The sequence below is a fragment of the Triticum urartu genome, chromosome 2 (assembly GCF_003073215.2).
Source record: "Triticum urartu cultivar G1812 chromosome 2, Tu2.1, whole genome shotgun sequence".
Classification (NCBI taxonomy): Eukaryota; Viridiplantae; Streptophyta; class Magnoliopsida; order Poales; family Poaceae; genus Triticum; species Triticum urartu.
Window position 1 is genome coordinate 618,181,443 of NC_053023.1, and position 71,818 is coordinate 618,253,260.

Here is a 71,818-nt window from a genome sequence, read left to right on the forward strand (position 1 = left end):
TTAGCGAGGCGGAGGGGTGCAGGTAGGTAGAAGGCGAAATCTCCGCGCGCACCCCAGTGTTCGAACCTCAAGGGTCTGCCGAAACCCGAAATCCGACAACGTTCTTTACCTGATAAGCCGGATAAGTTTTTTAGCTCGATCCGGATTGACCATGATCGAGGTCATGGCCATATGTATCATGCGGGGGGTGCAGCCGCTTCAGTATAGAGGCCACCCCATGTGGGACTTCAACGGGGAGGATGACGCCACCCGCTACGGCCGTAAAGGGCCGGGATCGGTTGCTGATCTAATAAAGATCTTATCCACTTTGTACAAGGGAGAAGAGGAGGAATTCCTTCGTGTCAACCCGCAGGGCGGATTTTCTATGTACAATCCTCCGAGCTGGGTAAGCGGAGACTTTTTCTCGCCCATCCGTTTCATATTTCCGCAGTTAAGTACTCAGTTTAGCGATTTCTATGCAGGAACTGCGCCAGGCTGTAAGGGAGATAAATAAACCCCCTCCACAACCCAAGGACCCCGAACGGTCCCTCGACCCGGCCTCCCAAGAGGATCCGGGCATATCTGTGGAGCTGATCGATGGGGTGTTTTACCAATCGAGCAATGATAATGCCTTGGTGGCCATTACGGCCGATTACCCTGGGCTAGTTCCAGCCTCACAGGTGACTGAGACCGAAGTCCCAGCACTTCAAAAAGGGATCCGTCCTTGCGTGTTTTTGATCGTCGTATAACAGCCGTGTTTTGCAGGGGAGGTCTTCAAGGCAGAAGGCCGAGCTTGCGACGACTGGCCAACAAGGGGCGCGAGGCCAGGCAGGCTGAAAAGACCCGCAGTCTAGATTGAGACACCGGCGCAGCGGTACGGAGCGCCGTCTTTATTGCAAGACATTATTCTCAAAGGCATATTAACGCCCATGCCTTCTTTTCAGGAAAAAGAGCGCTCGCCGGACTATACCTGGAGAGGCTACCAATCGCGCCTCTACAAGCCAGGCTCCAAGGCTGGATTCGGAGGCGGGAACGAATACGAGGCGTGCGTCGGGTGCTCCTCCGACAGAGGATGTGGATAAACTTTCCTCCACCCATTCCAAGGTGGAAAGTGCCATGAACCACAGGCGTCGCCGGACTGTTCTTCGTGATGCTTGTTTCTCCCAAGAGGCATTGGATGCCTTCAACTCGGGAGACGCGCACCTCTGTGCCGCTCGAAATGGTCTAGCCAGAGCCACGGAGCAGTATGTAAAAGACATACGGGTGAGAAAATTTGGTGATTATATATATCAGTAGCCCTTGAGACTTGAAATAGTTAGGATAACTGATTTAAGGATCATTTGTTATGCAGGTTCTTACAGAAAAGAATACTCAACTGTCCTAGGAGCTGGAAGAGTGCAAAGCCCAACTTCAGGCGGCACTGGCCGCGGCAGGGGAGCCCAAAGAGACCCCCTCTGGTAACATATCCTTCAAATGATAAGTATCATATAGAATGCGGCGTGTATGCAGATCTGACGATAAAATTGCAGATGACACTGGAGTAAATCCGGATAAGCAACAGCTCCAATGCTAGCTGAAGGCCGGTGAGAACGTGCTTACGAGGGTGAGGCAGGAGAAAAATGATCTCCAAGATGCCAACACCAAGCTGGGCATGGAACTACAAGATGTTCGCGCCCAACTGTCGGACTCTGTTAAGGAAAATCGGCGGCTTCGACGCGGCATATTTAGTAAGTGCTTGAACAAACTTTGAAAAAGAGTTCGGCGAGGAAGCTGGCTGACAGAGTTATGTCTGTAGGTATGCTAACAGGTCGTCCTGCCGAGGAAATGCCCGGTTCAATGGGTGACCTTCCTCCCGAGCTCTCACAGCTGCACGAACGAGTTTGGCAGGTGATGCAAGGTGTCGCCCAGGCCTTGTGGCCATCTGTCTCCATACCCGATGGCCTTGGAGAGCTTGTAGAAAAGCTAAAGGGAGCGCAGCGGCACTTCCGATTATGGAAGCTATCGGCCTGCCGTCAGGGCGCCAGGGAAGCCTGGGCAATGGTGAAGACACGGTACACGAAGGCTGACTCAAACCACATGGCCGAAGTCAGACCTGTGGGGCCCGATGGGAAGGAGATCCCTGTGAGCTTAGTGTATGGTCAAGTATAATTGGCCGCAAAGTATTCCCAACAGGACTGTAGACTAGACAGCCTTTTGGATGGTATTGAAGAGGAATTCAACCAGTCAAATTGACTATGTAATTTTAAAGTGACATGTATAATGCCTTCTAGCCGGATTGTAGATCGTTTGTCGTGGCGGACCTTTTCGCTTCGACCTCGGGACCCGACGGTCCGGACTGTATCCGAATACCCTCTCGGTTATGTAAGAACCAGGGCATGCGTGGAGACCAGGCGTAGGGGTCATTAGTGCTTTGTCAGACAAGTGCCCAACTAGTTATGTTATATTACATGGGTAGTAAGAAACATCTTCCAGGGAGAATAGTTCCGTTAAGGGTTCCTTTCCCTGGGTAAGCATGCCCTAAAGTGCATGTCCGGACTACGACAAGAAGCACAGAAAAAGCATCTGGGGGCAGATATGGATAATAAATAAAAGTCATCTTTTGTTCACCGACCGAATATTCCCTTAAGAACGCTAGCTTTCGGCTTCACCCAGTCTAAGGTACACGTCCGGCTGACCCGGCGGTAACAATCGCAGAGGTGCTCCCCTTATGCCCTAGCCGAATTAACGGGAACATAGGGCATAAATACAAGAGCCAGGCAACCCAGCTTGGCCAAAACTTAAGTCATATCGATGCATATAGTGGTGAAAAAAGGTACATGCAGAAGTATAACACATGTGTTGGGCGTGAGGCCCAGGTAAATAATTTAAGCTTCTGTGAAAGAAGCCCCCAGGTATGAAGAGTGCGGCTAGCGCATCTGTAATGTATGAGTCAGGCACAAGGTGACCCTTGACGGCCTAGAGAAATAAAAGAAAGAAAGGGAAACAAGACAGATGATGCATATGCAGAAAATGGACAAAGGGAGGGGACTAACATAGAGTCCGGTGCTAGGCGTAGAATCTTCGAAGCCTGGCTGCGTTCCATGGGTTCGGCTCGAGTCGACTAGTTGATGCATCCCGCAGTCGGTACGCTCCACCGGTCAGAACTTGGTCGATAATGAAGGGACCTTCCCATTTGGGCTCGAGCTTGTTCTTTTTCTTATCCGGCAGTCGTAGAACTAGTTCGCCAATGTTATAAGTTTTGGCCCGTACTTCTCTGCTTTGGTATCTACGAGCCTGTTGCTGGTAAAATGCGGAACGGGCTTTGGCTACGTCGCGCTCTTCCTCCAAGGTGTCCAGACTGTCCTGCCGATCGAGCTCGGCTTCTCTTTCTTCGTACATGCGCACTCGAGGTGAGTCATGAATTATGTCACAGGGCAGGACTGCCTCTGCGCCGTACACCATAAAAAACGGTGTATATCCGGTACTACGACTCGGCGTGGTCTGCAGCCCCCAGAGTACGGAGTCGAGCTCCTCTACCCAGTGCGTGTCAGACTCCGTTAAGGAGCGCACTAATCTGGGTTTAATGCCGCTCATTATAAGACCATTTGCTCGTTTGACTTGACCGTTGGTTTGTGGGTGATAGACTGAAGCATAATCGAGCTTGATGCCCATTTTGCTGCACCAGAGTTTTACCTCGTCGGCCGTGAAGTTCGTGCCGTTATCAGTGATGATGCTGTGGGTGACGCCGTAACGGTGTACAACCCCGGATATGAAATCTATCACCGGTCCGGATTCGGCTGTTTTAACCGGTTTAGCCTCTATCTATTTGGTGAATTTATCCACCATGACCAATAAGTATTTTTTCTTATGGGTTCCCCCTTTAAGGGGTCCAACCATGTCAAGCCCCCAGACCGTGAAGGGCCATGTAATGGGGATTGTTTGGAGGGCGGTGGGTGGCATGTGGCTTTGATTTGCAAAGAGCTGGCAACCGGCGCAACGTTGGACCAAGTCCTGTGCATCTGCCCAGGCCGTTGGCCAATAGAATCCTATACGGAAGGCCTTTCTTACAAGAGCTCGGGCTGCAGCGTGATGACCGCCGAGTCCGGCGTGAATTTCTGCCAAAAGGTTCCGCCCTTCCTCTTCGGAGATGCACCTTTGAAGGACTCCAGTAGCGCTTTTTCTGTACAATTCTCCCTCATGGACCCTGTAGGCCTTGGATCGCCGCACTATGCAGCGTGCCTCATTTTGGTCCTCCGGAAGTTCCTGTCTAGTTAGGTAGGCCAGGAATGGTTCTGTCCACGGGGCAATAATGGTCATTATTTCATGGGCTGAATGTGTTATTTCGGTGGCGGAGCCTCCGATTGTGTCAGAGAGTTCGGTATCGGGTATTTGGCCGGGTCCGGACTGTTGTTACCGGTGTTCCCTTCCCATGCTACGGATGGCTTGAAGAGCCGTTCCAGAAATATGTTGGGAGGGACCGCGTCGCGTTTTGCGCCGATGCGGGCGAGGATATCCGCCGCCTGATTGTTTTCCCGAGCCACATGGTGAAATTCGAGCCCCTTGAACCGAGCTGACATTTTTAAGATGGCATTGCGATAAGCTGCCATTTTCGGATCCTTGGCATCAAAGTCCCCATTTATTTGGGATATCGCGAGGTTCGAATCCCCGCGCACCTCTATGCGTTGAATGCCCATGGATACTGCCCTCCGGAGACCATGTAGAAGGGCCTCATATTCGGCTGCGTTGTTGGAGTCCGTATACATTATCTGTAGTACATATTGAACGGTATATCCTGTTGGGGACGTCAAAACGATGCCGGCCCCTAGACCAGCCAACATTTTGGAGCCGTCGAAGTGCATGATCCAGTTTGAATATGTGTCGTACTCTTTAGGGAGTTCGGCTTCCGTCCACTCAGCGACGAAGTCAGCCAAAACTTGCGACTTAATAGCTCGCCGTGGCTTGTAAGTTATGTCGAACGGGAGGAGCTCAATGGCCCATTTGGCAATCCGGCCCGTCGCGTCGCGGTTGTTTATAATATCGTTAAGTGGTACTTCCGAGGCTACCGTTATCGAACACTCTTGAAAGTAGTGTCGCAGCTTCCGGGATGCCATAAATACCGCGTACGCTATCTTTTGATAATGCGGGTACCGTGATTTACATGGAGTAAGGACAGTGGACACATAGTAAACCGGCTTTTGAAGGGGTAATTTGTGTCCGTCCACTTCTCGCTCGATGACGAGCACTGCGCTTACTACTTAATGAGTTACCGCAATGTATAGTAGCATTGGTTCGCCAATGTTTGGCGCGGCCAGGACTGGGTTTGTTGCCAATATGGCTTTTATTTCGTTGAGTCCGGCCGTGGCGGCATCCGTCCACTCAAAGTGTTCGGTGCGCCGGAGGAGGCGATAAAGGGGTAATGCCTTTTCTCCCAAGCGGGAGATAAAGCGACTTAGAGCCGCCATGCATCCAGTCAATTTTTGTATTTGTTTGAGCTCTGTTGGGGTAGCCAACTGTGACAACACTCGGATTTTGGCCAGATTAGCTTCAATACCTCTACTAGAGACAATGAACCCCAGGAGCTTTCCGGCTGGTACGCCGAATACGCATTTTTCTGGATTGAGCTTGATGTCATATGTTCGGAGGTTGTCGAATGTGAGCCTCAAGTCGTCTACTAGAGTTTCGACATGCTTGGTTTTAATGACCACGTCATCTACGTATGCCTCCACTGTTTTGCCGATCTGGTTTGCTAGACATGTCTGAATCATGCGCTGATATGTTGCGCCGGCGTTTTTGAGCCCGAAGGGCATTGTGTTGAAGCAGAATGGGCCGTATGGTGTGATGAATGCCGTTGCGGCTTGGTCTAGCTCTGCCATTTTAATTTGATGGTAGCCGGAGTATGCGTCGAGGAAACACAATGAATCGTGTCATGCGGTAGCATCGATGATTTGATCGATGCGGGGGAGGGGGAAGGGATCCTTTGGGCGGGCCTTGTTAAGGTCCTTAAAATCGACGCACAAGCGCCAGGATTTGTCCTTCTTTGGTACCATCACCAGGTTTGCTAGCCAGTCCGGATGTTTTATGTCTCTGATGAATCCGGTCTCCAATAGCTTGGCTAGTTCCTCTCCCATGGCTTGTCTCTTAGGTTCGGAGAAACGTCGAAGAGCCTGCTTGACTGGCTTGAATCCTTTTAGGATATTTAGGCTATGCTCAGCCAGCCTGCGTGGGATTCCTTGCATGTCTGAAGGGTGCCAGGCAAAAATATCCCAGTTCTCGCGTAGGAACTCTCGCAGTGCGGCGTCGACCTCAGGGTTTAATTGTGCCCCAATGGAAGTTGTTTTTGTAGGGTCCGTTGGATGGACATGGAATTTGACTATTTCGTCTGCCGGTTTAAAGGAGGTGGACTTGGATCTTTTATCGAGTATCACGTCGTCCCTGTTCACTGTGGAGCGCAACGCAATTAGTTCCTCGGCCGCTAGGGCTTCGGATAGTGCCTCAAGGGCCAGTGCGGCTGTCTTATTTTCGGCGTGGAGTGCTATGTCCGGATCACTAGCAAGAGTGATGATTCCATTGGGCCCGGGCATTTTGAGCTTCATGTACCCGTAATGGGGTATGGCTTGGAAGATTGTAAACGCCTCCCGCCCTAGTAGAGCGTGGTATCCGCTGCTGAACGGGGCCACTTGGAATGTAATTTCTTCGGACCTGTAATTATCCGGCGTGCCGAATACCACATCTAGTGTGATTTTCCCAGCACAGCGTGCTTCCCGACTAGAGATGATTCCTCTAAAGGTTGTGCTACTTTGCTCAATGCGGCTCCAGTCTATTTCCATCTTTTGAAGAGTTTCCTCATAGATGACGTTTAATACGCTGCCGCCATCCATGGGTACCTTGGTGAGTCGAAAGCCATCCACGATTGAATCCGAATCCACACCCAATCTGAGACTCAGGGGCCAAGGAGTTTCCGAATTCGGAAGTTTGGATTCTTGGATGTTTTCTGATAAATCTAGCCCACTGCCTGATTCTAGGTTCAGGCCTTGAGTGACGTCCTCCCCTCCGCGGATATCCGGCTTGGAGGGATCGGGAATTCGGACATAGCTAGTCCTTAAGATAGATGAAGGGTTGCCGCATTGTTCCTCCACCACTGCAACGTGATGGGTGACCTGTGGAGAGTTGATCTCTCTCAGATCGGGTTTAGGCCCAATCTGATCGTAGTCTATAGCGACTCCGAGGGCGGCGATGCGATCCAATAGCTCGTTCAGGGAAGAGAGCTCCATTGGATCTAACTGCTCGGCGAGTTCTGAGTTGACGTGAAGATTGCTTTCGATGACCCGAGAAGTCATCGTCAGCGCAGCGGCCGAACAGGCGGTCATAAGAAAACCACCTAGCCGGAGAGTGGCCGATAGCCAAAGCTCCCTCCGCAACGGTGCCGTCTTTAAATACGGGACGAGACATCCTTCTTGATGGCGGCGGCACAGCGGAACTCTCAATGAAAGCACCAATGTCGGTGTCAAAACCGGCGGATCTCGGGTAGGGGGTCCCGAACTGTGCGTCTAGGCCGGATGGTAACAGGAGGCAGGGGACATGATGTTTTACCCAGGTTCGGGCCCTCTTGATGGAGGTAAAACCCTACGTCCTGCTTGATTGATATTGATGATATGGGTAGTACAAGAGTAGATCTACCACGAAATCAGAGAGGCTAAACCCTAGAAGCTAGCATATGGTATGATTGTATGTTGTGATTGTTGTCCTACGGACTAAAACCCTTCGGTTTATATAGACACCGGAGAGGGTTAGGGTTACACAAGGTCGGTTACAAAGGAGGAGATATCCATATCCGTATTGCCTAGCTTGCCTTCCACGCCAAGTAGAGTCCCATCCGGACACGAGACGAAGTCTTCAATCTTGTATCTTCATAGTCTAACAGTTCGGCCAATGGATATAGTCCGGCTATCCAGAGACCCCCTAATCCAGGACTCCCTCACCTAGTGTCATAATACTAGCTCCATCTTATATGTTGAGGCAGTAGAGTATCTCAACAGACCGTTTAGTGTGCTTAATCTGGCCTAAAAGGACATCAGGAACAGGAGGAAGGGATTTGCAAATGCATCAGACTATTTAGAACCTGGGATGACTCGGACAGCATAGCGGTTGTAAATGCTCAGAAAAAGATTTGAGACATTCACAAGGATTGCATAGTCACTTAACAACATCATATCAAGGTTCTGGTTCAACTCACAACATACCAAAAGTAGTAGAAACTGAACTGGGGCTTGAAACCAACAATCCTAAGATTCTACGGGTTAGTAACATGTGAACCTGCTAGAGAGATGAGATCCTAGTCCTTAACCCACGTACGAAAGAAGAGGATGACTCAGATCAGAAGGGCATAAGGTAAAGGAGTAAAAAGAGCCTTACGTCCCTTCCCACAATCAATTCCCTTACATATAACTAAAGCATTTCTAGACTCAACTTCGACCAGCTTGGCTTGGTAATCCTACAGGCAGTCAGGCTCTGATACCAAAGCTGTCAGGACCCGATCCTAAGTCACACCGATCTAGCATGCAACACATCATATCACTTTGCGGCCTCACGCACGGTATTCCCACGGGTGCCACCTTACCTGGCCTGGGATCGTTTCCGCCTTTTGGCTCGCGTATATGATAGTGTCGCTAGCATCCATATGACAAAGAACCCGGGCCGACATGACTAATCGTAAACCCAAAGTGGCACTAACTTACAGGGATAGGCATACATGACCCAGCAACGAATGTGTCGGTCATCAGTGAGTGAATCCGGGCTATAGCAGCTGGGCTAACAGGACTCTGGAGAATCCGGGCTGTAGCAGGCTAACAGGACTCCGGAGACACCGCGTGACATTTCCCTGAAGGGACAGACACAGGAACGAAGAAGGACACATGCCAGCCAACCTAAGTGTTCCGGGGCAGTAGCAAGCTACCATGGCTCACTGGAAGCACTAGGAGACATTTCCCGGTAAGAGAGGCTACCAAGGATCGATAAACAACTAGGTTGTCGGATCCCACACATACCAAGCATTTCAAATCATGAACACAATATGCTCGATATGTGCAAATAAAACATGGCATCACAACATAACTCTATGACACAAAGTATTTATCCAACAGGCTCCGAGGAGCGAGATATTACAAACATGGGTCGCATGACCCAACATTTAGAGCATACAAGTCAAAAGCACATGCGGAAGCTTAACTTGTCTGAGTACAGAAAACTACAAATGAAAAGGGCTGAGAAGCCTGACTATCTACAAGATCACGCCGAGGGCACAAGATCGTAGCTGAGGTAACAAGCTAAACGTCGAAGTCCACGCGGAACTACTAGCGAGACTGCAGTCTCTCTGCAAAAACATAAATTAAGCAAACGTGAGTACAAATGTACCCAGCAAGACTTACATCAGAACTAACTACATATGCATCATTATCAACAAAGGGATGGTGGGGTTTAACTGCGGCAAGCCAGCTTTGACTCGGTGGCTATCCTGAGCTACGACTGCAAGTAACTCTTTTGTGGTGGCACACACGAGTCCACATATTCACCATATCAATACACCACTATGGATCCGCTCCCGTCTCCCTACGAGAACGCCATCCATAGCACTCACGCTTATCTTGAGTATCCACTTTCACTTGTCTATGAACTGTATAGGCAATCCAGAGGTCCTTTACCGTGGGCGCGGCTATTCGAATAGATCATTTATAACCCTGCAGGGGTGTACTTCTTCACACACGCTCTCGCCACTTACCACCATGTACACACCGTGTATCTCGGCAAACTTCAAGCGGAAGCCTGGCGAGGGAGTCGGCCACGACCTGACTAACCACACAAGTCTCTAGTCCAGGTTCATCGCCTATTCGGTTTCCATCCGCGAGGAGATCTAGCCGGGGTTTCGCTCACATCCCCAAACAATGTGTGCAGGGTTGCCGAGACACCAAACGGGCGCCCGGTACACCGTGCCACGGTGTATCTACCACATCATAGCCCACCCCTAGGGTCATTGCTACGCACGACCTCCAACACATATCCTACAAACACCAGAAACTAGTTGCAACTCCTGGACAGAGATCAAGGCGGTTAATAAGTCGAGAGGGTCCATTAGTTTCGGGCCCAACGCGTGGTAGTAGCTGTTCATGGATCACAAACACAAAACTCGGTTTCTAAGGACGGTTTCAATGAGACAACCCACCATGTACTCCTACATGGCCTCTCACCGCTACCTTTACCAAATCGTGTTCACACACTTAGCTCACACACAGTAGGACATGTTCACAACTTTCCAATTCATCCCCGCTGAATCAGACCTGACACAACTCTAAGCAATAGCAAGCATGACAAACAATCATGAATGAGTAGGCACATCAGGGCTCAAACAACTCCTACTCATGCTAGTGGGTTTCATCTATTTACTGTGGCAATGACAGGTCATGCAGAGGAAAGGGGTTCAACTACCGCAGTAAGTAACAGATGCATCGTTGTTCTCCTAATGCAGTAAAAGAGAGCAGGAGCGAGAGAGTGGGATTGTATTGGAATGAACAAGGGGTTTTTGCTTTCCTGGCACTTCCGAAGATAGTATATCTCTTCATCAGTGGCATCGAACTCATCGCCGGAACAACATCTACTGAAGGGGGACAATTACCGGCAACATAGAGGAAACACAATCAATGCAATGCAACAATATGATGCATGAATGTGACATGGCAATATGTTGTTGATTGAGCTAATGCAACTAGCAATCATATTAACTGAAGTTGGTTTGAACCCTAGGTTCAAATTCAAACTCCATAAGTTAATATTCAAATGCCATTCACTTAGTTTGTCCTAAAAAGTGATGTTAACTTGCTCAAATATGCATGAATATGGCATAAATAGATTCTTCATATTTTTTTGATCATTTTCCATATATAAAATATTTCATTCTGAGCTACGGTTGAATTTCTATGACTTTTTGAAGTTTAAGTCATTTTCTGAATTTCCTTGATTATTTTAAATCCAAAAAATCAATTACTGCATCAGCATTGCATCGGTGTGACGTCAGCAGGGTCAACAGGCCGGTCCAGGTCAAACCTGACCAATGGGGCCCACTGGTCAGTGACTAACTAACTAATCTAAGTTAATTAGTGTTAAACTACTACTAACTAAAAAATGTCAGTGGAGTTAATTAAACTTAATTAAAAACTAAACTAGGATTAGCTAGGCCTAGGGCCGACTTGTCAGCGACCCAGGGGAGGTCAAACCCCTGGTCAACAGGGCCTAACACGCCGGTGGCTCGTCCCCGGTGGCAACAGGCGCGGCGGAGGGCTCGGGTTCGCTCTCCCGACGCCCAAACGAGCGGCGGAGGGCACCCGCGGGGAGCTGGAGCTCGCCTGCATCCAGCGCAGTAGCAGCTAGGGCGGGCGAAGCTCGTCGAAAACGAGCTCGGGGCGGCGGCCGGAGTTCGGGAGTTGGCGGTTTCGGCGCTGCGGTGCACGGCAGGAGCAACAAGTGACGGTTTTGGGGTCCTGGTGTTGCACTGAGCACGGTGGTGTGCTCGGTTGTGGCCCTAGGTGACAGTGGCCATGGCGGCGACATGAACGGCGACGAAGAGCTCTCGGCTCCGACGGGCATCAGCATTAGAGGAAGGAAACGAGCTAGGGAGAGGGGGGATCAACGCACTGGCTCACAGCGGATCCTAAGGCGTCACCAGAGAGCTCAGGGATGCGTTGTGGATGACGAATCGGCGATGACGATCTCCGGCGCCCGATGATGAACATGACGACGTCGGCGATGTTGCGGGGCTCCCTGGCTTGCGTGAGTAGGCGTGGAGCTTCAGGACGACGTGGCAGAGACGAGGGATTCGTCGGGGAGGCTAGGCGGTGGCTCAGGGCGCGGCAACGGTGAGCAACGGCGACGGGGTCGCTCGGTTGCGTGTGAGGGAGAGAGCAGAGGAGGGGAAAAGTGAGCGCGGAGAGGTGGGGAGGAACCAGGGGAGCATGGGCATCTCCAGGCGCTCGATCGAGGACGGGGAAAGGAGCAGGAGGTGGAAGCAGGAGGTGGCTTCGCCTCCTGTGCGCGCGCCATGCCATCGTCCTTCTGGCAAAAGAAGAAGACGACTGGCACTGGGCCAGCACAGTGCTGGGCTGGCAAGTGGGCTGTGAGGTAAGACTAGTGAGTCTCTCTCTCTCTTTTATTTTCTGTTTTTCTAATTTTCTGCAACTTTAGAGATTTACTAAAAATACTAAAACTAACTAAAAAATCATGAAACTTCTCATGCCCATTGTTTGGAATATATTCAACAGTAAACATTTTATTTTATGATTATTTGGACATTTAAAATATTGTATAGTATTTAAATGCCCAAATGCAAATAGAGTATGATTTAATCCAGTGACCTTATGTTGTCCTAGAAAATTATGCACCATTTTTGTCAGAGGTCCTAGACCAAGGCAAAGATGATGAACATTTTAGAAGGGCATTTCAGGTTCATTGAAAAATATTTTACTTGAACCTATCTGAGTTTCATTTGGTGCTAGGGTTTGGTCAATGCCCATTTCAATTTTCAAATAAATTTAGACATGAGGCATGGATTCTTATGAAACTATCTGAAAACAAATTCTAGGGCTGTGACAAGCATGAATAATAAACATTTATCATGGTATAAGGAAATATAAATAACAACTTTATTATTGCCTCTAGGGCATATTTCCTTCATATAACTGTCGATCTGTGGAGTAATAGTAGTAGATGCAGGCAGGAGTCGGTCTACTAATCTTGGACGTGATGCCTATGTAATGATCATTTCCTGGATATCGTCATGATTATTTGAAGTTCTATCAATTGCCCAACAGTAATTTGTTTACCCACCGTTTTCTATTTTTCTCGAGAGAAGCCACTAGTGAAACCTACGCGCCCCGGGTCTCTTCCTCATATTATTTTCCTTTGCGATCTACTTTTCCTTGCTTTTATTTTTAGATCTATTAAATCAAAAATACAAAAATACCTTGCTACATTTTATTCTTATTTATTTTATTTGGCATTCGATCTATCAATCTATTACAATTTATTTCACGGCCGTTTGCCCTATCTTGGGGCGCCGCTACCCGAAAGGGATGGACAACCCCTTTTACACGTCGGGTTGCGAGTATTTGTTATTTGTGTGCAGGGGCTGTTTATGTTGTGTTACTTGGTTCTCCTACTAGTTCGATAACCTTGGTCGTCTCATCACCGAGGGAAATACCTACCGCCATTGTGTTGCATCATCCCTTCCTCTTTGGGGAAATACCGACGTAGCTTCAAGCCGCATCATACGTCTCCAACGTATCTATAATTTTTAATTGTTCCATGCTATTAGATTATCGTTCTTGGATGTTTTACAATCATTTTATAGAAACTTTATATCATTTTTTGGGGACTAACCTATTGACATAGTGCCCAGTGCCAGTTGTTGTTTTTTGCTTGTTTTTTACTTGGCAGAAAATCAATACCAAACGGAGTCCAAATGCAGCGAAACTTTTTGGTGATTTTTTCTGGACCAGAAGACACTTGTTGGGCCAAGAAAATACCTGAGGGGAGCTCCAAGGGGAGCACAACCCATGAGGGCGCGTCTGGGCCCAGGCGCACCCAGGTGGATTGTACCCACCTCGCTGGCCTCCTACACTGCCTCTTTGCTCTATAAATACCTTAATATTCCAGAAACCCTAGGGGAGTCAACGAAAATCAATTCCAGCCACCGCAAGTTCCAGAACCACCAGATCCAATCTAGACACCATCACGGAGGGGTTCATCATCCTCATTGGTGCCTTTTCGATGATGCGTGAGTAGTTCATTGCAGACCTACGGGTCCGTAGTTAGTAGCTAGATGGCTTCCTCTCTCTCTCTTTTGATTCTCAATACAATAGTCTCTTGGAGATCTATTTGATGTAACTCTTTTTGCAGTGTATTTGTTGGGATCCGATGAACTTTGAGTTGATGATCAGATCTATGTTTTTTGTCTATGAAAGTTATTTGAGTCTTTTGATCTCTTATATGCATGATTACTTATAGCCTTGTATTTCTTCTTCGAATCTTTGGTTTAGTTAGGCCAACTAGATTGATTTTTCTTGCCATGGGAAAAGGTGCTTTGTGATGGGTTCGATCTTACGGTGCTTGATCCCAGTGACAAAAAGGGAATGACACATATGTATCTTTGCTATTAAGAATAACAAGATGGGATCTATTTCTACATAAATAGATCTTGTCTACATCATGTCATCGTTCTTATTGCATTACTCCGTTTCTCCATGAACTTAATACACTAGATGCATACTGGATAGCGGTCAATGTGTGGAGTAATAGTAGTAGATGCAGGCAGGAGTCGGTCTACTAATCTTGGACGTGATGCCTATATAATGATCATTGCCTGGATATCGTCATGATTATTTAAAGTTCTATCAATTACCCAACAGTAATTTGTTTACCCACCGTATGCTATTTTTCTCGAGAGAAGCCACTAGTGAAATCTACGGTCCCCTGGTCTCTTCTTTATCATATTTGACTTCACGATCTATTTTTATTTGGTTTTATTTTCAGATCTATTAATCCAAAAATACAAAAGCACCTTGCTGCAATTTTTATTTATTTATTTTATCTCGTGTTCCCACGAGATCTATTTATTCAATCTACTACAATTTTACCTGTCTTTTTACCCGTGAGGGATTGACAACCCCTCTCTTACGTCGGGTTGCAAGTATTTGCTCTTTGTGTGCAGGAGTTGTTTACGTGGTGTTGCGTGGTTCTCCTACTGGTCCGATAACCTTGGTCTTATCACTGAGGGAAATACCTACCGTAGTTGTGCTGCATCATCCCTTTCTCTTTGGGGAAATACCGACGTAGTCCAATCCGCATCATCACGCGGTCCACTCTGCCGTCCCGACGCGTCAACTTCTACATGGTATGCGTCGTGCCGCATCCCTAGGTGCGGGAACGCCATAGTCCAAGCCGGTCTTCGTCATGCTGTCGGGTTCTTCCTCGCCTACTTCGAGCACCACTGTCGCGCTCCTAACCTAGCCGCCGCCGCAGCTCTTCTTCCTCAGCGCCACTGCCGCTCGCTCACCCGAGCCGCGTCACCCTTCCACCCCATTTGTCTTCGTCCAGCACCAGCTCAACGCCAGCGTCATCGTCATCTTCCCCAACCACATCATCTAGTCCGACAATCGCGGTCGACATCAGCACCTTCTACCCCACGTCGACTGGCACCGCAACCATTGTCGAGTCCTTCTCTACTAGCCCGTCCGACATGGCGTGAAGCTCGTGTAGGATCCCCGTCTATGCGTTTTAATGCTGGAGCACCGCGCCAGCGTGCCCCAGTTGGTGCACGTTCTGGTGTCCGCCTAGCACCTGCATGGTCATGACTCGCGGTTGTGAGCCAGCGGCCATGGCGCAGATCAACGGAGGGAGGGGGGCTTGGTCGAGGATGGCGGGCGCCGGGGCCGCTGCCGTCTCCTGGTGTTGTTGCCGGCGAGAGGGTGCACATGGTCAATCTATAGGGCAGGGATATTCTGGTCATTTTATATGGGACCCAGGGCAAAAGATCAAAGTACAAAGTAAAGAATGACTACAGATCAATTACGATGTAAAGAGTGACAAATTATCAAAGTGCAAAGTAAGTGGTGGCAAAAATTCAAAAAACCCTGTTCCATCCATTAAATAAATAAGCAGAAGCAAACCTGAAGAAGGCTATGCTTACTTAGAGCACGACCTACACGACTCCAGATGCCACCAACTCCGATGGCCATGACGAGGATGCTCGCGCGACAAGGCTTCCTGCTGGAGAGCCACTAGTAGAAAAAGGGCATGTTGTCCCGGTTCGTAAGGGCCTTTTGTCCCGGTTCCTTAACCGGGACTAAAGGGTCGGTACTAATGCCCTGTCCCTTTAGTCTCGGTTCAATCCAGAACCGGGACAGGTGGGCCTCCACGTGGCCTGTGCGCGGAGCCCAGGCAGGAGGGCCTTTGGTCCCGGTTGGTGGCACCAACCGGGACCAATAGGCATCCACGCGTCAGCATTTCTGTGGCTAGGGTTTTTGTTTTTTGTTTTGAAAGGGGGGGTTGGGGTTTTTGGGGGGTTAATTTAGGTGTTTCATATATTGTGTTAGCTAGCTATAATTAATAGAGAGAAGTGTCCTCTCTTATGTCCGTGCTTGGTCGACACTACGTACTATACATACGTATAGAGAGGACTAGACACACTAGCTAGCTAGTAAGCAAACGAAGGAAACAGAAGATCGTCATGAACATATATGCATACAGAGAGAAGTGATATCGACCACCTCTCCTTCTCCGAGAGATTGGTCGAACAACAAGTTCTCGTATATCTATCCGACACTACCGGCTACATATATACAATAATTATCTCTTACAAATATAATCTCCTAACATACGGACTCATGGTCCACATAGTATTCTCCGTCTTCAGCGATCACGTGGTCAAGAAAGAATGCCGCCAATTCCTCTTGAATTGCTCACATGCAAGCTGGTGCTAGGAGTTCATCCCGCTTCCGAAACATCTAATTTGAAGAAGGGGGTCAATACATATATATATATGAATGAATGAAACTCAACACAAATGATGGTAATAAAATAAAATTGTGAATGTTGTTATTTACGCACTTCATATTGTTCGTCAGAGTAGCCCCGCTCACAGGTCGTGTGGCGGATGGACTCGCAAACGTAGTATCCACAAAAATCATTCCCTTGTTCCTGTCACAACCACTTTACAAGAAATAGAGGTCAATCAAACTGATAAGCAAGAATGCCAAATGGTATTGATGAAACTAGCGCTTGAATCAATAGGAGATGCGCGGAACATGCTACTATAGTACTTACTTTCGGGTGTCTAAATTGCAGCTTCTTCGGGAGTCCCGGAGCTTTTTTGGTGAATTTTTTCCAAACCCTGCTAGACAAAGAAAACAATTACTTGATATATCAGGAAATGAACAAAGTTGCTGATATGGTGGATAATGATCGATTTAACTTACTTCTCGAGCATTTGAGTCATGTCCGCATAGTCCTGGGGATCTTTTCGTCTTGAGTCTAAGACGGTTACTTGTCCCTGCTCAAGCTTAATCTCTAGGAGAATATAGTGGAAACTGCACACGCATGCATAACTCATCAATTACATTACTATAACCTTGACTAATATATAAGGGAAACCGAATACGCACAAGACAGTAACACTCACTTGGAGTTGTAAGGAAAGAGTATTATATCTTTGTTTTCATTTATTACCAACGATCGTAGCAAGTTGGCCTCGGTATCTGCGGCATGAAATTTAACCTGAGTTGCATCTATGATATTTGTGTTAATGAACCCAATATCACCGATTTGTCTTTTCTTCAATTCGACGATCTTCAATCTGCATAATATAGTGAGGATAATTATAAATACATGAAATGAAAGAGCTGAGCTATATAGAGAGACTTAATGACAGAAGTAGTACTACTTACAGATAGTAGCAGGTGACTGTTGCTTTATCGAGGGCCAATTGATTGAAAAACTGAAAGAACTCCTCAAATGGAATAGGCAACATATCAATTCCAATGAGGTCATGCTCCTTTTTAACTCTCACATACAAAGTACTCCTCCCCCAGACTCTCTGCAGATTTTCAAGTACCAATCATGCAATCTTTGCATCATCGTTGATAGAGATCTTTCATCTTTGACGATAGGCTTCCTGTACTCGTAGCTTTGTATCTGCACCTCCATGAAATCATAAGGCACATCGTCGGGCAGGTAATCTCCAAGATTGCTATAATCGGGCACCATCCTCGGATCATTAGCGACGATGTCACTAGGCACCTTGAGCGGGGGGCACGATTGCTTCGCTTGTTCGCCGAGCTGGGCAATTTGTTTCCCAGCTCGTCGTTCTTTCAGCCTTTGATCACTGACAGTACTTCCCGACCGCTCCGCTTCGGCAAATTCCTTTCCAATAATGCGCTCATAGTTTCCTTTCGGCGGAGACTTGGGTGGTTTTGTCAGGGCAACCAGAGTGCGCTTCGCTTTCACCGGATCTACCTTCTCCTCCGGAGGTGGATGTTTCTTTGCTTTCACCCCTTCAAAGAAGTTCCTCACTTCTTCTCGCGCGATCTAGACGTTCTCCTCTGGGGTCCTCTCGTATGGTAACTTCTCTGGAGTCTTCAGAGAAGGACCGAATCTGTATGTCCTCCCGCCTCTGGCTGTACTGCTAGACGCCGGCAGAGCAGACGGAGCGGTTGTCTTCTTTACTTGCTTACGAGGCGGAGGAGAAGGACTACGACGCGCCGGAGCAGCCGGAGCGGCGGCAGGTCTCTTTCGCCCTTGCTGACGAGGCGGAGAAGGAGGAGGCTGGCTGCTCGGGCGCGCCGACGCAGGCGGAGTGCCAGCACGCGCCAGAGAAGGAGCCGGCCGAGTGCCCTGATCGTCACTCGCCGGAGGAGGAGGCGGTGGAGGAGGCGGAGTGCCCTGACTCACTGGAGGAGGAGGAGGAGGAGGCGTCCAGTTCGGAAGGTTGATGAGCTCCTTCCGCCATAGGCATGGAGTCTTCAGAGCAGAACCCAGTCGAGTCTCCCCTTCATCGGTAGGGTGGTCAAGCTGGAGGTCCTCAAATCCCTCCGTTATTTCATCCACCATCACCCTAGCATATCCTTCTGGAATCGGCCGGCAGTGAAAAGTTGCGCTGGGTTCAGTAGGAAAAACAGAGCCAACAGCCGCCTTGACCTTCATATTAATCATTGCGTCATAAGGTGGCAATTTTGAGACTCCGTGATAGCATCCACGGGATAGCTGGCAGGAGCCGTCAAGACATGCTCCGGCTGAAGCAGCTCGGTGGAAGCCACGCTGGTTCTCCGCTGAGATGGCGGGGTAGCTTCGGGGGAAGCTTCGGCGGTTCGTTTGCTGCGATTTGCTTCTCGTTCCTCTATCGCTTGTACCCTAGCATGCAGCGCCTGCAATTGGGTCTGCTCCACTTTCTTCCTCCTCTCGTGGCATTTGTAACCGCCTGCGTCCGGAAACCCAGCCTTCCACGGAATGGAGTCTGGCGTGCCTCGTGTCCGTCCAGGGTGCTCAGGATTCCCGAGGGCCATTGTGAGCTCGTCGTTCTCTATGTCTGGAACGAACGTCCCTTGCTGCGCTGCTTCGATATAGTGCTTAAGCCTCTTGACTGGTATTTCCATTTTCTCGTCCATCCAAATGCACTTCCCTGATACAGGGTCCAAGGTTCCGCCAGCCCTGAAGAACCAAGTCCGGCAACGGTCTGACCAGTTAATTGTCTCTGGTTCGATCCCTTTATCAACCAGATCATTCTCAATCTTGGCCCACTTAGGCCGGGCTGCGAGGTAGCCACCTGACAACGGGCGATGGTGATGCTTCTTCTTCGCAGCATTTTGCTTGTTTGTTGCCGACATCTTCTTACTCTTTTCCGATGTCTTGTGGGCCACAAATGCGGGCCAGTGATCTCTGATCTTCTCATATCTGCCCTTGAATTCTGGTGTCTCTTTATTTTCGACAAACTTATTCAGCTCTTTCTTCCACATCCTGAATAGTTATGCCATACTCTTAAGAGAAAAATACTTGATTAATTACTCTTTAACTAGCTTCTCCGGATCATCCTCTGGCGGTAGGGTGAAATTTGACTTCAGCTCAGTCCAAAGATCATTTTTCTGCATATCATTGACATAAGACACCTCAGGGTCTTCTGTAGCCGGCTTTAACCATTGCTGGATGCTGATCGGGATCTTGTCCCTAACCAAAACCCCGCACTGAGCAACAAATGCGCTCTTTGTCCGGAGGGGTTCAATCGGTTGGCCGTCGGGCGCGATTGCTATGATCTCAAACTTTTCATCCGAGCTCAACTTTCTCTTCGGGCCTCGTCTCTTTACCAAAGTTGTGCTCGATCCGGAGGGCTAGAAAAAAAGAACAAAGACTTAATTAATATGTGTACATGCCAAAATAATGAATGCATCAATTAGCTAGTCAGCAGAAGCTTAACTAATATATATACCTGGCCGGACTCGGTTCGGTCACCGGAGACGTCATCACGGTCTCCTTCTTGCACCGACATTGTGTCACCGGAGCCGTCCTCACGGTCTCCTTCTTGCACCGGCATTAGGTCACCGGAGCCATCATAATCATAGCCAGCTGCTTCCAGACCATCGGTGTCGTTGAGAAACAACGAGCAGACGGCATCACTTCCTCGTGCGATTATGTCCCCCAACAACTCTTCTTGTACTTCGTCTCGGGCGGTGTCCATAGTTTCTACAAATATTTACACAACATGGCAATTATTATTCAAACATGACAGATGGATATATTAGTGGCAAACGTAGAACTAATATTAATTAGTGGCCTCGACGCTGCTTCTCTAGGGTTTGGGGTGGCCTCAACAACGCTTCAAGGATAAAAAAAGAGGAAGAAGAACAAAAAAAGAGAGGAGAAGAAAGAATAGAGGAGTATAACTCCCCTATTCTTTCTTCTCCTCTTTTTTTTCTTCTTCCTCTTCTTTTTTTATCCTCTTCTTCCTCTCATGTTCGACCCCCCCCTCGTGTTGAAGTTATCGGGAGGGGGTATATCGACCCCCCCACGTGTTGAAGTTATCGGGAGGGGGTATATCGACCCCACCCCACGTGTTGAAGTTATCAGGAGTTTATATCGACACGACATACGTACATGCGAGAAAATAATATTATCGGGGAGGGGGTATATATATCGACCCCCCCTCGTGTTGAAGTTATCGGGAGTTTATATCGACACGACATACGTACATGGGAAAATAATATTATCGGGGAGGGGGTATATCGACCCCCCCCCTCGTGTTGAAGTTATCGGGAGGGGGTATATCGACCCCCCCCCCCACGTGTCGAAGAAAAAAAAGAAGAAAAAAAAGAGGAGAATAAGATATATATATTCTATTTTCTCTTCTTCTCCTCTATTCATTTCTTCTTCTCCTCTTCTTTTTCTTCTTTTTTCTTCTTCTTATTTATTTCTCCTCGTCTTCCTCTCCCCTCTTCTTCTCCTTTCTTCCTCTTCTTATTTCCTTTTTCCTCTCATTCTTTTTCTTCTTCTTCCTTCTTAAAAATACATGAAGTAGTATTGCTTGTTTTTTTAAAATAATGTTCAAATAGAAATTTTAGAAAAAAGTAAAGGTTTTGCCTAATTCATTGTTCATATGAATATGCAAACATTTGCATATTTACAATAATCAATATCACCCAAAAAATCTATGAACAGAAAAAAATACTATTTTTCTGTTAATCTATCTTTTGCATACATATACTATACATATACATATAATCAGGAAAAAACATATATGAATTTGCAAAAAAACAGGGGGGAGAGGGGGCGGTGCCGGCCCTGACCAAAGCGAGAGGCGACGGCGGCGACAGCGAGGCAGAGGCGGGGCGGCGACGGCGTCGGGGTGGCGACGCGGGGCGGCGACGGCGTAGGGGCGCGACGCGGGGCAGCGACGGCATCGGGGCGGCGCGGGGAGGTGACCGCGACGGCGCGGGGTGGCGCGTGGCGACGGAGTCGGGGCGGCGCGGGGTGGTGACGGCGTCTGGGCGGCGCGGAACGGCGTCGGAGGCAGGGGCGACCACGGCGACGGCGAGGCGCGGAGGGGCAGCCTGGCGGCGGCGGGCGGGGAAGACGAACTGAATGGAAATTTTCACAAGTGCTAGTTATATAGACGAAGCATTGGTCCCAGTTCGTGACACCAATCGGGACCAATGCCACCTTTAGTCCCGGTTGGTGCCACCAACCGAGACCAAAGGCCTCTTTTCAGCAGCCCAAAGGGCGGGAAGCGGCGGCCTTTGGTCCCGGTTGGTGGCACCAACCGGGACTAAAGGGGGGCATTGGTCACGGTTTGTGCCACGAACCGTGACCAATGCACCTTTTAGTCCCGGTTGGTGCCATCAACCGGGACCAAAGGCCTGCGCCTGCCAAAGCCGTAGTGCGGTGGGATGTTTAGTCCCACCTCGCTAGCTGAGGAGCGGCCGCACCTGTTTATAAGCGCTGCCCCGCCCTCTCCATCGAACTTCTCAGAACTGCAGGCCTTTGGGCCTAATCTCACACCGCTATGCCTGTGGGCCTGCTGGGCCTTCTGCGGGCCTGAATCCTGGCCCATGGGTGGGCTTCTAGTCGTATTCAGGTCGTGGTGGCCCAGTAGGTGGCATTTTTTTACTATTTGTTTTTTCATTTCTACTTAGAACTAAATACCTATAGTTTTTTAGTGATTTTTTTTCTTTTAGGTCACAAAAATTATAAACTTTCTGTTAGTGCCATTAGTTTTAAAATTTGAATAGTTTAAATTTAAATTTTTTAAAATTTGTGTGAATCACTAGTTTATGAATAACTTTACTATAAAAATTGATTTTTGAGTCATTTTTTTTCCTGCTATTTAATATTACTGTGTTTTATCATTATACTCAATTTGGTAATTTTAGTTAGTCATAACAAATATTATAGGCATTTTTTCTTTTTTGCTATTTATTTTTTCATTTCTACTTAGAACAAAATACTTATAGTTTTTTAGTGATTTCTTTTTTCTTTTAGGTCACAAAAATTATAAACTTTCTGCATTATTTATTTTCTTTTGTTTTTTGCTTTATTTTTTAATTCTTTTTGCTTTTAGTTTTAGAAAAATTATAAACTTTCTGTTAGTGCCATTAGTTTTCAAATTTAAAAACACTTTTTTAGTTTTTTGTTTTCTTTGTTGCTTTATTTATTTTATTTTGTTTCTACTTACAACAAAATACTTATTGTTGCTATTTTTATATTTTTCAGTTTTTTTTGTTTTGTTTTCTGTATTATTTATTTTGTTTTGTTTTTTGCTTTATTTTTTAATTCTTTTTGCTTTTAGGTCAGCAAAATTATAAACTTTCTGTTAGTGTCATTAGTTTTAGAAAAATTATAAACTTTCTGTTAGTGCCATTAGTTTTCAAATTTGAATAGTTAAAATTTGAATTCTTTGAAATTTATGTGAATCACAAGTTTGTGATTAACTTTACTAAAAAATGAACATAGATGCACCTATAGAGAAAATTCGACCTAAATTCATAGTTTTCAAATGAACTTTGAAAAAGTTGGCATAGCATACTCGTGTGTTACAAAGTTGGCATGGTATCATCATAATAGTTGCGGGAGAAAGTCTTCACTTTTTCTTTGCTTGTGTCATTTGCTTATTGCGCCGTAACCATAGATAATCTTCATCGTTTATCAGTATGCTTGGGTCAGCCTTGACATTGAAGGGAGGAATTTCATGAAACTTTTCATAATCTTCAGACATGTCTGTCTTGCCCTCCACTCCCAGGATATCCCTTTTTCCTGAAAGAACTATGTGGCGCTTTGGCTCATCATATGATGTATTCGCTTCCTTATCTTTTCTTTTTCTCGGTTTGGTAGACATGTCCTTCACATAGATAACATGTGCCACATCATTGGCTAGGACGAACGGTTCGTCGGTGTACCCATGATTTTTCAGATCCACTGTTGTCATTCCATACTGTGGGTCTACCTGTACCCCGCCGCCTGACAGATTGACCCATTTGCACTTAAACAAAGGGACCTTAAAATCATGTCCGTAGTCAAGTTCCCATATGTCCACTATGTAACCATAATATGTGTCCTTTCCGCTCTCGGTTGCTGCATCAAAGCGGACACCGCTGTTTTGGTTGGTGCTCTTTTGATCTTGGGCGATCGTGTAAAATGTATTCCCATTTATCTCGTATCCTTTGTGAGTCAATACAGTCAAAGGTGGTCCCCTGGACAACAAGTACAACTCATCACAAACAGTGTTGTCACCTCTGAGACGTGTTTCCAACCAACTGCTGAAAGTCTTGATGTGTTCACATGCAATCCAGTCGCCGGGTGTTTGGAGCGCAGACTATTCTTGTGTTCATCGACATACGGGGTCACCAAGGTAGAGTTCTGCAGAACTATGTAGTGTGCTTGAGACCAAGAATATCCGTCCCTACATATTATTGAGTCACTTCCAAGAGTGCCTTTTCCAGTCAGTCTCCCCTCATACCGCGATTTAGGGAGACCTATCTTCTTAAGGCCAGGAATGAAGTCAACACAAAACCCGATAACATCCTCTGTTTGATGGCCCATGGAGCTGCTTCCTTCTGGCCTAGCGCGGTTACGGACATATTTCTTTAGGACTCCCATGAACCTCTCAAAGGGGAACATATTGTGTAGAAATACGGGCCCCAGGATGACAATCTCGTCGACTAGATGAACTAGGACGTGCGTCATGATATTGAAGAAGGATGGTGGGAACACCAGCTCGAAACTGACAAGACATTGCGCCACATCACTCCTTAGCCTTGGTACGATTTCTGGATCGATCACCTTCTGAGAGATTGCATTGAGGAATGCACATAGCTTCACAATGGCTAATCAGACGTTTTCCGGTAGAAGCCCCCTCAATGCAACCGGAAGCAGTTGTGTCATAATCACGTGGCAGTCATGAGGCTTTAGGTTCTGAAACTTTTTCTCTAGCATATTTATTACTCCCTTTATATTCGACGAGAAGCCAGTCGTGACCTTCATACTGAGCAGGCATTCAAAGAAGATTTACTTCTCTTCTTTCGTAAAAGCGTAGCTGGCAGGACCTTTATACTGCTTCAGAGGCATGCCGTCTTTTTCTTGCAAACGTTGCAGGTCCTCCCGTGCCTCAGGTGTATCTTTTGTCTTCCCATACATGCCCAAGAAGCCTAGCAGGTTCACGCAAAGGTTCTTCGTCACGTGCATCACGTCGATTGAAGAGCGGACCTCTAGGTCTTTCCAGTAGGGTAGGTCCCAAAATATAGATTTCTTCTTCCACATGGGTGCGTGTCCCTCAGCGTCATTCAGAATAGCTAGTCCGCCGGGACCCTTTCCAAACATTACATGTAAATCATTGACCATAGCAAGTACGTGATCACCGGTACGCATGGCGGGCTTCTTCCGGTGATCTGCCTCGCCTTTGAAATGCTTGCCTTTCTTTCGACATTGATGGTTGGTCGGAAGAAATCGACGATGGCCCAGGTACACATTCTTCCTGCATTTGTCCAGGTATATATTTTCAGTGTCATCTAAACAGTGCGTGCATGCGTGGTATCCTTTGTTTGTCTGTCCTGAAAGGTTACTGAGAGCGGGCCAATCGTTGATCGTCACGAACAGCAACGCCTTTAGGTTAAATTCCTCCTGTCTGTGCTCATCCCATGTACGTACACCGTTTCCATTCCACAGCTGTAAAAATTCTTCAACTAATGGCCTTAGGTACACATCAATGTCGTTGCCGGATTGCTTAGGGCCTTGGATGAGAACTGGCATCATAATGAACTTCCGCTTCATGCACATCCAAGGAGGAAGGTTATACATACATAGAGTCATGGGCCAGGTGCTGTGATTGCTACTCTGCTCCCCGAAAGGATTAATGACATCCGCGCTTAAAGCAAATCATACATTCCTTGGGTCCTTTGCAAACTCATCCCAGTACTTTCTCTCAATTTTTCTCCACTGCGACCTGTCAGTGGATGCTCTCAACTTCCCGTCTTTCTTCCGGTCCTCACTGTGCCATCGCATCAACTTGGCATGCTCTTCGTTTCTGAACAGACGTTTCAACCGTGGTATTATAGGAGCATACCACATCACCTTCGCAGGAACCCTCTTCCTGGGGGCTCGCCGTCAACATCACCAGGATCATCTCGTCTGATCTTATACCGCAATGCACTGCATACCGGACATGCGTTCAGATCCTTGTATACACCGCGGTAGAGGATGCAGTCATTAGGGCATGCATGTATCTTCTCCACCTCCAATCCTAGAGGGCATACGACCTTCTTTGCTGCGTATGTACTGTCGGCAATTCGTTATCCTTTGGAAACTTCTTCTTTAATATTTTCAGTAGCTTCTCAAATCCTTTGTCAGCCACAGCATTCTCTGCCTTCTACTGCAGCAATTCCAGTACGGTACCGAGCTTTGTGTTGCCATCTTCGCAATTGGGATACAACCTTTTTTTGTGATCCTCTAACATGCGATCGAACTTCAGCTTCTCCTTTTGACTTTCGCATTGCGTCCTTGCATCGACAATGACCCGGCGGAGATCATCATCATCGGGCACATCGTCTGGTTCCTCTTGATCTTCAGCAGCTTCACCCGTTGCAGCATCATTGGGCACATCGTCTGGTTCCTCTTGATCTTCACCAGCTCCCCCCGTTGCAGCATCACCGTATTCAGGGGGCACATAGTTGTCATCGTACTCTTCTTCTTCGTCGTCTTCCATCATAACCCCTATTTCGCCGTGCCTCGTCCAAACATTATAGTGTGGCATGAAACCCTTGTAAAGCAAGTGGGAGTGAAGGATTTTCCGGTTAGAGTAAGACCTCGTATTCCCACATTCAGTGCATGGGCAACACATAAAACCATTCTGCTTGTTTGCCTCAGCCGCATCGAGAAACTCATGCACGCCCTTAATGTACTCAGAGGTGTGTCTGTCACCGTACATCCATTGCCGGTTCATCTGCGTGCATTATATATAATTAAGTGTCCAAATTAATAGAAGTTCATCATCACATTAAAACCAAAGTACATACATAGTTCTCATCTAACAACATATAGCTCTCCAGAGCATCTAATTAATTAAACCATACATTGAAACTATGTAAAACATTTCAATGCGAAAACAAATGCGATCATAATCGCAACCAAGGTAACAATTGATCCAACGGCATAATGATACCAAGCCTCGGTATGAATGGCATATTTTCTAATCTTTCTAATCTTCAAGCGCATTGCATCCATCTTGATCTTGTGATCATCGACGACATCCGCAACATGCAACTCCAATATCATCTTCTCCTCCTCAATTTTTTTTATTTTTTCCTTCAACAAATTGTTTTCTTCTTCAACTAAATTTAACCTCTCGACAATAGGGTCGGTTGGAATTTCCGATTCACATACATCCTACATAAATAAAATCTATATCACGTTGGTCGGCATAATTTTCATAAACAATAAATGAACCAATAGTTATAAAGATAATATATATACCACATCCGAATCATAGACAGGACGAGGGCCGACGGGGGCGGATACCAAAACCATCGCACTATATAAGATGCAATAATAAAAGTAAAAAAGTAATACAAGTATCTATGTAAACATACAAGTAAGAATATTTTTCCTTTTAGAAAGAAGATAAGAACAAGAGGCTCACCACGGTAGTGCCGGCGATGAGCTCGGCGCGGTTGATCGACGGCGGTGAAGACGGGGACGGGGCGTGACGGGCCGCTAAACCTAGATAAATATTGAGGAAAATGGAGTTTGGAGGTCGAGCTTGAAGAGGAGAAAGTTAAGTAGTGTGGCTCGGGCATTCCATCGAACACCTTGTGTGCATAGGAGGTGAGCTAGAGCACCACCAAGCCCTCTCCCCCTCGGCCAGAAAAAAACAGAGCAGTGTGCTCTGCTCTTACGCGAGGGGGTATATATAGGCACCTCATTGGTCCTGGTTGGTGGTTTGAACCGGGACCAAAGGGGAGCCTTTGGTCCCTGTTCAAGCCACCAACCGGGACCAATGGTGATAGGCCAGGCGCGAGGCCCACTGGTCCCGGTTTGTCCCACCAACCGGGACCAAAAGGTCCAGATGAACCAGGACCAATGGCCAACGTGGCCCGGCCGGTCCCCTAGACTCACGAACCGGGTCCAATGCCTCCATTGGTTCCGGTTCTGGACTGAACCGGGACTAATGGGCTGACCCGGCCTGGACCGTTGCCCCCTTTTCTACTAGTGAGCGACATGGCCGACCTCCACCACCACCTCGTCGGCGCCGAGTCCCTCTGCTGCCGCTCTTTTGTACTGTCTTCAACCATTCCCTTATCCCTCAGCCACCGTGTCCCTTGCGACAACAGCCTCAAGCAATGACATGTTGCCTGCAACTCGAATACGATTATAGCTAAAGCTAGTTCAAGATCAAAGACAGCAAAATGAGAAGGTATATTTGTTGCTTCCAGTGTATACACGGGGATGAATATGCACTGATCCAGATCAGTTCAACAGATAGTAGGTTGTACCTCCTGTTTGACATCCAAGCACTTCTTGATGTGCCCACGCTAGCCTGAGGAGGCTGGGAGCTCTCCTATTTCCTGCATTATCTGCGCTAGAAGGCTGCTTTAAAACTGAAGCAAGAAGCGTTAAAATAAAATTGCAATAGGATAAGGGAAATATACAAAACCGGTTCTCTATAAACAAGGAAACGGCTCTAACAGAATAAAATCTTGTTTGGATCATCTAACAAACCCGTGGATATAGAAAACCTGGTTCTCCAAAACCCAGGATTTTGAGTTTACGGGAAAACGACTATTAGTCGTTTTTGCAAAAACAGGATTAACATATCCTGGGTATCGTTGTCCTCAGATTCGCCATTCCAGTGAGTTGTAGCGAAGACGATGGTGCATCCGGCGGGTCGACGCGGACGCCGGACGCCAGACATGCTTCGTCATCCGTGCGCTCAAAGTCTGCGGCTGGGTCGGCGGCCGCCGAGCCGGTCTCGCCACTGCGGTAGCTCTAGCACCTCACTTGCTCCTGGCGACAGGGGGTTATCCTAGGCAAGACCGTGAGGCTTGCCGTGAGCCCGTGACGAGGCCTAAGATGTTGAGGAGTCCACGACGGTGGCCGGATTGATCGCGGGTGACGCAGTTCCAGCACCATCGCTACTCCGCTGCGTGGTTATCTGTTTCTGTGCATGCACGTAGTCCACGATGGTGGCTGCTGGGCATGGTGATCGCCAGTGACACAGTTCAAGCACTGGCGTTGCTCTGCCGCCTTACGCACGGCACGACACCGTCGCCGCTCCACCGTGTTGTGTTCCTTTGATATTGTGGTGTACCGAGAGCTGGAGGACTGGAGCGCGTTGCAGTTCCCCGTGCCTGAACCAAACGCCCCATGATGCGCTACTCTCCGAGTACGGCGGACACGCGCACCGGCACAGCCTCCTTCCAGTTCATGGACGTCGGCAACGACGTCGAGCTTGGAGGCATGGATGAGGGACGAGGCGCGGCAAGAGAACAAAGTTGATTCCTCATCGTGGTGAGCTCCACCAGAGGATACGGCCAACAACGCCTCGTTCGGCTTGGTCGTGGCAGAGAACGCCGGCGACCATTGAGCTTGGCCGCTGCTTGGCTTTCCATGCGAAGAGATGTGGTACTCCCAACATTCAGCTTGAACGCCGACGAGCGCATCATGCCCAACCTCCGTGATGCTCCCAACATTAAGTCATGTGCTCTTGGTGTTTGGTCTCGTGACCAACGTGCTCGGAGCGGGACGGGAGAAGCAAGTAGTCCGCGTAGAAGGCGATGAGCGAAGCGTGGCAAGTGCGTAAGAGACGACCCAAACAAAGAACTGCTAAAGACATGTACAATGGTTGATAAGATAGTCTTATCTTAAATTTTGCATGTTTTTTAGAGATGACCAAAAAAAATGTCTACAATGAGTCATCTCTTGGTCTTATCTTCAATAATTAGCAATTCCTAAAAATGTGGTGAGACATATTATGCTAAGAGATCATCTCTCGTCTTATCTTAAATAAAAGAAGACAAGCCTTCTCTTATGAGTTCTCTCTCCTCCACCTCATCATTTATCCTACGTGGCACTTCTAAGATAGCATCATTGTACATGCCCTAAATCTCTTTTTCCTAATCTCTACATCCAAACAAGGAATTGTACATACCCACCGTAACTGAAAAAATAGCAAAAACCGGCTTTGCTAAAAATCCTCCAAAAACTCGTTTCCTATAATCTCACAACTAATTCTCAGTATCCAAACAACCACTTCATTACTAAAAAACGGAATGAATACGACTGCCATCGTCCCTGATAATGAGAAGGTACCAAATAGAAGAGCACTACATCTATATGGCAACACTGAAAAATAGGGACAGAAGCAATGTTAATAAGTGAGAGGCTGTCCCAACTAAATTAGCTATATTTTGTGATCTCCTCTACAGTAGCATGATCAAGTAATATGATCAGTGTGAAGAAAGAAAAATGTTTTTGAATTATGGTGTGGGTCTTAAGAAAATTATGTGAAAAGAATGTAATAAGAACTGTATATATATATATATGTACTGATGTAAGTTTTCATATTTTAAATATTTTCCTTTCATGTCTGTTAATCTAGAGAGGATATGTATCCTTTTCTTCTATAGCATTGTCCACGTAGGATTAGGAACATTGCCTCAGATCGAGTCGCCAGTGGGTTGTCCGTTCTGTCGAACAGCCGGACGAGAGACAAAAAGAGAGAAACGGATCGCCCAGCCCCAACCCCCGTTCCCCATTCCCCAGCCCCTGATTCCTCCCCCTCTCCCTCTTCCTCGTCTGCCAATATTGACACAAACTACTACTGTAATAACGGAGAATGATATATGATCATTAGGTGAAATTCATTATCTTCCTGTAGTTTTTTTCCTACACTAAACCAGATATCGGCACCAGAAACACAAATCATGACCCCAAGAGGCCATCAAAGAGATGACGACGTGCTAGAATCATACCTTTCATGGGACGAAAAACTGGACGAATAGTTAGATCAGATAGAAAATGACAGCGTCCCATAATAACCAAATAAGTGCATTTCTATCAAAGATATGAACCTTTGGATCTAAGTGTAGTCCAGAGAGATGTCCCTCCTGAAACCGTGGATGCGATGAAGAGGAATGTTTCAGGCATATTGGGTCTGCTTCAGTCTAATCAGTGAGAGGGCGACCCCTGGCCTGGTGTACTGAGAGGGCGAAGGGTGAGTCCATACAAGCCAATCTCCTTACCGTCTGTTTAGTAAGACAACTTGATTACCATATCCGTTGAAAAGGTTTTGAAGCATCAGGGGGATTTTCAATAAGTTTAAGATATATTCTTTTATTTGAGTATCTCTTTGCCGCTGTTGATGGGCTGGCAACGGATGATTTTCAGCAAGAAATTCTAAGCTATTTGGTTTACGCTAATAGATTAGCACACCTGGCGAATGCAGTGGGTTTCCTGGTCGTGCCCGAACTCGTTCTACCTCTTTCCCTCTCCTCCTGACATGTTTTTGGAACTTTGTATTTCCGTTCATTTGCAATGGAAAGGGGTATAGCCCGGTTCGAAAAAGATTAGCACACCTGTGATTTCTAGCTAAAATGGGCTGGCACCGGGTGTTTTCTAGCTAAGAATTCTAAGTTATTTTGTTTTAGAATAGTAGATTTGTTTTTATTCAATGCATTTATTTCAAATAATTAGCAGACCTACAATTTCCAGCGAAAAATGGGCTGGCACTGAATGTATTTCCAGCTAAGAATACCAAGTTTATTTGCTTTTACACTAGTGGATTACTACTTTTTATTTGCTGCATTTATTTCAAAATGATTAGCACAATTATATCACGAATCTTCTATTGGATGCACTGCCAATGTTAGCGTTCCAGAAAAATCAACTGCAATTACGAATTAAAACTTGCTAAATATATGCAAATAGTACTAAGTAGATTGGAGTACTATTCCGTCAATCAGGCCGTTGGATAGCTTTCCGAGGTGGAGTGTTCCCATCCCGACCGTCCAGCCAACACTCCCCTCTGGCGTCTCGCAAAATATTCGGCTGTCAAAAAAAAAAACTTCAGATTTAGACGAGGCGCCTCTTCGTCCGTTTCCATTCGCTACCAACCCAGACACAAAGCCCCAACCATGCCATCACGGCCACGCGCTCCAGGTTCCGCCGCCGAGATGGGCGCCCAGGAAATCCCTGCCCGGGGCGGCTCCCCTGCCCCTCCCGTCACCACCAAGCACGACGCGTCCGGCACTGGCGAAGCCCAAAGCGGCCCCGTCCGCTCCCCGGCCCCGGAAGGAAGCGACCGCCCGGTGGAGGAGGAGAACTCCCCCGCGGAAATCCCTTGGTACGATAAAATTGAGAACATAGATGAGGGCTACCGCCTGTACTTGAGTTGCATACGCATGGTGAATGGCCACCAGATGGTGGTCGTGCCGGAGGGCGGGCTGGACGCGAAGCTGGTTCCACGGAAGAAGGGTGGGGAGGAAGCGGCTTCCCGTGCTACTTCAGGGAAGAACAGCTGCGGCTTTGGGAAGAAGGAGGAAGGGAAGGGGAAGGTGGCGGCGATCGCCACGGGTGGGCCTGCGCTGAAGTCTCCCGTGGGCGATTCCGCTACGCATCCGCAAAAGGTAAAACCGCTTCCGTTTCCCCTCTCAACTGAAAAGTTGCCGCTCGCCTAATGCAGAGCAAGCACATGTTACATATACCTGTGCGAACAGATTCAGAAGGAGAGGAAGAATGGATGGAAAAATGGTGCTAAGAAGATGAAGGTGGCGGAGAAAGAAGAGAACCCGTCGGCAGAGCCGCATCTGGAAACACTCAGCACTGCGTGGGTAAGAATTTCTTATGCTTTTTCAATTGTTTTTTCCCGGCCAGCACTGTTTGTTAGTACTAGAGCTGTGGTTTGTGGTTTATATTTGTGCACGGTTGTGGGTAGACATGCAACATAAGAATCTATAAGTATGTTAGAATAATACGGAGTAGTAATATAGTATGCCTTATACCAATGAGCGTAAATGATGTTGATGCAAACCTACAACATGTATGGAACTAAAAGTACTTAGGACCATGGCGCGTGTATTCATCACGAATTAATCTGGTGGTTGCTGGTATCAATATAAAAGTACAGACACCTATGGAGTACTTAACATACCTTGTCTCGGTAAGTAGCTGAGTTAGGATTTAAGACTATACTAAAGAAGATATACATTTTAAACTAAAAGAAAGAAAATTTATTTGGCTAAAAAGAATTATTTTTGGAGAAGGGGAAGGGGAATGTGGAGCCGAAGCTGCCTATGGAAACACTGAATACTATGAAGAGGAAAAGGAAATCAAGTGATGTCCAAAATGCCGAGTCTCGCACTGCTTCAGTGAGAATTTTCTATGCCTTTATGTTTTTTCCTAGCCTGCACTATTTGTCAGTAGAGCTTTCGTTTATAACTTTATATATGTGGTTGTCGGTAGATGTATCTTGTACCACATAAGAGTCTACAAATATGCTAGAACAGTAGTATATCGTGTACCAGTGTGCCAAGCTGATATTGATGCTTCCTGCAACATGTGTGAAAACTACAATACTGCATTCTAAATCACGTTAGTTATGAATAAATGAAATTTGTTGTATGCTTGTTAAATATGGAGGGGCATTCATGGTCAAAGTTGAATTTTGGATTGCGGACGGGCCTTATTCATTGGAACAAAGGGAGTACTGAAGAAGAGAAATGCATTTCAAACTAAAAATAAAAGAATTTATTTGGCTAAATAGAATTAACTTAAGTATTTTTTTTCTACTCTGTAATTTTTTTCCTCTTACATAATATCCACACATTACAACCCTTTCCTAATACTAAAACAGTAAAGAAATGTTAGCATCAAGGATATGGAAACTAAAAGTATTTAGGAGCATGGTGTGTATCTGTTAATAATTATCTAGGGCTCATTGGTATCAATATTTAAAAGTACAGACACATATGGGGTACTTAACATACCTTGTCTCGGTAAGTAGCCGAGTTAGGATTTAAGACTATACTAAAGAAGATATACATTTCAAACTAGAGAAAGAGAATTTATTTGGCTAAAAAGAATAATTTTTGGAGAAGGGGAAGGGGAATGTGGAGCCGAAGCTGCCTATGGAAACACTGAATACTGTGAAGAGGAAAAGGAAATCAAGTGATGTCCAAAATGCCGAGTCTCGCACTGCTTCGGTGAGAATTTTCTATGCCTTTATGTTTTTTCCTAGCATGCACTATTTGTCAGTAGAGCTTTCGTTTATAACTTTATATATGTGGTTGCCGGTAGATGTATCTTGTACCACATAAGAGTCTACAAATATGCTAGAACAGTAGTATATCTTGTACCAATGTGCCAAGCTGATATTGATGCTTCCTGCAACATGTGTGAAAACTACAATACTGCATTCTAAATCACGTTAGTTATGAATAAATGAAATTTGTTGTATACTTGTTAAATATGGAGGGGCATTCATGGTCAAAGTTGAATTTTGGATTGCGGACAGGCCTTATTCATTGGAACAAAGGGAGTACTAAAGAAGAGAAATGCATTTCAAACTAAAAATAAAAGACTTTTTTTGGCTAAATAGAATTAACTTAAGTATTTTTTTTCTACTCTGTAATTTTTTTCCTCTTACATAATATCCACACATTACAACCCTTTCCTAATACTAAAACAGTAAAGAAATGTTAGCATCAAGGATATGGAAACTAAAAGCATTTAGGAGCATGGTGTGTATCTGTTAATAATTATCTAGGGCTCATTGGTATCAATATTTAAAAGTACAGACACATATGGGGTACTTAACATACCTTGTCTCGGTAAGTAGCCCAGACAGGATTAAGACTGTACTAAAGAAGAGATGCATTTCAAACTAAAACAAAAAAATGCTAAATATTTTGTTTAGAAGGGGAAGGACAAGGTACCGACGATCATCACGGGTGAGTCTGCGCTGAAGTCTCGTGTGCGCGATTCCACTACACATCCGCAGCAGGTAAAATCAATTCCGTTTCCCTTCTCCAATTAAATATGTTGCCGTGTGCTAAAGCAGAGTAATCACATGTTACATACACATGTGCAACCCCGCAAAAAAAACATACACATGTGTAAACAGGGTCAGGAGAAGAATGGAGGCAAAAATGGTGCTAAGATGATGAAGGTGGTGGAGGAAGCAGAAGAGATTGCGTTGAAGGAGCTGCCTATGGAAACACTGAATATTATGAAGAGAAAAAGGAAATCAAGTGATGTACAAAATGCCGATTCCCACACTGCTTCGGTGAGAATTTCCTATGCATTTTATGTTGTTTTTTCAGCTTGCACTATTTTTCAGTAGATGTAGATATATATGTGGTTCTATCAATATGCTAGAACAGCAGTACATCATGTACTACCAATGTGCCTAGCTGATATTGATGCTTCCTGCAACATGTCTGAAAACTATAATACTACATTTTAAATCTCGTTTGTTCTGAATAAATGATTTTTTCTATACCTGTTAAATATGGAGGGGAGTTCATGATCAAAGTTCAATTTTGAATTGTGTGAGGGCCTTATTCGTTGGAATGAAGGGAGTACTAAAAAAGAGAGATGCATTTCAAACTAAAACTAAAAGAATTTTTTAGGCTAAATAGAATTCATTTAACTATTTTTTTCTACTTTGTATTTTTTTCCTCTTATACATAATACACATCACCCGCAAAAAAAACATAATACACATATTACAACCCTTTCCTAATGTTTTAAAACATTAAAGAAATGTTAGCATCAAGGATCTGTTTAATGATGTTTTCACTTGTTGCCTTCGGTGCAATCGTTGTTGGTTGTTATATATACCTCAAGAAAGTGGTCTAGGGAGGGAGGACTGGCATGAGCCATGCCATGCTTTTAGCTGCCTCGAATAAATATCATGCAACTATATATGTGCTGATTTGGATGGAGCAAAATTGCATCGAGCCAGGCCCAATGAAGCCTGCACGCTCGCTTTCATCACATTTTGTTGTTTAGTGATCCAACATACGATCTCTCTAGTATCCTAGTAAACATATTGACTTCATGGTGCTTTGCATCTTTCAGCACACTTTGACTAGGCAAATACGGCAAGTTGAATTTTGTAGACGAATATAAAAGTAGAGTTCTATTTCTTATGGGAATTCTTAAACATATTACATGTCTATTTCTGACCAATCTGCATCTTTATGCATAGTCATGTGGTTTCCTTTTTCTTCTCTTAAAGTTTCAAGTAATGAATTAATATGTGATTCTGCTTTTTGTCGCGCTTCCAGACTGACAACAGAAAGCCACAACTTCGGAGATCTGCTCGACTTATGCTCAATCCGCCTGAAAATGATCATAAGTAGGCTATAGAGTAACGTCTCTTTTTGGAGAATCAAAATAGATTGCTTCATTCCAAAAAATTCCTTTTAACTTGTTGTTTGGAATTGTTCGAATACATACAATGGATATGTTGGTTCTCGGATTTTACAAGCACCTAGTTAGACCATCTATTAGTCTATTGGATATGGTAATTTTTTCTGAGTAATTGGAAAGATTGCCACCTTTCAATTAGAAGAACATGGTTGTGTTGCAGTTGTTTCTATAAGCGACTATTTTGGGAGGTATGGTCGAGAAACCTATCGCATGGCATGCGGACTACAAGAATTTTGCATGGATATCTGCCAGAGCTAGGTGCACCACCTCCTGATAAATCATTCTCTGTCCATTGTAAACTAGACGATTCCTCTCTTTCCAGGCATTCCATAGTGTGTAGATCAAATTCCCATTTTGCACCTTCAAACTTTGCTCCCAAGGGATAGCCAGGTAGGCCTCCCACCAATGGTTGACAGATTGACCACGATTTGTCAGCATCAGCGGGGGCATGGCAGTCCTGGCATTCACCGCCTTCCATACCTCCTTCGAGAAGGGATAATCCTTGCAAAGGTGGCATAGTGCCTCATTTATCGATAAGCATAAGTGAGAAACCAGGCTATAGGGAAAATCCTATTTGCTAGGTTCTCTGTCATCGGGATTCTACCATGCAACACGAGCCAGACGAAGAGCTTGCGTTTGGGAACGGTTGTTTCCTTCCAATCCTTCCCAGGACGACAAGGTTGCACATGGGCAAGGGTATCTTATACACAAATTTGGTCAAGAATTAACCTGAGGCCATGGATGGTGTCCACGCGGTTAGTGTCGATGTTGGTGTTCTACAGAAGCTCCAAATGTCAACAAATTCCCGCAGTGGGTAGGGGTGCTGAGACATGCGACAACTGTTATCCACTTGCCCCTCCCCCCGCCCCCGGAGATCCTGGTTTGTCCTCCAGTTCTTCCTAGTTGCGATCTTGAAAAGCTCTAGGGCACGGTACAAAGTGTGGAATACCAAATCCAGTAGTCTTGTCAAAAACGTATCTACTGCCATCGCCGACAGTGATTGTGATAGAGGCACGAAATGGATCCATGTCCGAGTCGCTACAAGGCAGATCTGAACCCACCCAAGGGTGCTCTGGGTCATTCCATTGGAACCAAGGCTAGCGCAGGCACAAGGCTCCGTCGAAGCGGTCAAGGTCAGCATAACATGGGTTGTTGGCATGCATACATGGATGGGGCTGCTGGCAGGGCCGGCCTTGAGCATGTGCAACCGGTGCGGTTGCATAGGCCCCCCACAGCTCAGGGGGGCCAACCCATGTCAAAATTGTATAGTACTATACTAATATTATATGCTTATATAATTGATCACCCTGCTATTTAATTTCCAACCCACGCCCATGATGCAGCCTCCACCACACAACAACACTCTTAAGCCCAAAATGAAAGAAAGCAATGGGCCCTTGAGGCCTACGCGTGGCGAGCTTTCGATGCTGATCCTAAAAATAGTGCAACAAGCATTGACCAACCACTCCAACCATAAGGGTGTCTTTGTTAAAGTTTTCTATTTACCTAAAAAAAGTTAACATTTCCTATGTTATTTATGGAATAAAAAATTGTCTGGAAATGAAAAACGCAAAAGGAGAGAACAAGTAAAGGATTTGATAGAAGTTTTCAACCAACCGTTCCAAGTGTTATATATATGCTTATTCACAAAAAAAAGTGTTTTTATGCTTGGATGCGATAGTAATTAGTACTTTGATATTGATTAACAATTCAAATACAAAGAAAACATGCTAGTATTTCATAATTTTGTTGTGTGTGTAAAAGGTCTCTTTGTTATCTTGCACCGAGGCCCCTCACATGCCAGGGCCTACCGGTGATAATCATGCTTAGATAACTATACAAAACTACATACAATGCATTGAAAATGAACTTTCATGTCCTGGTGATAAACTCTAGCTTTACTATTTGATTAACATATTACCTATCAACACACATACACAAACTTATCGTGGCCCCTTGCTTCCTATGCACGCTAAGGCCGTCATGGATACAAGGGATGGCTTATACTTGTGGTTATGTGCTCGTGTACTGCAACATGGGTAGGATTTGATCGATAAACATTGTCATGGGGCCATCATGAGCGCAGGTTATGTGCGGCCCTCTAGGTAGGGATCGGTTACGTGGTTCCAAAGCTCCTTGTTGGATTCTTTCGGTGGGACCCTTTTCCAAACAAAGGTGTTGATTAGTTTGATGCCAAAGATTGTTCAGTTATGGCCTCATAAGGTAGAACTGGCTAGTATTTTACTATTGTATATGTACCATGTTTTTGTATGATTGTTCTCGCGATCTCATACACTTCATTGTTCATACCTTTTTTGGGCGAAGTGATGCTTCACAACTCTCATGTCTATATTATGATTGTAGCAATGTTGGCATAAATATGAAAGGCCAAATCAAAAAAACTTGAGAGTGGCTCCTTGACTATTGTTACTTCCAGAATTTAGGGGCTAAGGCTACAATGTTGATAGAAACAGACCCTAAGTCCATACCATAATGCACCATAGACAAAGGAATATATTAATTTTAGGCACATGAAAAAATTAATCTCCCAATCCTCCATTTAAGTTGATATAATTTTTTTACCATTAAATCCACCCATACAATTGCACTTCCATAAGATGTCACTCTAAGGTACAAGAAAGTTACCTCACCGCCCAAGAGGCGTAAACCCTAGCCCCGGAGATATATATCAATTATTCATCTTGTGCCGCTCAAATTATGTCGATATTTGTAATGCTCACTAAAAGTAGTCCTCAACATGCACTATATGACTTGAAAACCTTCATCATTCCTTCCTAAATCCCTTGCCTAGAAGGTCTAACTAGTAGTCAACTATCCGGTAGGGTAGGGATTTGACTCGACTTCGCAAGAATTACAGTCACCCATGTTTGAGTCCTTGGACCCCCTTGGGTATGCATCTTCTTAATTACGAAGTACTAGAGCTCTGACCCAATTGTCCACGAATAAAATTATAATGTCACTCTTGGAAATGCCTCGTGGTAGATTAGCTTTTGATCCATTCCCTATTTGGTCTCATAGGTTCCTACCATGGCCTTTGCTGCCAAGTTATCACTTGCTTATACCGTTATATGATTGCTTAGTTATTCCCATGCTCCATGAGGAATTTAAGGCCACAACACCAATCATTTGGGGGCGTGACAACAAATTGGTAGTTTTTGATGGAATCGAGACAGCTTTGGATACATTATGACAAAATGTATTGCCGATCCATGTATTTATGAGTGAATATACACATAAATAACAACATAGTTGTCTGTTGAATACGGGAATCTGGACATTTACTGCCACCATGTACCTACAACATTTCACTCATGTTAGGACTCGGCGCGAGTTTGAATTCAGGAATGGCAAAAAGGACAGATGCTTTTCCAATGGTAAAGACGAGCACACTAACATTAAAATAGACAAAATAATGGAAAATTATCCATAGATACCATATTATGCATATCAGGTTTGCTGAGAAAGCGTATATGGTTCGGTTTAAAATCTTTGGGTTTAAATCATCCTTCAAATATTTTATTATATTGTTGGTTTTAGTTATTATTTGAGAGCATTTAAAATAATAATTCTCACATTCAAAACTCTCATGAATCATGATAAATTCATTGTTTCACAGGAATTACGTGGTGTCGGTGTTGTATGGCCTACTCATATCATGGAGAAGCCAGATTCAGAATTCAAGGAAAAGTTGATGCGTCTTCTCCGCAAACCATTTAGCCAGAGAGAATACATTGTGCTGATGGACAAGGCTACGGCTCGCCTTCCGGCAACAAAGAAAAAGCTAACACGCACTGGCGGTGAAGTACTACAACTCTAAACATGAAAGGGAACCATCACATTTTGATTCTCATCCAGGTATACTTGCTTTTATACTACGTATATAACTTGTTTTGTTCATTGGATTTATGTTATATACTATTCCCCTTATTATTTCTGTGTTGAAATATCTTTTTGGTAATTATTGCGATCACATGGCTAAAGTAACTTTTATACATAATGATTATAGGATCAAAATCATTTTCCATGCTTAATGAACACTCTGCCTTGTTATTTATGAAACAATTTGTGCTTGTTTTTTCTCGCAATTTTCATTTTCCTTTTGAACCTTGCAACTTGCAAGCCAACATTGTGTTTTTTCGGTGATATATTGGTTTACAAGACTGTTAAATCTATGTCAAAATAGCTTGCTTGAATCTAGGTGAACATACGCTTTCTATAGATACACTTGAAACCCCTGCACGCTTAGGTTAGCAGGACTTTAGAACAACAAGCACTGTGGCATTTTCATAATTGTGTTGCACAAATTGTCATGTAATTCTTATTTTCTTCTTTGATAAAATACAAAGCTTGCATCTCGATGAATTGGTAGAAGAGAAGTGGTTGTACTAGCCTTAGAGAGGCCACAGCTTTACCCATGCAACACAACACAATTACATTATGTCGGCGCAGAAGTCCAGCTGCGCTGTGAGGGAATGTGGAGGAATTTTAACAAATACCTAAATTAGAAATAGTTTGCTGTGGAGTACTATATACTGATAATGGGTTGTGTTTGACTTAAAACTTGACTAACCTTAACTTTCAGCGTATTTGCAAAGGTCATCAACATGATGGCAGTCCAAAATTAAACTCCAGCAGGTTTATTTTATTTGCTATAATAAATGGCTTTTTTTTGCTTGAGAAGTTACCTTTCCCAATAAGACGAGAAAGTAGTACCAAATCATATTGGTATCTGGTTTGAAGTAATGTGGTATGTGGCAGTTCAAAAAACACTGATTTCTTACATGGCGTAGTATTAATCAGCACGTGTTTTATATTTATAACTCCAGATCTTGCGGAACAAGTAGAAAGCACCAACAAACCCAATCAGCTAGCTCTGTTGCGTGGATTTTTCTTCTGGATGGAGGTAACCTCATTCATACCATTTCTTTTTTTTTGTTAATAACCCTTTTTTTTGCAAATAAATTGCATGCCAGCATGGTCTCAAGCCTCGAACAGTAATGGTTCTAATGGCTCCACCTGTTGTTAAAGAACTGAAGTGATATTTTTTTTACCTGTTCCCAGTTAGAGCAAATATATTTCTTTTGGTTTAGATTATTTTTTATTAATGGAAGCAGCCCAATATTGTCCTGTTGAAGATCACGCTGGTATGATATCATTCGTAGTTAATAAGTTTATTTGCAGCAAACTATTAACAGCCACGGTGCATCAATATCAGTTTTTCTTGTTGCCAATTTTGAAAATTCATGGCACAAAGGAGTAGTTCAAAATGGAGTAACTACCGTGTGATTTCTTCATATTGCTTGATTGTTAATAGTATGTGCCAACTTCTTATATATTACTCCCTCCGTCTGGAAATACTTGTCCTCGAATTGGATAAAATGAATGTATCTATAATTAAAATAAGTCTAGATACAACCATTTTGAGGACAAGTATTTCCGGACGGAGGGAGTACCTCTGTTCCGAAATAAAGTCGCTGGGGGAGTTCAGTTTACACTCCCCCAACGACATATATTTAGGTACGGAGGGAGTAGATGGATTTCCCTAAAAGATGGCCAATTTTCCCTAGCAATATATTAAATTTTCCCTTATTTGGTTAGTTAGGCCGACTGCCCGCCGACCTGTGTCCTAACAATTTACTCTCTTCCTTTGTAGAATATTTTGCATCAGGACCAATTCGTTCCATGGATAGATGATTTCAAACAGTACGAAGTTACTATCATAGAAATAGATTGAGATCACCTGCAGAATTACAGAAGAGTTTGTCATTTCTCGATTGGAGTGGGAAAGCCCCAGTTTCTCCTTGTTGAATTAGTTTGGTCTCCAGTGTGCATCTTACACTGGTCGCTGTTGTTATTTTCTCTGCAAAAACGTAGAGCTGATGCTACGAGAAACTAGTAGCATATCTCAGTACTCAGGACTCCCCAAAATAAATTATCTTCAGACAGGGGTATACCCTATTTTTCTCAGCTTTTCTTTCAGATAGAAGGTTTATGGACGACAATGATGTTGTCAACAGACAATGTATTGTTTTTATATATGGGCAACTGCAGTCATAACTTTGGAATGTTCTGGTTCATGCTTCTTTCTTATGGAACAACAAGTGTGTACCACTCGTCAGCTAGCAGAGTTGTATTCTACATCTAGGGCTGCTTTTGAATTTGACGCGGGGTTTGCCCATGCTGAAATTGAGCACTCTAGACCTCAAGTTGTACTTTTTTTGAGAGAAGCTCGCCAAGAGGGCATGGTGCTCCTGAAGAAGAATATGGTTGGCTCGATTATTAGAAAACTAGGGCCGAAGAAGGGAAAAAGTCCATTTTAAACCTTGAACCTGTAGAGGTTGGGCGAAATGAACCCCAAAGTCGAAATCCCGGTCGATTGCACCCTGAACTATGCAATCCCGGTCTAAATTGTACCCTGGCAAAGTCGAAATCCCGGTCGATTGCACCCTGAACTATGCAATCCCGGTCTAAATTGTACCCTGGCATTGTTTGAGGCATAAAAGCGCTGACGTGGCAAATATCAACCTGGATTCATCTTGCGGGCCAGCCCGTTTTAGTTTTTTTTCATTCAAAACAAAAAATTACGGCGCGGGGTTGGCTCAAACAGAAGACCGCTCGCTACTGATCGATGCAACTAACCAAACATGCGTTCTGTTCACTTGGTCCCTTTTCTTTTCTTTTCTCTTTCTATTCTTTCCTTTTTTTTTCTTTTCTTTTTCCCTTTTTTTCTTAAATTCGTGAACCCTTTTTTAAATCGCCGAACTTTTTCCAAATTTGCATATTGTTTTCAAATCCCGTAATTTTTTTGAATGCTCAAATTATTTCAATGTATGTAAACACCGGTGGCCATCTTAGTAGGAAATAGCAAAAAAAAAAGAACCTCGTGAACCATATTTTCAAAAGAAAAAAGTTCATGAATTTGAAAAAAAGTTACAGATATAAGAAAAAGTCAATGGATTTGGAAAAAAGTTCACGGACCCATTTGGAGCTATTGAAGTTCAGGCGCACAAAAAAATTCAGAAAAAGTGCTAAGCGAGCGACTCAAACTCACGGCCACCTTCTTGTTAGAAGATGGAACTTGCAACCCGAACCAGTGAGTTCAACTGATGTATTCACAGCGTGAAGCTTTAAGTATCAAACTTCTTTTGAAAATTTCTGAATATTACGCAACGAAGATTTTGTACTATCTGTTGAATTTTTTTTAATATACACTGAACATTTTAAATTATACACAATGAACATTTTTAAATATATGATGAAAAATTTAGGAAAAACAATAAATAATGTGTGGAAGAATATTCAAATATGCGTTGAACATTTGTAATATACTTGAAAATTTTTGAGCATTCAAAAAAATTACAGGATTTTAAAACAATATGCAATTTCGAATAATTTGTTGAAAAAAACGAAAAGAAAATAATAGAAATAGAAATAGAAACGAAAAAAAACAAAAAGGAAAAAAGCCAAAGCAGAAAAACCGAAAAGAAAAAACCAAATAATGAACGAAAAAACTGTAGCGGTAACTTGTTATAGCAAGAGAAGAAAGAAGGTTTATAAAGCCAACATGTTTTTTGCTTTGGCAGCCTTTGTATATTGGATTGATATATTTGTGCAAAACACACAATGACATGTGGGGATAGTTTGTCATACATACATACACTAGCTTACGTACATGAATACATATGCTACCATAACTCGCCACTGTACAGGTCACATACACACACAACACACGTGTACACGTACACGTACACACTTCATAAAACAAATTCATGCGATAAAACCGTACACAAGACACACATGCGGCATGCAAAAAAAAGGTACACTAACATCACACGTACACGCACACACAACACATGTACACAGCATACACACACATGCGCGGCATACACGGCCCACCAGTCATTGAGACAAAAATATAAAGGAGACCACTTTAGGAGGCTTTGTAAAATTATAGCAAGTAGCCTCTCCACTTTGCAAATATACAATGTCTGGGTGCAAGTATGGCAAACTTTGTAAAAAAAATGATGAAGGACCACTTATACAAAGGCTGCTGGAGGCGGAGGTTTTTTAGAACAGAGGAGGGTTTTTGGCCAAGATTGCTAAAATAGCAATTGAATGCAAATATATAAAGGTTGTTGGAGATGCTCGCAGTGGGACCGGTGGACACTATGGTTTCATCAACATCTAAAAATTAGAAACATCGACCTAGTGAAAGAACCCTCTATACGAATTGATAGAGCGAAATATTTGAACATCTCGATGGAGTGAAACCGCCACTTTTTTTTTGCGAGTGACATTTTTATATTTTTCGAGAACATACATGAGCTTTGCAATCCTATATATTAAGATAGAAAGCAATGCGTAAGTTACAAGAATTGGTCTGAAAAAGCGCCGGACAAATCCATGACTGCCCAGACTATCTACCGGGAGCGATACAAGAAGGGCTAGTTAGAGCATCTTCAGCCGCGCCCTCAACAAGGCCCCCCAGGCGATTTTTTGGTCGCCGACGCCAAAAAATCGGCCCAGTCACGCCTCCAAGGGCTCAATTTTCGCCGGCTCGGGCCGAAAATGACGCCGGTGGACCCAACCCGAACCCGGCATGCTGGGGGCGCTCGGGGGTGCCGGGCGAATCGTTTTTGGCGCGAAAGAGCCGCGGGCCCTCCTTGCCAGCGACTCGTCTCGCTTCGCCGCTTCGTCGTCCTCATCGCCTTGTTTCCCGCGGCGAATCAATGCCAAAGCTGCCGCGCGCTGCCGCGCCGGTCAGCCTCCGCCATTGATGCCTCACGGGCGGCGCAGTGAAGGCGTGATGATGCGCGTCCCCGCGCATGCCACGCGTAGACGAGGCCGCCACGCGTGCTCACGCCGCCTCCGCCTATATAAGCCGACCCCAGCGCGTCGGTGGCACGCACAGAGTCCACCGCCGACGCGCCCTATCTCCCCTTCCTCCCTCTCCCCTCGCCGTCCCAGTTCGTAAAAATGTCCGAATGATTCCCAGGCGACGGCGCGGCGGCGAACGGCTTCGGCCGCCGCCACCTTCACGAAAACGAATCTCGGCTCCTCTACGAGGCCGAGTACCCGGTCCCGCCGGACATGCAGGTGCCCGGGGCATGGAGAATCAGCGCCGGCGGGGTCCCGGTGCCACCACCGCCCACCGGGGCGGCGCGTCATGCGGAGATCGCGCGTATTCGCGCCTCTCTGCCACGGGCGGCGAGGGATGGGCCGCGCTACGTCCCCGACAGCCCGCTCTGGGAGCCCTACTTCCGCCGTCGCCACGCCGAGCAGTTCGAGGCCACCAACGGCGTCGTGCCCTCCGGCAGGCTCAACTCCGAGGGGCGGCGCCGATGGTGGGGCGTGCCCGGCCGCACGCTGGAGGCCGTCCTCGAGTACATCGAGGGCGGCAACACGCCGAGGCTGGAGTACCCCTCCCCGCCGTCCTTATCTCGCCGCCGTGGGAGCTCGTGGACGCCGAGGCGCATGGACCCCGGGGCGTCCTCCTCCTCGTCCGGTCGGTCGACCGGCTCTCCCTGCCTCCGCCCCGTCAAGCCGGAGCCCCAGGACACGCCTGTCAGCCGGCGCACCCGCAGCTCCGATATTCGCATCGCCGACTCCACCCCCGCTTCCGGGCGCCTCGTCCTCGTCGCGCCCAAGCCGGGGCCCAGTCTCCCCCCGGAGTACGAGGAGATAGCCCGGCGCGGCTTCTCCGACACGGACGCCCTGCGGTGGGCGCGCGACGACTACCTCCAGACGGAGATGACCCGGCAGACCCGGGCCCTGGAGGAGATCGCCGCCCGCAAGCGTGAGCGCGAGGACGAGCACGGCGTCATGATCCTCGACAGCGACGACGAGCACGGCGTCATGATCCTCGACAGCGACGACGACGAGGACGCCGCCGGACCGTCCAACTCGCCGCGCCAATCGGGGGAGGGTTGCAGCAGGGACGGCGGCCATGACGACGATGACAACGACGATGATGACGACGGCGGCGACTACACGCGGTTCTACAGCCTTCTCGGCATGTAGAATTGTAAGGGCGGCCGCCGGCGAGGAGCGGCGAGGCGAGCGAGACGGCAGGCGGGCCTAGTAGTGTGTTTTTTTTTCTGTAAAATACTTTAAATATATATATGAGCGGGCGTGTTTGTGCTGTGTTTTGGTCGAATTTGGTTTGAAGTCGCCGAAATATGCATGAACTCGCCGTGTTTGCGCCGTTCAAAAAAATCCAGTGGACGCCGCGACTGGGTGGCATCACGTCCCCAGCATGCGTTTTTTGCCAGTGCGCCCCAGGGGCAATTTTTAACGGCTGGAGATGCTCTTAACAACTCGCTCTAGGCTACCGTTTCCCATCTTCTTCCACTCGCGCAAAGTGTCGCGGTCCTTGAGGACAAGTGCCGATGTGAGGAGGGATTTGTTCTTGAAGATCCTCCTATTTCTCGAGCCAAATGCAGTGGGAGGGTGCAAATGATGACTGAATCGATCCCTTTTTTCATCTTGGGAGGGATCGTCTGCTGCCATGAAGACCACCACGGGAGAATGTGATCAATCGAAGAGGGCACGAGGTGGATGATGCCAAGCCAGTGGAGCACACCAAACCAGACTTCGCGGGCGTAAACACACTGAAACAGAGAGCTCCAAGGCCGACCAGGTGAGAGCATGACAAGTTTTTGCCTGCCATAGCCATTTGGTTGACTGGCTTATGGCCGTGCCCAAGCCAAGCCAACGAGGGCATTGGCTAGCTTTTGACCGGTTTTTAGTTTGCCATATAGAGTTTCCAGGAGTTCCCTTCAAAAATCTGCTATCGCTGTACATCAGCCCTTTTTTATCTAATGAAAAGTTCCTCGTAAAAAAGAAGTTTGGACTTAAACTCTAGCTCCAAACTACAAAGAAGACAAACAATTTTCATCAGTTTTTACTTCTGCTTCGGGAATCAGATTCTCTAGCACCACAGCAAGAAATGCTGAACAGAGTTGTGCCCTGATGAAATCAAAGATGAAAGTGAAATTGCAAGGGTGCCGCACGACTAGACCAAATCCATTTTCAGAGTACAAAATCAAGTTTAATTAGGTCATTTACGCTACGTCATGTGATGCATTGTGATGCGGACATAAGTTGAATGTGAGATTCAGTGCCCTCAATTTCAACATGAGAAATGCATCAACTGATCAATAGCAGCTAGAATGCTAGATCCCAGTTGTAACCTAGAATGTATGCAGTTTCACAGGGAATGATTTCTCCTTTCACCAGTTGAGCAATATATACATTTATTCTCCCAAGAGAAAGAGCAACACAAGCAGGCTGCTACAGTACTTATTCGCACACTCCATATATAAAATGATAAAAATCAGATATTCTGTACTGAGAATGGTTTCACCCTTAGGGAATAATCTCCACAAAAGAGAAGATGGGTGAACTAAGGCAATGGGTAATCTAAGTCCATCAATGGAATAACCTCTTGATCTTTCAGATCATCTGTCCATGGCCTGAATTGATCCTCGTGTGCACTATTCTGCAAAAAGAAAGTGTAAACTTCAAAGTTTGCAAATATCTTCATGCTGCCAAGGTACGTATGTGATAGCATATACTCCCTCCGTCCGGAAATACTTGTCTTAGAAATGGTTGTATCTAGACTTATTTTAGTTATAGATACATTCATTTTATCCATTTCCAAGGACAAGTATTTCCGGACGGAGGGAGTACTTCCTCCCTTCCACAAGATAAGGTGTCTGTTTTTTCAAAAGTCAAACTTGTGCATGTTTGACCAAGTTTTAAAAAATATATCAAATTTGTATAGTTAGATACATCATGAAATATGTTTTCGTATCTTATTTATTATGTATTGCTTATTATGTTGATATTTTATTCTACAATCCTGGTCAAACATACATATGTTGACCTTCACGGAAATTTATGCACCTTATATTCTGGGACGGAGGGAGTAGTATAGAACAAGCATGCGATTAAGATAGTGTATACACTAATGCTGCAACTACAGATTTCGTTATAATTGGTATCAGGCCCCCTAACCTGATCTTGAAATGGCAGTATTTGAGCTGCATGGCAAACTAATAGTCTATCCATGACACATCTCCTTTATATTCTACCAAAAGAATACATGTGCTCCAGCTGTGACAAACTTATTTGTGTATATAAAAACTACTAGTTCATTGTAGGTGACCTAGAAGATTTTAGGTTTGGGCCTTTGGATTTAGATGGAAATGTGAACGTTGCAGACATGACCACAATTACTGCAAACGTATTATTATAACTTATAAGAGGTAAATTAGTATTAAAGGATACCTGCAACCAGAAGAAAAATCCACGCATCAGAGCTAAACCCTTGGAAAAGCTAGTGTTTGTAACTTGTTCGACAAGATCTGAAGTTAAATAAACGAAGAGTTTTAGTACTATAACCACAACAACTCAGAACTGTTAAAGTTAAAAAAACATCCTTCATCAAACTGTTACAAAGTACTCCCTCCGTCCGAAAAAGCTTGTCCCTCAAATGAATGTATCTAGCACCAAGTTAGTGCTAGATACATCCATATGAGGAACAAGCTTGGGACAAGTTTTTCCGGACGGAGGGAGTAGTAGTTTACATTTAACAAACCCTGGCATCAATATTTCAAATATTCTCGAGGGAAAAATATCAATGTGAATGTGCTAGTTTATACTTAAGTTCACTGCAATACCAAGGACCGTTTAGTGACTTTACAATTGTGCAGTAATATAATCTAGAGAATGAGTGTTTGACTATGGCACATCAACAGTATTAGAATCAAGAACAAACTATGTTCAAACCTTTGATTGCTAGTTGAGCTGCCCATCAAAAGTACAGAGTAGTCCACAACATACTAATACATACATTTACAATGATGCATAGCCTATACTGCTCTGGAATTTCAGCACTGCAGGATAAGTCGTGATATTGAGGATTGTTAAACAACACAGCAGTGTGTCGTCAAGCTCAGTACAGAAATGTCCATGAAGGGTAATAAGTATAGTTCAGCAGAATTTACTTTACCCGGTTGATTTATTACGATAACAATAAGAAACAAATTTCTGAAGGGAAAGATGGCAAAAGGCAGTACTATAAAACAGGTGACACAAAAGATACAGTACTTGTCAGTGTATACCCATGATAACATACCAGGGTAATGATCAAAATATGAATTGCCCATCTCCTCGGTAGGGTAGAATTTTGCATCATTGCGCACCTGTCGCAACTTCACTAAAGGAGTACGAATAGAAGCCATGTCAAACAGCTTAATATATTCTTTGCGGCTAAATGGCTTCTGAAGAGCATCCATCAATCTTCGCTTGAAGTCTGAATCTGGCCTACGGTTGATATGTGGAGGCCATATAACATCTGATCTATGTGACTACAAATTTGTAGGAGGCGAAAGGAGAAGTAAATCACACATGGTAGTTAACATACAGAAAGAAAAAAGACAGCCACTACATACATGTAGTATGTACAGCTTATGAACTTTGGTTGAATCTTTCTAATATTATTATGAAGTTCAAAGATGGTGCTTAATACCAATCAAGAATGTCTCAATTTCAAAATGTAGATTAGCTTAACATTTTTCAAGAAAAAACTTAGATTATCACACTCCTAGACTGTTGTACAGGTAGATAGAGTGAATGACTATTGCGTTATATTAAGTGACTGACAATGAAGAATCAACAAAAATGGCAAAGTAGGGGAGATATATTTTGATCACAACTGCTCGAACAGGATGGTGTGATGTTCCAAAGACATGAATGTTTCTACTTGTTCGGGAAAAATGGTTGATCCGTTTCTTCAGAACTACTGATATCCGAATATATTTTCTAAAACATATATTCCATACTGGCACGTGCTACAGAATTTGGAAAATGGAAACAAGGCACGTGCTACAGAATTACTCGTATGATTTCAAATGTCAATTGACAGTTGACCTATCTACCATACTGGCACTGACCACTTAATTACACACTGATCAGTTCGAGAACAGGCGAACAAGATAAAATTGTTTACACATTGATCAGTTTTAGCATCACAGTAACACATTGATCCATTTCATTATCCAGCAGTAATACACTGATCAGTATTGTCCAATAGTGTGAAAACGTAACAACAATAGGTATCAGAGATAACAGGAAATTCTCACCGAAGCAACGCGAGGCTGAGCATCCTTGCGCCCAATATCTTCCTGACCCTGCATCCTTTGACGAGGGGCTGGATCTGCACGCCAGTCGTAGGCGTTCGGGTCCGGCATAATTACAACCGGTACATCTGAGTCGACCGCCTGCTCCTCTTCCCCCGAGGAAGCAACGGCCGCATCTTTCTCCGATTGCTCCTCGACCCCGCTGCTGCCTCCAGATTGCGCGGCGTCCGGGTCCGGCTCGTAGTCCACAACGACGCCCCCCATCTGGAGCTTCAGGCGGTTATTCACCACGCACGTGTGGTGCAGGAAAATGCGGTAATCCTCGTCAATGTCGACGATGGAGTCGATCCAAGAGGGGGGCGCCTCCACCGACGAGTCCCTCTCTTCCGCCCGGCGGTTGGCGCTTGCGCCGCCCGGGGAGGGGTCCGAGACACATTCGCCGTCGGAGATGGCGATGGGGGACTCGTACCTGATGACGGGGGCAGGGGAGGCGCCGCCCGGCGGGAGCTCGAGGACATAGGAGCTGCCTTCGGTGCGAAGGTGGCGGAGGAAGTAGAGGTAGTCGGGGTCGAACTTATCGGCGGAGCAGTCGCCGGCGGCGAAGGGGGAGGGGAGTGAGGGCATCGCGGGGCTTGGGGCTTTGGGCTGGAGGCGACTGTCCGAAGCGGTTGTGTCGCCTTCGCGGCGACTGGCCTGCCTCTCCCACTCGGGCTCTCGGCTCATGGGAATATGACGCGATTCGGTTTTTTTCTAGTAATACTTCTGCCTTTATAATTAACCGACATAAGCTCGGAATGTCATCTGAAATTACACCCAACACAAAGTCTGGGGGAACACCCCCATCAAATCTTACAAAGTTCATCATCCACATATACTCTAGCTAATTTATGCGCAGCAACATTCAAGGAATGTCTAGCCCAAGAAATTTTAAACTCGTTTGATTCATTTTTTCTGTAGTTTGTACATGGGTTTTTTTTTCTTTTTTTTATTTGCATGGGTTCTCTTTTTTAGTTGCATGGGTTCTTTTCAAATATCATGTTTCCGGGACCAGCCCTTTTCAAAATTTACCAATTTTGTTTGCGCGGGAGTGAATGCAAATATCAATGGGAATTACATATTACTAAAAAGGATTATTTGATGTCAGATTTTGAGGTTAAAAACAGACACCCTCAACTATATCGGATTCTGATCAAACGCATGGCAACTTTTCTGTTGATTTTTACAATACATGGCAATTTTGACCGTAGAACATGGAAAATCCTTATATTGAAGCATGCCAATTTTATTTTTTTCGCATGGCAAATCTGATCATCGGAATTTTAGCGCTAAAAATCAGATGTTGGATTTTTAATATTTTTGTACTAAAAAAATGAGCAATCTGGTCTAAATGTAGATGATATCCCTCCACAAAAGGTATATCCTTTAACGTTGGGGAGAACTTTATATTACTAAGGGATTTTTTTAGATGCCAACTTTTTCCACTTCCCATTTTGTAGCATTCTTGTTTACTAGCACAATGTCCGTGTTTTACTATGAAGAAAATCTTTTAATTGTCATGAGATAGGGGTGGCTAGATCGAGCAACCGTGAGGACAAGGGTCGTCCGTGATAAACATGATGGGTTGTTTGAGGGTAGTGTTCTTCAAGACATTAGCTCGATATGGGATATAATCCTGAGTTAATTGATCCCGGTAAATAGTGCTAACATCACATTATTGGCTCATTATAAAAAATTTAAAAGTAGAATACAATAAATAGCATTACAATAAATCTGGAATACGATAGTAGGAAGTGGACCAATCTAGAGTAAAAACACCAACAATCATGGTCCCGATACGTGATACGACAACATTCGGATGGTGCCGCCCGATGGTGCAGAGGTCGCGTCTTCCACGACTCTGACCGCCATCAAACAAAACACCCACCAGAATATTGTTGACCTGACAATGACAAACTGAAGTTATGCTGCTATGCTATGACGAGTGTGTAATCCATGAGAGGAGAGTCGACAACGATCACTTAACAGGGCACATTAAATGACGAAACCCTTTTATGTGGCTGCAACACACCTGAAACAGGACCAACAAAAATGGTGGATTGGTAGCTTATATACAAGCTTGTTATGATGAGAATGCTCGTGCTGGAGGATGAAAGAACTTAAACAACAGGTGTGTGCTTGACATGTTTTGTGTTATTTTAAATAATTTGTTGTTCCTTTTTTGATCAAAAGGGGTCCCCGCCCCCTATCTCATTTATTTAGAGACATTAGAACTGAGCACCCTCCCAACCTTGTTAGGCCACTAGCATTCGAAGACGACCGTTTTTATGATCTAACTAATCATGGACGTTTGATCTCCGTTGAGTTTAACCCCTACTGTTCTCATGAAGTAGGCATTTTTAGCCGTTTGATTTCATTTGTCAAACGTTTCTAACCATCCAATCTAAAGTTAGCGCTAAGCTAGTCACAAATTGGACCTAACGTCGCAAAGGGCAGCTACTCCCCGTAGCTATTTTGGACTTCTGTGGTTAACTGGGCTAGTTTTCCTGCTCGGCCCTAGGCAGCAAAAGCCCTCTCATACATTCGCTCCCGTTCGACACAGTAAAGAATCAGCGGGCGCTCCTAACCGGCGCTCTCAATGCATGTTCCTCGTACTGGCGCCCGAAGGCGATGCGACTGGGCGGCCCAACAAAAAATCAATCGATGCAACTAGTTTATGGGTAGCGCGAAAAGCGAAAAAACAACCCAAAAATGGTTCTCCTTGAGGATCAAACTCGCGCCGTGATAACAACGAATGAGTATGGCTAACCACATGACCTACAACATGCTACTGACCAATTCCAGGGCAAGTTTTTTAAGTACATTTGTAGCCATGCAATTTATTACACATATACATGTCTACTGTAGCACCTTGATTATAAATTATTTGAAAATATTTTGGAAAAATTTCATGAATTACAGAAAAGTTCATTGGTTTTGAAAAAGATTAACCGAATTTTAATTTTGAAAGAAATTCATGATTTTGAGAAAAATTCCATCGATTTTGAAAAAAATTATCCATTTGAAAAATTGTTCACAAATCTTGGGAAAAAATTCACAAATTTGAAAAAAAGTTCATCAAAATTCAAAAAAGGTTCATTGATTTGGAGAAAAGTTCACCGGTTTTGAAAACAACTCATCAATTTTTTAAATAGTTCACAGAATTGGAAAAAGTTCGATGACTTTGAAAAAAGATCATGAATTTTGAAAAAAAAAGTTTATCGATTTTGAAAAAGTTCACAAAAAGCAAAAAAAATCATCAAATTTGAAATAAAGTTCATCAATTTCGGGAAAATGTTCATAGAATTTGAAAGAGTTCATCAAATTTGAAAAAGGTTCATCGATTTAAAAGGAATATTCATCAAATTTGAAAAAAGGTTCATAAAGTTGAAAATAAGTTCATCAATTTTGAACAAGTTCATCTATTTGAAGAAAAACTTTATGAATTTGAGAAAAGAAAGAAAAAAGGACAGAGAAAAAAATAAAAAATAAAAGAATAGAAAGGGAAGAAAGATGAAATAACGGAAAAACATATATGTAATCACACTGAGTGATTTGTCAGGGGGTTATCCCATTGTCCCCTCAACACTTGCGCTGGAGGTTCGGGCCCCAGCTAGAAGCATTTTTTGCACTTCAGATTAGAAAATAGAAAAAAAATGTGAAAAGGGCCGGCCCAACATGAGGATGTGATCGCTCGACATAGAAACGAATTGGAGGCGGCCAAGAGGATGCGTCGTGCGGTCGAAAGGGGACGGATGGGGCGGGCGCTCGATTCAGGCGAAGTGGACGACCTACGGTGGGATCCAGCCTACGCGTGCCGCTCGCGAGGGAATCCAGCGTGAGGGGATCAAACAGTGCTAGAGTTCGATGCCAACGGTTGTCTGCTTAATCGACCGCTTCGCAAAGGTATGGAAAGGTGAGGGCGCCCCGGCTACCCTGGCCTCGCGCTTATATATCTCCGCGTATCGTTCGTGCATTCTTCAAAGTTTGCCATGTCCCCCAGGTTTGACAGGTTTGAGTGAATTCCAGTTTATGTGTGTTGTTTTCGCTATATTTGCAGAGCTACTTGGGGTTGCACAGAATGTGATGTTGGCTAGTTACCTACATATGCTCTGTGTCAATACCCAGGTTCTCCTCTCTTCTTCCTTTGGCAGTAACGCAGTAGCATCCAGGAGCTATGTTTCTCCGATAGTTCGCCCCTTTATCTTCAACTCTGTTGCATATTTCCCTTCCCCACTACAATGCCTTCGCACTCAATATTTGTACCGATGCAGATTTCTGCTCTTAATTTGTTGCAGTTATTGATGCCCAAGTGTTCGGAAATGCTTCAGGCTTGTTTAACAAATTTCTTGAGGTGTCTCTGGATTTTTTTTGTTCCTGAATTCTGAAACCTGGGATCCCAATGGCTGCTAGCGGTTTAGTTAGTGGAATGTCATATTAATTTTCCATATCCAGTGTGTTCATATGATTGCATATTTTCCATGCTTATTTGTTTGTAATTATTCATGACAAGCTACTGCCGGCTATTATTGTTCCTATACATACGCATGAGGTTGTTTAGGATGGTAGATCCATATGCGCAAATAAGTATTGTTGTACATGCACGTGTGATGTGTGTTATCTGACCGTGGTGTAGATGCTCAATTCACATAATATTTATGCGTGTAATGAAATCTCTTACCAGTTTTTGTACATTGGTCTTTTATTCCAGATGGTTAGTAGCTTTGTAAATTCTACCTTGCAGTTTAATAAAAAAATCTACCCTTGCAGCAACTTCAAATATGAACGGGGGCTATTCGATTGTCTTTCTGCATATGGAACATTTTAGTTAATTGATCCCTTTGTTCCATTGCTATTTGGTGCTGTCATACTCGGCAATGATTTGGATGGTGTCATTATAGCATGTCTGGCTTTTTGCTGTCATTTACATCAAAGTGACGTATTTGAAACTATTTTATTGCAAAAATCTCCTCTTCGACCACTAACCAATATGTACAGTTAGCTCTCATGTTCATCATTTTGCAAAAATCTTACCATTTACATTCAAATAGATGGGCGCAGCAATGCGTGGCATCAATGATCAAGTTTTTTTTTATTAAAACGAGGTCACAAAAGCAACATGACTGTTCACAACACTCGAGCTAAGCTTAGAGTAGCTGAGTCAGATCCTCCCAACACATAGGAGGTTTTATGATAGAATTCAAACATAATAAGCAACTCCATTTATGCGACCAGAAAGAAAAAGCAAGACCAGGGCTATCTATTACATTTTTCTTCATCAAGGTATCTTCTTTTTTCACTCAGAATGAGCTCGTGGGATATATCCCTTTTGTGCCCTCGCTCAATCAATGCTTTGTATGTTGGATCTAGATTGGTGTGTGCGGTTTTCGTTCAGACAAGTTGTTTTTGATTCGGGCCACAGTGTGGCGCGGCCCGTTCTTTTTTCTATGAGTTTGGCCTATTGATTTTTTTCATGGGCTCTTTTTTGTTTTGTTTGTCAAATGGGCCTTTATTTTGCGCTTGGACGGTACCCGAGTGGAATGCGGTTATAACTCATCAGATGACGCTCGATTATGGAAGAATCGTCCCCCTTCACAGCTTCTCGGAGAATCTTCAACTCCCATTCGTGGCTATGATTTTCGGATGGGAGTTGAAGATTCTGAAAAAAGCTGGGGAGCGGGCTGATTGTAGGAGAATTGGCCAGAAGAACTTGCCTGATATAGGGGAGAAAGTGCAAGTAGGAGTGTGTTTTGTTCTTTCTTACACAATGCTTTTTCTCATGTGTGTTTGTGACAGTGGAATCTGTAGCAGAGCACATGTCCCCTTTTTCATCATTTTTTGTGCATTTTTTAGTCCACTACTTTTCACTAGATTAACTTTGTTTGGTTTTTCCTATGCTCAAGGTGGATGTATGTAATGTTTTTACAACAACGTGCGACATGTCCATTGTAGTATATATGAATTTCCTTTTTCCTTTTCGTTGTTTTCTTATGCTCAAGGGGAGGTATGCTAAAACTTGAGAGTAAAACTACACCTAAACCGAGCTCTACCATGTCCCCAACAATTTTGTCCGTCGGATTTCGCATTTAGATCATTTTTGGTCGTCAGATGTTCGTTTCAGTTCCAATTTACCGCGACCTGGTCCGCATGTGTTAATGGGCCGCTATTCTTGTGACCTTTTTCAAGACATGTGGTCAATTGGGCTTTATTGGGCCGCTGTGCAAGCCTAGAATATGTCAAATATTACTTCATAGATTTTTAACAACACATGTCTTGAAAAAAGTCACAAGAATAGCGGCCCATTAAAGCCCAATAAAGCCCAATTGATCACATATCTTGAAAAAAGTCACAAGAATATTTGACATCGTAAAAAAATTGACCACCACTCTATTACTTAGTAATTTTAACAACACATTTATATTCACCTTTCAACATTTTTATTTAAGCACAAATATATGAAAAATTATATTATTATATCGTAAAAAAATAGACGGGTGCGTCAATGCGTGCCATGAAAGATCTAGCGATCTACTACAACAATGACCGACATGGTCATTTTAGAATATATAGTGTGATTATCTGTTTTCCTTTAACGCCTTTTCTTCTTTCTTTTACGATTAACGCCTTTTCTTCTTATATTAGCATATGCATCAATAACATCCCACCGATCCCCCTTTTTAAGAATGCACCAACAATGAAAAGGGGAGAATTCATTATTATTTTTGTAGCACCAAAAGTGAAGCATAAGTGAATGCATTTCTTTCAAAATCAACATAAACGGAACTAACAGAGGCAACCCAGGAATAGACGGTCCTGCGAATCAATCCGTGGTTGAGTTGGTTAGGTGGACAGTGGTATCCCCAACCCACCAGGGTTCAAATCCTGGTGCTCAGTCTTTTGAAGGTGCTCGTAGGGGTAGGGTGTGCGTGCGTGCGTTCATAGGGGTAGGGTGTGCGTGAGTGCATTCATAGAGGTGAGTGTATGCACGTGTATATGAGCGCTTGTGTCTGTACTGATGCTAAAAAAAAAATAGACGGTCCTTTATTTATTCGACGAGTACCACGTTACTTGCACAGTTGCACTGATCTGGCAACACGAGCTGTGCGCGCGCGGCTCTGCTAGACCACTGGGCAGCTAAGACGGGGCAGCGGCACTGCGCACAACCGCACGGCCCGTGGAGCGGTGGCGCCGTATGCCTCTTCCATGTCAAGGTCCCCCGGCGCCATCCCGCTCGGCAGGCTCCACTCGAAGCCATGCAGCAGCCGCGCCAGCGCCATTTCCACCGCGTGCATTCCGAGCTGCATGGCGGGGCACGACCTCCGCCCCGCGCCGAACGGCAGGAGGTGGAAGTGGCCGCCCCGGCAGTCCGTCTCTGCCTCGTCCCCGCCCGCGTCGAACCGGGACGGCCTGAACGCCCCGGCGTCCTTCCAGGCCTCGGCGTCTCGCCCGATCGCCCACACGTTGATCAGGACGCGGGTGTTCTTGGGGATGCGCCAGCCGGCGACGTCGCAGTCCTCGGCGGCCTCGTGCTGGAGGAGCGGGCCGGGCGGGTGCACGCGGAGGGTCTCCTTCACCGCGCACCTCAGGTAAGGGAGCTCGCCCAGGTCGCCCGCCGCGACCTGGCGGTGCAGCCCAACCACCACGGCCAGCTCGTTCTGCACCCGCTTCATTTCCTCCGGGTCCCTCAGCAGCTCCGACATTAACCACTCAATTATCATCGCTACTGGTCCTGTCCCACCGATCATCACATCCTGCGCGTATTGTGATCAAAAAATATTTAGTTTGTCACAATAGCTATATGTAAGTTTTAATTTGTGGAGTGGTAAATTTCGGCCACTGTTGTACTTTACCATAATGGTGGCCTTGATGTTGTCCCTGGTGAGACGAAGCGTCGACCCATGACCATGAGCACTGGAGTCGGTGCTCACCCTGTCGGCAGACCCGGGCATGTCCACGAGGAAAGCCAGCATGCCGTCCACCATGTCGGCGTCCGCGGCATCGACCGGCTTCGGGTGCGCGAGGTGCTCGTCGATGGCACGGTCGATGAACCGGTCCAGCGCAGCCCGTGCCGCCACCATCCTCCTGTTGATCCCATGCAAATCCAGCCGCGCCACCCATGGCACGTAGTCCGCAAGGGTGGAGTTGGACACCACGAACAGCTCGGCGAATTCCTGCACTATGGCCACGAACTCGGCAGCGTCCTCACCCTCGTTCCGCATGCCCAGCGCTGCCCGGAGCGTGATGTTCATCGACATGTTGAACACGAGCTCGCCGAGATTGACGACGGAGCCAGTGTACCTGGCAACGTGGCGGATCAGGTCGTTGACCTCGTCGTGGACGGCGGCCCACGACTTGGCCCGACGGTGGCTGAAGAGCTTGTGGACGCACAGCTTCCGCATCTCGCGCCAGAAGGGCCCGTACTGCGCGAACACCATGTCCGCGCGGCCGTAGGTGAGGTAGGCTATGGGCGCGCTGGCGGGGCGGTTGGCGAAGGCGCGGTCGTTCACCTGGAGCACCAGGCGGGCCATCTCCGGCGTCGACACGACCACGGTGCTCAGGCGGCCAACGCGGAGGTGAAGGAGACCGCCGTAGCGCGCGGACAGCCGTGCCAGGCCTCGGTGCGTCATGTCTCTCGTGTAGAAGATGTTGCCGACGAACGGCAGCACCCGCGGCCCCGGAGGGAGCGGGAGGGGTCGGAGACCATAACGCCGTGATGAGATAGCGCGATAGAGGATCAGCGCAGTTAGAAGCAGCGCGAGATGAAGCCCGCATTGCGGCCACCAAGTCTCCATTGCCGCGTCGCCTGTACGGCTCCGAGAGTGAGCGAGAGCGATGTTAATATAACCTGGAACTGATTGCATGTTACGGAGAATGTCGTTGTATAGTATACTACTAGTAGTTTTTTTTTTTTTGCGAGTGCGTAGGTTAGTAGCAATCATTGTTGTTGTGAGTCATTCAGCACAGTCTTTCAAAAAGAAATTTATCATAATCCGTCGGTGCGCTTTTGTTTTGGCGCATGAAGATGCAACAAAACGGCATCTTTGTACTCCAGTTGTGCAACTTTTCTGTTTCCGTTTTGTTCTGAACTCGCAGCTTGCTAGGGTTAGGGTATCTTCGACGGCAACCCGCAAAAAATCTTCCGTATCTGTTTGCGGACGGGGGACCAATCCATGGATACGGATGTGGGAGGCAGCCATCTGACGATAGCCGCATACATTTTCCCAACAATTCAAACCAACGTTCAAACACGGCCGGATTTCATGCAAACTCGATCAGATTTTATACAAACATGACGGATTTCATATAAACCGGACGCAAACGATTACTTTTTGAAAATATTTTAACTAAAAAGTTAAAACTATGTGCACATACGGTCGCTCGGAACTCCACTCCCACTACACGGATACAGTGCACTAGTATATGAACGGTCACGGCGGATCCCTTCGTCACCGGACGGCCGGGAGTCCCAGAGGCGTATTCTTCCCCCGTAATCTTCTCTATGTTCGGCTGCACCGCTCATCGGAGTGCGACAGAGAGGGTGCTTCAGGCCAGGGTGGTCTTGTAACGCCCCAGATATACTTTCCATATTTGTATCCAACTCTTGACGTTTCCGGCGTTAACTTATATTTATTTCTCGGGTTCGGGTCTTTGCCTTCGTTTCCGTGTGTTGTTCTCGTTTTTCGTATGCATCGCATATCATGTCATCACGTGCATTGCATTTGCATACATGTTCATCTCATGCATTCGAGCATTTTCCCCGTTGTCCGTTTGGCATTCCGGCGCTTCGTTTTCCTCCGGTGGCCATTTCTAGCTTTCTTTCGTGTGTGGGGATAAAACATTTCCGGATGGACCGAGACTTGCCATGCGGCCTTGGTTTACTACCGGTAGACCGCCTGTCAAGTTTCGTATCATTTGGACTTCGTTTGATACTCCAACGGTTAACCGAGGGACCGAAAAGGCCTCGTGTGTTGCAGCCCAACACCCCTCCAATTTGGCCCAAAACCCACCAAACTCTGCTCCATGTCCTAGAGCGTTCGATCACGATCGCGTGGCCGAAAACCGCACCTCATTTGGACTCTCCTAGCTCCCTCTATGCCTATATAGCCCCCCCGTTTTCGGATCATCTCCCCCTCTCGAAACCCTAAAAATCGGATCCGCCGCGCATCGGACGTGTCCGGCCGCGCCGGACTTTGTCCGCCCCGCCACCGCAGCCAATCGCCAGCCGCCACGTGGCCGCGCCCACCGCCGCCGCCGGCGGCCCGGGAGAGCCCGCGAACGGCCCCCCGAGCCCATCCGCCGCGCGCCGCCAGTGCCCCTCGCCCGCACCTTCTTCCCCGACGCCGTGGAGCCGTGCCGCCGCACGCCACCTCGCCGGCGAGCCCTGCCGTCGCCGGCCTCGCCTTCCCACGCCGCAGCAAGCTCCGGCCGCCGCCGCCCCGGATCGGGCCCCGCCGCCTCGTCGACCGCGCCAACGCCGCCTCCAACGCCGCCGCACCTCGCCGGCCTCTTCCACTCCGGCCACCGGTGTCTTCTACGGCGAGCCCCAAGACCGGCCGGCCATCCTCGGGCTGCGTGCGTGCTACAGTGTCCCAGATTTGGATCTAGATCCAAAAATATCTCGGTTGACTTTTCTCTCCCGAACTCCAATTTTTGTGCATACTTTGACCGTCCATATCTCCGCATCCGTAGCTCCGATTTGAGCATATAGTATATCAAAATGTTCGTCTCGACGAGTACATAATTTGATTCCATTGCATCATTTTCATTTGAGCTCATCTTGATGCCCGAAATGCTTTTAGAAGGAGGCTTCGTGAGTTAATTATCAGATCTGCTAGTTCATCTTAGACTTTTGTCATTTTTGCCATGATTATTGTGTGCATGCTATGCCTGTGAGTCCTGCATATGTTTTGTTAAGGATTTTGTCTTCTTTCCAGAGGTGCAACCCATGCATTTTTAGGATGTGTGTGGTGACTTGTGCAAGCTTGCAAAGTGAGGCACCCGGTAAATCTGTTTTCAGGGACTTAGTAGTTTTCACTAAGTCTGGGATTATTTAGTTCTTGATGCCATATGTTCAGCTTGTTTCCTAGTGATCGGTGCCTCTTTTGAGGATGATCAGTAAAGGAGTTTTGTTAATCATGTTATGCGCTATCCATCCATGTCTTTGTTTGCAATTATGGAGCATCCTAGCTTGAGTCAATAGAGCTCTACTTTTTCTTCGTTGTGAATCTGGGCAGATCGTCAACTCGTTTGCGATTTTGCCGGCGTTGTTGTAGTTGATACGTGCATGCTATGCCATTGTTCTTGCCATGTCTAGCTAGCATTTTGTACCTTCTTAATGTATGTATGCTTGACTTGCCATGACTTGCACCTTAGTGAGTGCATCGAGCTCGTTTACATGCCTTCGTGAGTTATATTTCACTAAGTCTGAAAACTGATTGTGTTTTAGCTATGTTCGTGTGCCCGTTAGTATTATTTGTGAACCCTTTTGGCCCCAGGTAACTTTGGGTCTTTTGTTAAGCTTGTTGAGTAGCTCGATGCCATGTTCTTACTTGTCTTAAACAGGTCATGTATCATGTTATTTTGCTGCTCCGAAGAGGGCTTCATGATCTGAAATTTCAGACAAGTGTTAATTTCACTAAGTCTGAAATCTGTTTTGCATTTGCGTTTTTGCCGTGCTTGTTTGAACCTCATAATGGATGAATTGGCCGTGGCTCAGTGCTAGTATTTTGTTAATAATCTTGTGTGCATCCCTGCCATGTATTTTGTTGTCATGTTTGGTCGCTGTAGCATGTTCATCTCATTGCATTTAGATGCCTACTTGCTGTAAATCGCAGACCGGTGTCATTCTTAAAACGCTTGCCATTTCCAAACCGTAACTCCGATTCCGGCGTTCTTTATATAGTTTTCAAGCGGTTTCATCTCATCTTTCCAGTGGCACACTTGGATTTCCAAGTTGAGGCCAGGTTCATGCATTTCCTATCATATCTTGCATTTTGCATCCCGCATCGCATCCCGCATAGCATATCATCATTTCATCATATTGCTTGGTCTTGCACGTGGTTGATTGTATCCTTGTTGCTTGTTTGTCTTGTTTGGGTAGAGCCGGGAGACGAGTTCGCTTACGAGGAGCCCGTTGAGTTTGCTTTTGAGGATCCAGTCAACCCTGACAACTGTGCAGGCAAGATGATCATACCCTCGAAATCACTACTATCTTTGCTATGCTAGTTTGCTCGCTCTTTTGCTATGCCAATGCTACGATGCCTACCATTTGCTTGTCAGCCTCCCAATTGCCATGTCAAACCTCTAACCCACCTGGTCCTAGCAAACCGTTGATTGGCTATGTTACCGCTTTGCTCAGCCCCCCCTCTTATAGTGTTGCTAGTTGCAGGTGAAGATTGGAGGCCGTTCCTTGTTGGAACATTTACTTACTTGTTGGGATATCATTATGTTGCTATGTTATCTTAATGCATCTATATACTTGGTAAAGGGTGGAAGGCTCGGCCTCTCGCCTAGTGTTTTGTTCCACTCTTGCCGCCCTAGTTTCCGTCATATCGGTGTTATTTTCCCGGATTTTGCATTCCTTACGCGGTTGGGTTATAATGGGAACCCCTTGATATTTCGCCTTGATTAAAGTTTTTCCAGCAATTCCCAACCTTGGTTTTACTATTTGCCACCTAGCCTTTTTTCCCTTGGGTTCTGCAGACTCAAGGGTCATCTTATTTTAACCCCCCGGGCCAGTGCTCCTTTGAGTGTTGGTCCAAACTAGAGCCCCTTGCAGCGCCACCTCGGGGAAACTCGAGGGCTGGTTTTAGTTGTACGGATTGCTTATCTGAGTGTGCCCTGAGAAAGAGATATGTGCAGCTACTATCGGGATTTGTCGGCACATTTGGGCGGTGTTGCTGGTCTTGTTTTAACCTGTCGAAGTGTCTTGAGTTACCGACATACCGAGTCTGATCGGAACGTCTTGGGAGGAGGTCTATTCCATCGTTGACCGTGAGAGCTTGTCATGGGCTAAGTTGGGACTCCCCTGCAGGGATTGAACTTTCGAAAGCCATGCCCGCGGTTATGGGCAGATGGGAATTTGTTAATGTCCGGTTGTAGATAACTTGAACCTTAATTAATTAAAATGAATCAACCGTGTGTGTTACCGTGATGGCCTCTTGTCGGCGGAGTCCGGGAAGTGGACACGGTGTTGGAGTAATGTTTGCGCAGGTTGCTCTCTAGTTTCTCGCTCGCGCTTTGCCCCCTCTTCTGGCTCTCTTTTGCGAATAAGTTAGCCACCATATATGCTAGTCGCTTGCTGCAGCTCCACATATATATTGCCTTACCCTTTCTATAAGCTTAAATAGTCTTGATCGCGAGGGTGCGAGATTGCTGAGTCCCTGTGGCTCACAGATACTATAACTCCAGATGCAGGTCCAGGTGATTCCGCTCCAGGTGACGAGTACGAGCTCAAGTGGGAGTTCGACGAGGACTCTCAGCGATACTACGTGTCTTTTCCTGACGATCAGTAGTGGTGCCTAGTTGGGGGTGATTGGGACCGTTGTCGCATGTTGGATTTTCTTCTATTTTGGCGCCGTAGTCGGGCCATGAGTGTTTTGGATGATGCAATGTTATTTATGTACTTGATTGACGTGGCGAGTGTAAGCCAACTATGTTCTCCCCTTTATTATTCATATTACATGGGATGTTGTGAAGATTGCCTAACTTGCGACATATGCCTTTAATGCGATTATGTCTCTAACTCGTGCCTCGACACGTGGGAGCTATAGTCGCATCGAGGGTGTTACACTTTTCCAAGATCTGTGATGTAGGTCCCAACAAGGTTGATGTTCTGACCGACACACCTAGCCGGAAGATCTATCATTGTAGTATCTTGATTGAGCAAGTTGACCATCTTCTCCATGAAGATTTTGAGTGACTTATTATAGAAGTTGTTCCTTATGGATCCTTTGTATTCCGAAGTCCGACCTTTACTTGATGGCCATGTCGATGCTTTTAAGCATGATCGTGGTACCTAGAACGTCAAGAAGAACATTAGAAGCGGAGGGCTAAATGTCTCTCGGTCGATCCTCCAGATTCTGTTTCCTTGGCCTCGTTAAGGTGAAATCTGAGAAGGTATTAGATTCCTTTGCATCTGCATCGTCCATCACCATTCATCATGGTAGTATGTTGTGTTGCCAGGATCCTTGACACGGATATTGGTAAAACCTTGATGAATATGGAAATTCTCAAGTTCTTGAGAGCACGCACAAGCACTAGGTTTTTTTCGTTGGCATTAATTGGGATTTGCTCCCAGTTTCCTCGGTTATGTTATAACCTTTTCCAACAGTGGACTCACTCTCTACTGTTGGGTTTCTCCCCAGTTACTAGAATCATTCCCAGCATTTGCATTTTATTCCCATCTTGCACCACCGTTGTGCCATCCTACCACGGGTTCCCTCCATTTCCGATGATAAGTAGAGATCATCCATTACGTTGTCTTCAACAAGGTAGTCCACATCATCCATTCTAGTCAGAGTATGTCATTCTTTCGAACTCCTTCAAACGATTGCTCGAGATTTTCGCTAGGCTGGTATAGAGAATTTTATTGATCTCTGAATCAAAAGTAATTCTTTTTACCACTTAAGGGATGATTCTACAAGCCACCTTCCCTGAGGTGCCCCGTTATGGAATCATGGAAATTTTTCCTCGCTACTTTGAAACCCTCGTCAACTTGTTTCTTCCGTCCTTTCTAAGGTGTGTTTTGCCTCTCAGCTCAAGAGATGTTTCTACGTCTCATTCTGTGAGTTGATCGTGTGATCGTTAAGATGATCCATCACTATAGAGTTGTCTCTGTCCTCGTGTTTGATTAAGAACTCGAAAGCAGAGTTGTCAAGACCAAGATCATGCAAGGAATCGAGGTTCCTATGAAGTGCAAGTTGGATCATGAAGACTGTGTTAGTTTCGTGTCCCCCCTTCCCTCTTAACTCACGTCTTGAATCTCGGGATGAGATTCTTGTTTAGTGGGGGTGAGTTGTCACAACCCTAGAATTTGTTTGTAGATAGTTGCATAAGAATCCATGCCTCATGTCTAAATTTATTTGAAAATTGAAATGGGGATTGACCAAACCCTAGCACCAAATGAAACTCAAATAGGTTCAAGTAAAATATTTTTCAATGAACTTGAAATGCCCTTCTAAAATGTTCATCATCTTTACCTTGGTCTAGGACCTCTAACAAAAATGATGCACAATTTTCTAGGACAGCATAAGGTCACTGGATTAAATCATACTCTATTTGCATTTGGGTATTTAAATACAATAAAATATTTTAAATGTCCAAATAATCATAAACTAAAATGTTTACTATTGGAAATATTCCAAATAGTGGGCATGAGAAGTTTCATGATTTTTTAGTTAGTTTTAGTATATTTAGTAAAGCTCTAAAGTTGCAAAAAAATAGAAAAACAGAAAATAAAAGAGAGAGAGAGACTCACCAGTCTTACCTCACAGCCCACTGGCTGGCCCAGCACTGTGCTGGCCCAGTGCCAGTCCTCTTCTTCTTCTGCCAGAAGGACGACGGCGTGGCGCACGCACAGGAGGCAAAGCCACCTCCTACTCCTTTCCCCGTCCTTGACCGAGCGCCTGGAGACGCCCATGCTCCCCTGGTTCCTCCCCACCTCTCCGCGCTCACTTTCCCCCTCCTCTGCTCTCCCCCTCGCATGCAACCGAGTGGCCGGTGCTCACCAATGCCGCGCCCCGAGCCACCGCCTAGCCTCCCCGATGTATCCCTCGTCTCCGCCGCGTCGTCCTGAAGCTCCACGCCTACTCACGCAAGCCAGGGAGCCCCGCAACATCTCCGGAATCATCGTGCTCATCATCGGACGCCGGAGATCATCATCGCCGATTCGTCGTCCACAACGCATCCCCGAGCTCTCTGGTGACGCCTTAGGATCCGCTGTGAGCCACTACATTGACCCCCCCTCTCCCCTAGCTCATTTCCTTCCTCTAACACTGATGCCCGTCGGAGCCGAGAGCTCTTCGCCTTCGTTCATGTCGCCACCGTGGCCACTATCACCTAGGGCCGCGACCGAGCACACCACCGTGCTCAGTGCAACGCCAGGACCCCAAAACTGTCACCCGTTTCTCCTGCCGTGCACCACAGCATCGAAACCGCCAACTCCCGAACTCCGGCCTCCGCCCCGAGCTCGTTTCCGATGAGCTCTGGCCGCCCTAGCTACTGTTGCCTGCTGCGCTGGATGCGGGCGAGCTCCAGCTCCCCGCGGGTGCCCTCCGCCGCTCGTTTGGGCGCCGGGAGAGCGAACCCGAGCCCTCTGCCGCGCTTGTTGCCACCGGCGACAAGCCACCGGTGTGTTAGGCCCTGTTGACCAGGGTTTGACCTCCCCTGGGTCGCTGACAAGTGGGCCCTGGACCTAGCTAATCCTAGTTTAGTTTCTAATTAAGTTTAATTAACTCCACTGACATTTTTAGTTAGTAGTAGTGTCGGTGTCAAAACCGGCGGATCTCGGGTAGGGGGTCCCGAACTATGCATCTAAGGCAGATGGTAACAGGAGGCAGGGGACACGATGTTTACCCAGGTTCGGGCCCTATTGATGGAGGTAATACCCTACGTCCTGCTTTATTGTTCTTGATGATATGAGTATTACAAGAGTTGATCTACCACGAGATCGTAGAGGCTAAACCCTAGAAGGTAGCCTATGGTATGATTGTTGTTGCCCTACGGACTAAACCCTCCGGTTTATATAGACACCGGAGGGGGCTAGGGTTACACAGAGTCAGTTACAATGGAGGAGATCTACATATCCGTATTGCCAAGCTTGCCTTCCATGCCAAGGAAAGTCCCATCCGTACACGGGACGAAGTCTTCAATCTTCTATCTTCATAGCCCAACAGTCCGGCCAAAGGATATAGTCCGGCTGTCCGGAGACCCCCTAATCCAGGACTCCCTTAGTAGCCCCTGAACCAGGCTCCAATGACGATGAGTCCAGCGTGCAGTTTTGTCTTTGGCATTGCAAGGCGGGTTCCTCCTTTGAATACTCCATAGAAGATTTTGAACACAAGGATAGTGTCCGGCTCTGCAAAACAAGTTCCACATACCACCGTAGAGAGAATAATATTTCCAAAAATCTAATCTGCTGACACGTTTTGACAGCATGACATCATGTCATGGCCCGGTCATTATTCGAACCATTTTTCTCAACCAGCACTGCACATATCGCGAGGCGGTTTTCCTGACACGTCTTGTCAAAGCAGAGATCGTGTCCCCCTAATTACGAGATTCTCATCAATACGGACGTGGGTAACCCAACCACGCCATCAATTACGACGCTTGGGGAATAAGCGATTTTACCAGGCAAGTGGGGAGGCGCATCGCCTCCTCCACCCTTATAAAGGGACAAGGATTTACCCTTTTTACCCACGCCTTCTTCCTCCTTGCTGATACGTCTTCGTCGTATCTACTTTTCCAAACACTTTTGCCCTTGTTTTGGACTCTAACTTGCATGATTTGAATGGAACTAACCCGGACTGACGCTGTTTTCAGTAGAATTGCAATGGTGTTATTTATGTGCAGAAACGAAAGTTCTCAGAATGACCTGAAACTTCACGGAACACCTTTTCGGAAAATATAAAAAATCCTTGCAAAAGATGAAGGCCAGGGGCCCACCACCTGTCCACGAGGGTGGGGGGTGCGCCTGCACCCCTAGGGCGCGCCCCTACCTCGTGGGCCCCCTGGAGCTCCTCTGACCTCAAGACCAACTCTTGCTTTCGGGGAGAAAAAAATCAGAGAGAAGGATTCATCGCGTTTTACGATATGGAGCCGCCGCCAAGCCCTAAAACCTCTCGGGAGGGCTGATCCGGAGTCCGTTCGGGGCTCTGGAGAGGGGAATCCGTCCCCATCATCATCATCAACCATCCTCCATCACCAATTTCATGATGCTCACCGCCGTGCGTGAGTAATTCCATCGTAGGCTTGCTGGACGGTGATGGGTTGGATGGGATCTATCATGTAATTGAGTTAGTTTTGTTAGGGTTTGATCCCTAGTATCCACTATGTTCTGAGATTGATGTTGCTATGACTTTGCTATGCTTAATGCTTGTCACTAGGGCTCGAGTGCCATGATTTCAGATCTGAACCTATTCTGTTTTCCTCAATATACGAGAGTTCTTGATCCTATCTTGCAAGTCTATAGTCACCTATTATGTGTTATGATCCGTTAACCCCGAAGTGACAATAATCGGGATACTTACCGGTGATGACCATAGTTTGAGGAGTTCATGTATTCACTATGTGTTAATGCTTTGTTCCGGTACTCTATTAAAAGGAGGCCTTAATATCCCTTAGTTTCCGTAAGGACCCCGCTGCCACGGGAGGGTAGGACAAAAGATGTCATGCAAGTTCTTTTCCATAAGCACGTATGACTATATTCGGAATACATGCCTACATTACATTGATGAACTGGAGCTAGTTCTGTGTCACCCTAGGTTATGCTTGTTACATGATGAACCGTATCCGGCATAATTCTCCATCACTGATCCATTGCCTACGAGCTTTCCACTTATTGTTCTTCGCTTATTTACTTTTCCATTGCTATTGCTATCATCACTACAAAACACCAAAAACATTACTTTTGCTACCGTTACCTTTTGCTACCGTTACCACTACTATCATATTACGTTGCTACTAAACACTTTGCTGCAGATATTAAGTTTCCAGGTGTGGTTGAATTGACAACTCAGCTGCTAATACTTGAGAATATTATTTGGCTCCCCTTGTGTCGAATCAATAAATTTGGGTTGAATACTCTACCCTCAAAAATTGTTGTGATCCCCTATACTTGTGGGTTATCAAGACTATTTTCTGGCGCCATTGCCGGGGAGCATAGCTCTATTCTTTGAGTCACTTGGGATTTATATCTGCTTATCATTATGAAGAACGCGAGAGATCCTAAAACCAAGATCTATCTAAGGGAGTCCTGGATTAGGGGGTCTTCGGACAGCCGGATTATATCCTTTGGCCGGACTGTTGGACTATGAAGATACGAGATTGAAGACTTCATCCCGTGTCCGGATGGGACTCTACTTGGCGTGGAAGGCAAGCTAGGCAATACGGATATGGATATCTCCTCCTTTGTAACCGACCTTGTGTAACCCTAGCCTCCTCCGGTGTCTATATAAACCGGAGGGTTTTAGTCCGCAGGACAACAGACAATCATACCATAGGCTAGCTTCTAGGGTTTAGCCTCTCTGATCTTGTGGTAGATCTACTCTTGTACTACTTACATTATCAAGAATAATCAAGCAGGACGTAGGGTTTTACCTCCATCAAGAGGGCCTGAACCTGGGTAAAACATCGTGTCCCCTGCCTCCTGTTACCATCCGCCTGAGACGCACAGTTCGGGACCCCCTACCCGAGATCCGCCGATTTTGACACTGACATTGGTGCTTTCATTGAGAGTTCCTCTATGTCGTCATCATTAGGCTTGATGGATCCTTCGATCATCGATAGCGATGCAGTCCAGGGTGAGACTTTTCCCCCTGGACAGATCTTTGTATTCGGCGGCTCCGCACTGCGGGCCAACTCGCTTGGCCATCTAGAGTAGATCGAGAGCTACGCCCCTGGCTATCAGGTCAGATTTGGAAATTTGAACTACACAGCCGACATCCATGGAGACTTGATCTTCGACAGATTCAGTCCCTTGCCGAGTGTGCCACACGGTCACGATGAGCATGACTTAGCTCTACCATCGGACAGTGTTCGGGAGATCGCACCGGCGACCGCTCCGACCCTCAAGTCGGAGCCAATTGCGCCATCCAGTGACGGGTGGATAGACCCCGCCGCGGAGGCCGCACTCTCATCGGCGATTGAGCCGAGTATCGACCTTACCCTTCACGAGAGCCGTGATGCAAAACTGCCGGATTCTTCCCCGGCCACGGACTCCGAACCGCCTACGCCCGTGCCTATCGAATCCAACTTGGCGCCGATCATGGAGTTCACCTCTGCGGATATCTTTCAGCACCCGCCCTTTGGCGACATACTGAACTCATTAAGGTCTCTCTCTCTGTTAGGAGAGCCCTGACCGAACCATGTCCAGCAGAATTGGGATGCGGATGACGAAGAAATTCGCCGCCCACCCACCACCCACTTAGTAGCCACTGTCGATGATTTGACCGACATGCTCGACTTCGAATCTGAAGGCATCGATGGTATGGACGAAGATGTAGGAGACGAACAGGAACCACTGCCCACAGGGCACTGGATGCCCACTTCATCACATGATGTATACATGGTGGACACACCCAAAGAAAACGACAACGAAGAACGGAAGGACGCAGCGAAGGGTTGTTCCCTCGAGAAGCAGTCAAAGCGGCAGTGTAAGCGCCGCTCCAAATCCCGCCTCGGTAGAAGCAGTGATCATATAAACCCAGCGATAGAGCAAGGCGAGCCAGCGGACGACAAACACGGCATTGAACCATCGTCCGACCACGGCAACACGGAGAATCAAACCGAACAACCTGACTCCGTCGAAGATAACAGTCCGAACAGGCACCCGGAGCAACAAAATACCCATAAAAGGCTTGTTGCCACTGCGAGGAGTCTGAAAAAGCAGAAGCAAAGGCTCAAGGCTACAAGACACACTCAGAATCAGATGGAGTGAAGTACTCAACACTGAAGCAAAGTACGGCGGTAATCGCCAAACCAAGAGCTACCCGAAGCAAAAGTTGCTACCTGAATTCGATGAGGAGGCCTTAGATCCCCCGCAATCAAAAAACAAAATGGCCATCCGGTCGGATAGACGACCTTGTGGCCAACATAGAGCGGCAAACGACGCCGCACATAAGCTAGTACGCGATCCGCGTGAGGGCTCGCATCAAAAGGACGGCGCAACCAGATCCATCTACGGGCCACGCAAGCGCGCTCCAGCATGAAATGCAACACAACAAACATCCCAACACCACGGTACACCCAAATACAGGGGTGCCGCACACCCCCTATGTTTCACCGATGAGGTGCTGGACCACGAATTTCCAGAGGGATTCAAACCTATAAACATAGAGGCGTACGACGGAACGACAGACCCTGGGGTTTGGATTGTGGACTACATCCTCCATATCCATATGGCTCGAGGAGACGATCTCCACACCATCAAGTACTTACCCCTCAAGCTCAAAGGGCCAGCTCGGCACTGGCTTAAAAGCCTCCCTGAAAACTCCATTGGAAGCTGGGAAGAGCTCGAAGACGCTTTTCGGGCAAATTTTCAAGGGACCTATGTCCGACCACCGGATGCAGACGATTTGAGTCATATAACTCAACAGCCCGGAGAGTCAGCCCGAAAGCTTTGGAACAGGTTCCTCACTAAAAAGAACCAAATAGTCAACTGCCTGGACGCCGAAGCCTTAGCATCTTTTAAGCACAGCGTTCGAGATGAATGGCTTGCCAGACACCTCGGCCAAGAAAAGCCGAGAACAATGGTAGCATTAACAAGCCTCATGACCCGCTTTTGCGTGGGCGAAGATAGCTGGTTAGCCCGATGCAGCACCAACGACCCAAGTACATCTGAAGTCAGGTACGAAAACAGGAAACCACGACACAGCAAAAACAAGCGCCAGAATAAAGAAGACAGCCCAAAGGGCACGGTGGTAAACGCCGGATTT

The 71,818-nt window shown here is 45.9% G+C and overlaps 3 protein-coding genes across 3 annotated transcripts; 1 reads left to right on the forward strand and 2 right to left on the reverse strand.

Annotated features, from left to right (window-relative positions):
* Positions 1 to 31,610: 31,610 nt before the first annotated feature.
* LOC125533794 lies at positions 31,611 to 36,104 on the forward strand. Its single transcript, XM_048697145.1, has 7 exons — positions 31,611 to 32,153; positions 32,244 to 32,357; positions 32,790 to 32,894; positions 33,624 to 33,728; positions 34,442 to 34,528; positions 34,649 to 34,810; positions 35,817 to 36,104. The coding sequence occupies exons 1-7, from the start codon at positions 31,662 to 31,664 to the stop codon at positions 35,889 to 35,891; spliced, it is 1,140 nt and encodes a 379-aa protein (XP_048553102.1). The 5' UTR covers positions 31,611 to 31,661; the 3' UTR covers positions 35,892 to 36,104.
* Positions 36,105 to 47,177: 11,073 nt separating this feature from the next.
* On the reverse strand, positions 47,178 to 50,845 carry LOC125539216. Its single transcript, XM_048702595.1, has 4 exons — positions 50,130 to 50,845; positions 49,124 to 49,355; positions 48,274 to 48,350; positions 47,178 to 47,482 (listed from the first exon to the last, which is right to left on the reverse strand). Exons 1-4 carry the CDS (start codon positions 50,748 to 50,750, stop codon positions 47,387 to 47,389), a joined length of 1,026 nt encoding a protein of 341 aa, XP_048558552.1. The 5' UTR covers positions 50,751 to 50,845; the 3' UTR covers positions 47,178 to 47,386.
* Positions 50,846 to 57,238: 6,393 nt separating this feature from the next.
* LOC125533795 (cytochrome P450 84A1-like) lies at positions 57,239 to 58,963 on the reverse strand. Its single transcript, XM_048697146.1, has 2 exons — positions 58,013 to 58,963; positions 57,239 to 57,913 (listed from the first exon to the last, which is right to left on the reverse strand). Exons 1-2 carry the CDS (start codon positions 58,952 to 58,954, stop codon positions 57,281 to 57,283), a joined length of 1,575 nt encoding a protein of 524 aa, XP_048553103.1. The 5' UTR covers positions 58,955 to 58,963; the 3' UTR covers positions 57,239 to 57,280.
* Between the last annotated feature and the right edge of the window lie 12,855 nt (positions 58,964 to 71,818).

Excerpts from the sequence above, each read along its gene's own strand:
- LOC125533794 (XM_048697145.1), top strand. The coding sequence starts at position 31,662 with ATGCCATCACGGCCACGCGCTCCAGGTTCCGCCGCCGAGATGGGCGCC. Across the intron at positions 33,729-34,441 it reads CCGAGTCTCGCACTGCTTCG|AAGGGGAAGGACAAGGTACC; the intron begins GTGAGAATTTTC and ends TATTTTGTTTAG. Across the intron at positions 34,529-34,648 it reads CCACTACACATCCGCAGCAG|GGTCAGGAGAAGAATGGAGG; the intron begins GTAAAATCAATT and ends ATGTGTAAACAG.
- LOC125539216 (XM_048702595.1), bottom strand. The coding sequence starts at position 50,750 with ATGCCCTCACTCCCCTCCCCCTTCGCCGCCGGCGACTGCTCCGCCGAT. Across the intron at positions 49,356-50,129 it reads CTCAGCCTCGCGTTGCTTCG|TCACATAGATCAGATGTTAT; the intron begins GTGAGAATTTCC and ends ACAAATTTGTAG. Across the intron at positions 47,483-48,273 it reads GATTTTTCTTCTGGTTGCAG|AATAGTGCACACGAGGATCA; the intron begins GTATCCTTTAAT and ends TTCTTTTTGCAG.
- LOC125533795 (XM_048697146.1), bottom strand. The coding sequence starts at position 58,954 with ATGGAGACTTGGTGGCCGCAATGCGGGCTTCATCTCGCGCTGCTTCTA. Across the intron at positions 57,914-58,012 it reads ACATCAAGGCCACCATTATG|GATGTGATGATCGGTGGGAC; the intron begins GTAAAGTACAAC and ends CAATACGCGCAG.